We start from the raw sequence: 72089 nt of genomic DNA, 5'->3' as shown, positions 1-72089 counted from the left end.
ATGTGCAAAACCACAGCTTCAGAAGGTGTGGTGCTAGGGGTGAGCTCCCAAAGTAACAGCGGCTTTCAGTGTAGGAGTTAGTGCTACTGCATGGAAGATATCCAAGGTTTCAAAGGTTTAGCACCTAAGGAGTATTGAGATGACTTGAGGCATGGGGGGATAAAAGGGATTTGTGGGGCAGTAATAAATTTCAAAAAAATTTTATAGGACTTCCAGTTTCAGCTTGGAGTCATATAAAGCTGAAAAGACATTACTGCCATTCTTACAACAAGAAAAAACTGGATAAGTTGGAAATTAATAACCCATTAGAAACCATCAGAAGACTGAAGTCATGGGACAAGCAACTATTGTATTATAAAATCTTGAGAGAGACAGGCACCTTCAGGGGAAAACAGAACACAAACATTTGCTTACTTGGGGCAGATGCCAACTGAATGCCGTATAAACTAGTAGGAAATTTAACTAGAACTTTCAATGAATTGCTAAGGGCCAAGTGTGGGCTAGTGTAAGGTTGTGAAGTTCCTGGGGGAGGTGCTACAAACGTGGTGGGGTTTCTACCCTTTTGCAGGCTTTTCCTCCAGAAGCCCCATAAGAAAGAATCCAGTGAAATACAATAAATAAAAAGAGCATAACAGAAATAAAGAATGCCTTCAATGAGTTCATCAGTAGACTTGACACAGTCAAGGAAAGAAATCAGTGAACTTGAAGATAGGACAATAGAAATTATCCAAATTGAAACACAAAGAGAAAAGTGTATGAAGAAAACAGAACAGAGAGTCCAAGAGCTATAAGTCAACATCAAATGATGCAATATATGTGTAATTTTAATTCCAGAGGAAAAGAAAGACAGAATGGAGCTGAAGAAAATTTGGAAGAACATAATGGCCATAATATTTTCAAAAGTAGTAGCAGACGCCAAACCACAGACCCAAGAAGCTCAGAGAACACCAAGCAGGACAAACAAACAAACCCACACCTAGATATATAATATTTGAACTGCTGAAAACCAGACAATGAGAAAACCTTGAAGGCAATGAGAAGGAAAAAACACCTTACTATGGGAAAACAAAGATAAGAATTACAGCAGGCTTCTTGTGAGGACCACACAGCTAAAAACCAATAAGGTGACACCTTTAAATTGTTTGAAGAAAAATGTTAATTTAGAATTTTCCAGTGGAAATATCCAATGGAAGGAGAAATAAAGATTTTTTTCAGGAAAACATAAACTGACACAATTCATTGCCAGCAGGATTAACCTATGATAAATATCAGAGGAATTTTTTTTAAGTTTTATTTTGGGTTCACAGCTACATGTGAAGGTTTGTTACATAGGTAAACTCATGTAACAGGGGTTTGTTGTTCAGATTATTTCATCACCCAGGTATTAAGCCCAGTACCCAACAGTTATCTTTTCTGCTCCTCTCCCCCCTCTCACCCTACACCCTCAAGTAGACCCCAGTGTGTATTGTTTTCTTCTTTGTGTTCATACGTTCTCAACATTTAGCTCCCACTTATAAATGAGGACATGCGGTATTTGGTTTTCTGTTCCTGTGTTAGTTTGCTAAGGATAATGGTCTGCAGCTCCCTCCACGTTCCTGCAAAAGACATGATCTCATTCTTGTTTATGGCTGCATGGTTTTCCATGGTGTATATGTACCACCTTTTCTTTATCCAGTCTACCATTGATGGGAATTTAGGTTGATTCCATGTCTTTGCTATTGTGAATAGTGCTGCAATGAACATTCACGTGCATGTATCTTTATGGTAGAATTATTTATATTCCTTTGGGTATGTACCCAGTAATGGGATTGCTGGGTCGAATGGGAGTTCCTCTTTTTGCTCTTTGAGGAATCACCATGCTGTTTTCCACAACGGTTGAACTAATTTACACTCCCACCAACAGTGTATAAGCAAGCATTCCCTTTTCTCTGCAACTTCACCAGCATCTGTTATTTTTGACTTTTCAATAATAGTCATTCTGACTGATGTGAGATGGTATCTCGTCGTGGTTTTGATTTGCGTTTCTCTAATGATCAGAGATACTGAGCTTTTTCCATATGCTTGTTGGCTTCATGTATGTCTTCTTTTGAAAAGTGTCTGTTCATGTCCTTTGCCTACTTTTTAATGGGGTTGTTTGTTTTTCTACTGTAAATTTCTTTACATTTCTTTAAATTTCTTTACATTTCTTTACATTTCTTTAAATTTTCTCCCATTCTGTAGGTTGTCTGTTTACTCTGTTGATAGTTTATTTTGCTGTGCAGAAGCTCTTTAGTTAAATTTGATCCCATTTGTCAATTTTTGCTTTTGTTGCAATTGTTTCTGGTGTCTTTATCACGAAATCTTTGCCCATGCCTATGTCCTGAATGGTATTGCCTAGGTTTTCTTCTGGGGTTTTTATAGTTTAGGGTTTACATTTAAGTCTTTAATCCATCTTGAGTTAATTTTTTTATATGATGTAAGGAAGGGGTCCAGTTTCAATCTTCCGCATATGGCTAGCCAGTTATTTCTTGTATTCTGCTAGTTTGGGGATTGATTTGTTATTGCTTCTCTAATTCTTTCAGTTGTAATGATAGATTGTTAATTTAAGATCTTTCTAACTTTTTGATGTGGGCATTTAGTGCTATGAATTTCCCTCTTAACATTGCCTTAGCTGTGTCCCAGAGATTCTGGTATGTTGTATCTTTGTTCTAATTAGTTTCAAAGAACTTCCTGATTTCTGCCTTAATTTCATTATTTACCCAAAAGTCACTCAGGAGCATGTTGTTTAATTTCCATTTAGTTGCATGGTTTTGAGTGATTTTCTTAGTTTTGATTCTATTTTTATTTCACTGTGGTCTGAGAGTGTGTTTGGTATTATTTTGGTTCTTTTGCATTTGTTGAGAATTGTTTTATGTCCAATTATGTGGTCAGTTATAGAGTATGTGCCACGTGGTGATGAGAAGAATGTGTATGCTGTTGTTCTGGGGTGGAGAGTTCTGTAGAGGTCTATCAGATCCATTTGGTCCAATGTTGAGGGTCTCCGCTCCTTCATTAGTCCAAGGTTAGCAAGGGCAGTTCCACTGCAGAGGCAGTGGCAGAGAAGCTTTCAGTTGCGCCTGGAGGCTCTGTCCAGGGAGTTGCACAGCTGCTACTGGCTCGATAGCTCTGGCAGGAAGTGGCTGGAAGCCCAGGCCTAGAGGATCTGCCTGGTGAGGAGATACGGGAACGGGCACCCTCATAACAATCTGGCCACTTTTTCACAGGGCTGCTGCAGTTTTCCGGGGGCCCGCTCCAGTGCCTTGTCGCCTCAGATTTTCCAGTATCTGGAAGTATCATCAGTGAAGGCTGCAAAACAGCAAAGATGGTGGCCTGCCCCTCTGTCTGGGAGGTCTGTCTCAGGGAGGTACCAACCTGCTGCCAGCCCGAATGCACCTGTAGGAGGTGGCTGGAGACCCTGATTGGCAGATCCCACTCAGTGAGGAGGAACAGGATTTGGGACCCACTTAAAAAAACAAGCTGGCCATGTTTTTGTAGAGCAGCTGTGCTGTGCTAGGGGTCCACTTCAGCACCTGGTTGCCTCAGACACCCCAAAACCCGAAGGCTGGAACAGCTAAGTCACCCAAACAGCAAAGATGGTGGCCAATCCCTCCCTCTGGGAGCTCCATCCCAGGGAGTTTTCAAATTTCTGTCCACTGGAGAACACCGGGCAGGTGGGGGTGGGGGGGACTGGGAGGGGGGCAGGGTGACTGGAGGCCCCGGTTGGGAGATCCTGCCCAATGAGGAAAAATGGGATTGTGGACCAGCTTAAAAAAGCAGTCTGGCCACATTTTCATAGAGCAGCTGTACTGTTCTGGGGGATCTCTTCCACCCCAGTCAGCTTGGAGCCTCCAAAGTTGGAAGGCTGGAATGGCTAAGGTACCTGAAAAGCAAAGATGGTAGCCTGCCCCTCCCCCTAGGAGCTCTGTCCCCTACTGCTACTGGTGGCTGGCTGGAATTCTAAGCCAGTGGGTCTTATTCTATGAGGTGCCCTGAGGTGGGGCCTGTGAACTGTCACTGCTCAACCCCCTGGATTCAGCCTCTTTCCTAGGGGTATTTATGGGGGTCTAACCTCCTGCTTTTGCCAGGAAGCCCAGAAAGCCCAAGTATCTATGGCTTCCAGGTCTCTGCATGTGCCTGAGTGGCTGCTCTGCTGAGAATCCAAATAGCTCTGTGTGTCAGAGTGAAGGCCCTGGTGGAGTGGGTTCACAAGGGGATCTCCTGACCAGAAGGTTGCACATTCACTCATGGCTTACCTGGGCAGGGGAGGTTGCCCTGGCTCTGTGTCGCTCCTGGGTGGGCTTGCTTTTCTCCGTTCTCCGTGGGTCAAGTTGTTTCCTTGATTAGTCCCAATGCATGTACCTGGATGTTTCAGTTGAAGGTGCTGTATTTACTCATCCCTTCCGTTCCTCTCAGTGGGAGCCCTGCACACTAGCTCCTTCTAGTTGGCCACCTTGTCAAAGGAAATTTTTAAGTGGGAAGCAATATGCTATAGGTCAGAAACTTGGATCTACATAAATAAATAAAGTGTCAGAGCACACATGGACATAAATATGGGAACAATAGACACTGTGAACCACTAGAGGGTGGAGGGGAGACGGTTAAAAAGGTAACTTTTGGGTACTATGCTCACTACCTGGGTGATGGGATTCATACTCCAAACCTCAGCATCATGCAATATTCCCATGTAACGAATCTGCACATGTACCCCTGTATCTAAAATAAAAGTTGAAAAATTTTAACAAGAAATGAAATAAATGAAGGTAAAATGCGATATTATTTTCCATATTTGTAATTGATCTAAAATATGATTGGCCATTAAGCAGTAAAGTAACAGTGTATTGAACATTTATAGCATCTGTAAATGTGAAATGTACTGTCATAAGGTCCTTATACTACATGTGAAGCATTACAGTATTATTTGAATATGGACCCAGATTATATTAAAACATATATATTAGGAAACATTTCAAGGTTTACTGTGATACAATGAAAGTAAGTACAGATCACGGTGGAAGACTTCCAGCCAAGTGGTAAGATACTGCCTTACTGCAGTCACAGCACAGATACAGCAGAAAGGAGCAAGTATTTTGATCTATTTCATCATTGGCTGTTATACATTAGCATTCTTTTTAGGGCAAGTAGAACGGTGTAAGCTGACTTGTGTATAGCTGATTGGTTTCATTTCTTTGAATCACACTAACAAGGATGTCCAAAAGCTTACATTTTGTATTTTGTTGATGATTAGAGTCCGTGTTGTGGGGAAATAAAGATGACTTACATTTTGGTTAAGTGATTATGGGTGGTTGGTCTTGGGGAATATTTATACTGTAGCCTCCATTTTAATTTTATAAAACATATATTTTAAACCCTAGGACAACCACTTTAAAAGTCTTTAAAGCCAAGCTTAGTGGCTCATGCCTGTAATCCCAGCACTTTGAGAGGCCAAGCCAGATGGATCACCTGAGGTCAGGAGTTCAAGACCAGCCTGGCCAACATGGTGAAACCCCGTCTCCATTAAAAATACAAAAAAATTAGCCAGGCGTGGTGGCGGGCACGTGTAATCCCAGCTACTTGGGAGGCTGAGGCAGGAGAATCGCTTGAACCTGGGAGGCAAAGGTTGCAGTGAGCCAAGATCACACCATTGCACTCCAGCCTAGGCAACAAGAGTGAAATTCCATCTCAAAAAAAAAGTGTTTAAAATAAGTATAAGTAGTAAGTCAATGCAATCATAGATAATAGTCAATAAAAAATAGAGAAGGCAGAAAAAGAGGAAAAAAGAAACAAAGAACAAATGCAACAAAGAAAAAATAACTAGTGTGATGGTAGATTTTAATCTAACTATACCAATATTACATTAAATGTGAAGAGGTTAAACATACCATTTAAGAGGCAGATATTTTCAGATTAGATAAAGAAGCAAGATCCAACTGTATACTGTCTTTAAGAAAAACACTTTAAACATGAAGGTTTAGATCATTTAAAAGTAAAGATATGGAGAAAGATATATTATGCAAACACTGAACAAGAGAAAGTTGGAGGGGCTATATTAATTTCAAAGTAAACTTCAGAACAAGGAAGATTATCGGGGATAAAGAGGAACATTGCATAATGATAAAGGGATCAAGTCTTCAAGAAGACATAACAATCTTAAATGTGCATGCAACTAACAACAGAGATGCAAAATACATGGGAGAAAAGCTGATGGAAATGAAAGGAGAAATAGATAAATACACAGTTAAAGTTAGAGAGTTCAACATTCCTCTCTCAGTAATTGACAGGGCACATAAGCAGAAAATAAGTAAGCCTATAACTAACCCAAACAGCACTATCAACCAACTTGGCTGAATTGACACATATAGAATACTCCACCAAATAACAACAAATTACACATCTTCTCAAGTTCCTATGGAATATGCACTAAGATTGACCATATTGTGGGCCATAAAACAAGCCTTAACAAATTAAAAAATAAAAACCATACAAAGAATATTCTCAGATCACAGCAGAGCTAAAATAAAAATCAATAACAGAAATATATCTGGAAAAATCTCCCAAATATTTGGAAATTAAACAATATACTTCAAAATAAATTTGAAATTTCAAGAGAAATTTAAAATATGTTGAATTAAACGAACATGAAAATACAACTTATCAAAATTTGCGGAATGAAGAGAAAGCAGAGAGTAAAGGGGAATTTATAATATTAAATGCATATATTAGAAAATGGGAATTACCTTAACTAGTAACAGACATTTATACATTAGAAAACAAGAAAAAAGAGCAAAGTAAACCTTATGCAAAAGGAAAGAAATAATAAAAAATTAGAGCTGAAATCAACAAAATTAAAACAGGAAATATAAAAAGAAATCAATACAACAAAAAGGTGACTGAAAATATAAAATTGATAGACTTTTAACCAAGCTAACCAAGAAAAACAGAAGACACTAACTACCAATATCAGAAATAAAAGGGTACATCACTACTAACATAATAGACATCAAAAGGATAATAGAGACTACCACAGACAATGGTAGGTCTATAAATTTAATAACTTAGATGAAATAGACCAATTCTTTAAAAGACAAAATCTACCAAAACTCACTGAAGAAGACACAGATAACTTGAATAGCTCAATATCTATTAAATAAATTAAATTTGTAGCTAGAAACCTTCAAAGAAAAAAAAACTGTAAGCCCAGATAGCTTTATTGGTGAATTCTATCAAATATTAAGAAAGAAATAATACTAAATCTACACAATGTCTTCAGAGAAAAGGAGGAAACACTTCCCAACTCACTTTATTAGATAATTTTTACATGAATACCAAAACCAAATAAAGGCATTACAAAAAAGGAAAACTACACACCATTATCTTTCATGAATATAGATACAAAAGTCCTTAGCAAAATATTAGTACATTGAATCCAGCAATATATCAAAAAAGATAATACATCAAAAATAGTTAGATTCATTCCAGGAATGCAAGACTTGTTCAACATTCAAAATCAATCAATGTGGGCCCAGCACGGTGGCTCACGCCTGTAATCCCAGCACTTTGGGAGGCCGAGGCGGGCGGATCACCCGAGGTCGGGAGTTTGAGACCAGCCTGACCAACATGGAAAAACCCCATCTCTACTAAAAATACAAAAATTAGCCGGGCGTGGTGGCACATACCTGTAATCCCAGCTACTCGGGAGGCTGAGGCAGGAGAATCGCTTGAACCTGGGAGGCAGAGGTTGCGGTGAGCTGAGATCGTGCCATTGCGCTCCAGTCTGGGCAATAAGAGTGAAACTCCATCTCAAAAAAAAAAAAAAAATCAATCAATGTAATTCACAGACTGGATAAGAAAAACCATATTATCATATTAGTAGATGAAGAAAAAGCATTTGACAACCTTTCATGATTAAATCTCTTAGCAAACTAGGAATAGAAGGAATTTTCCTTAACCTAATAAAGGATATCTAAAAATAAAACCCAGAGTTAACATATTTAATGGTGAGAGACTGAATGTTTCCCCCTATGATTGGAAACAAAGCAAGGACATGGTCTCTTACCACTTCCTATTTAATAGTGTACTGGAAGTTCTAGCTAGTGCAATAAGACAAGAATAAAAAGCACATAAGATTGCAAAGAAATAAGTAAAACTTTCCTTATTCACAGATGGCATGGCTTTCTATGTAGACAGTCCCAAAGAATCTATAAAGAAAATGTCCTGAAGTAATACGTGATTTTAGCAAGTTGCAAGTTACAAGATCAATATACAACATTCAGTTGTGTTCCTATACCAGCAATAAACAATTGGAATTTGAGATTTTAAAACAATATCAACTATAATAGCACCAAAAATAATCAAGTACTAATGAAAATATATCCCATGTTTATGAATTGAAAGAATTAATATTGTTAAGATAAAAATATTCCCAGGCTGTTTTGATTACTGTAGCCTTATAGTTTAGTTTGAAGTCAGGTAATGTAATGCCTCCAGCTTTGTCCCTTTTGCTTAACATTGCTTTGGCTATTTGGGCTCTTTTTTGGTTCTGTATAAAGTTTAGAATAGTTTTTTTCTAATTCTGTGAAAAATGACATTGGTAGTTTGATAGGAACACATTTGAATCTGTAGATTGTTTTTGATAGTGTGGCCATTTTAATGATATTGATTCTTCCAATCCATGAGCATGGAATGTTTTTCCATTTGTTTGTGTCATCTAATATTTCTTTCATCAGTGTCTTGTACTTCTTGTAGAGATCTTTCACCTCCATAGTTAGATGTATTCCTAGATATTTGGGGGGTTTTGTGGCTATTGTAAAAGCAAAAGAAACTATCAACAGAGTAAACAGACAACCTACAGAATGGGAGAAAATTTTTGCAAACTATGTATCTGACAAAGGTCTAATATCCAGCATCTATAAGGAACTGAAACAAATTTACAAGAGAAAAACAACCCCATTAAAAAGTGGGCAAAGGACATGAACAGACACTTCTCAAAAGAAGACATACATGTGGCCAACAATCATATATAAAAAAAGCTCAGTATCACTGATCATTAGAGAAATGCAAATCAAAACCACTATGAGATACTATCTCACACCAGCCAGAATGGCTATCACTAAAAAGTCAAAAAATAACAGATGTTGACAAGGTTGTGGTGAAAAAGGAACGCTTATACGCTGTTGGTGGGAATGCAAATTAGTTCAACCATTGTGGAAGACAGTGTGGCAATTCCTCAGAGACCTAAAGACAGAACTCCCATTTTACCCAGTAATCCTATTACTGAGTATGTGCCCAAATGAATATAAATCATTCTATTATAAAGACACATGCATGCATATGTTCATTGCAGCACTATTCACAATAACAAAGACATGGAATCAACCCAAATGCCCATCAGTGATAGGCTGCATAAAAAAAATGTGGTACGCATACACCATGGAATACTATGCAGCTATGAAAAAGAATGAGATCATATCTGTTGCAGGGACATGGATAGAGCTGGAGACCATTATCCTTAGCAAACTAACATAGGAACAGAAAGCCAAATACTGCATATTCTCACTTATGTGGGAGCTAAATGATGAGAACACATGGGCTCATAGAGGGGAACAACATACACTGGGGCCTTTTGGAGGGTGGAGAGTGGGAGGAGGGAGACGATCAGGAAAAATAACTAATGGGTACTAGGCTTAATAACTGAGTGATGAAATAATCTGTACAACAAACCCCCATGACACAAGTTTACCTATGTAACAAACCTGCAAATGTACCCCTGAATTTTAAATAAAAGTTTTAAACAATAATAAATTAAATAAATATTATTGTACTTGATTTTATTATCCTGATTTCATATCTATATCTTCTCATAGAATAACTCAGCCTATTAGATGGAATGTAATGATGAAATAACTAATTTTATGCCTTTGATTTTATTGTTACCATTTATTTTTCTTTGTTTTTCTCTTTCTTTTTCTTTTACTGGCTTAATCAAGTTTCTGTTCATGTTCTTCTTCCACCCACCTTGTTCATTCAGCAATTTTTAATTCTGTAAATTGTTCAAGTGGATATGTTCCATTCTTAATAAGCACAACTAAGGCTGTCATGTTTCTATAAACTTGTAACTCCACCTGCACAGACAGATGCCTCCTCATTCCCATTTTTTCTCGGCAAGTTAAACAATTTTAGTTCTGAATATTTCAAATATTATTTTAAAATGTTAATTCCCAGCTATTTATATTTTACTTATGGCATGTTTCTTCTGTTTCAAGAGTCCTTATGTAACAGTTTTTATTTCAGATTCACAATCACATTTTCTTCCTTACAATTTAATTACACATATATACATTGAATATATATATGTGTGTGTAATTAATATATATGGATGTGTGTGTGTGTTCACAAGAGTGATTGACTACCTGCTTGGAGATCTCTCTGCTGATTCAGTTTTCAATTATTTAAAATTCTTCCTTGAGTTTTTTCTCTAATATAGTATGGTATGCTCCTTTCTAATATAGACTCTAAACATCTCTGCCTCTTGCTATTCACACCCTTGTTTAATCTCCTCTTGCATGTAGACTGGCCCTAGGGGCTTGCTTCTAATGAATAAAATAAGGCAGAAGTGACAAGATATCACTTCCAAGATCATATTATAAAATCTTGGGTGTGCCCTTGCTTACTCTATCTTGGATCACTTGCCTTGGGGGAAGCCAGCTGCCATGTCAGGAGGCACCCTTGTGAAGAGGCCCTCATAGGTGAGCTTGGAAGCAGATCTTCTGAGACTCACCAGTAGCCATGTGAGTGAGCCTAGAAGTGAATCCTTCAGCCTCAGTCAAGCCTTCAGATAAGATTGCGGCCTTCATGAAAGACACTGAGCCAGACACACTCAGCTAGCCAATGCCTGGATTCCTGACCCACAGAAACTATGTAAAATAATAAATATGAGTTATTTTAAGCTGCTGCTAAGTCTTGGGATAATTTGTTATACAGCAATAGATAACTAATATATATGATAAGTTGGAAAAATATTATTTAAATATTTTTATGTCTAAAATTGTCTTCTAGTGAATTTTCAGTCAAAGAGGAATTTTAAACTGAAATGAGTTTAGAAATCAATGATAATAAGAACACCACTTTTAAAAACCTCTGGGACCCAATTAAGGCCATAACAAGAAGATTCTGAGCCTTAAATGATTTTTATATTACTAAACAAGAAAAAAAAGAAAAGGAACCAAGATTTCAACTTATTTCACATGTCCCACCCACTGCACAAATGTAATAACCTTGCAAGTGCATAATTTACAGAGAAATAACAAATCTTAGCAATTTGGTGGATATCCCTCGAGAATATTTTTTTGATAGGATACCTTTATTATGTTTTTAGTTTTTTTCTAATTAAACAAGGAAAATATGTGTGTTCCAGAAATATCTTTTAAATGATGAGCAAGATGGAGAAAGATGAATTACCAGTAATTTTATCATCTACATATAACATTTCTATATGTTTATAGATGGAAAGGTAGATACATTTTACCAATATGAATTTATACTATATGCAAATGTTTGAATCTTTTTTGATTACTTAAAAATAATTTTCATATTAAATATTTTATGTCAATAATAATGATTCTTTGTCTGCTATTTAAATGGTATTCCATTACATAAATTTTTTTTTTTTTTTGAGACAGAGTCTCACTCTGTTGCCCAAGCTGGAGTGCAGTGGTATGATCTCGGCTCACTGCAACCTCTGCCTCCCAGGTTCAAGCAATTCTCCTACCTCAGTCTCCTGAATAGCTGGGATTACAGGCACGTGCCATCATACCCAGCTAATTTTTGTATTTTTAGTAGAGATGGGGTTTCACCATGCTGGCCAGGCTGATCTCGAACTCCTGACCTCAGGTGATCCGCCTGCCTCGGCCTCCCAAAGTGCTCGGATTACAGGCATGAGCCACTGCATCTGGCCCTTAGATGTTATATATTTTATTTTAACCAAGATCTTACTGTTGGTTATTTAAGTTTTTCATTATTTCCTGCCTTGATTAACAGAATTGTGCTGACTATGCTTGTGATTTTTTAAATTACTCTCTTTGGTTATTTCCTTAGCATGTATTTCTAGATTATAACTTTTGAGAAAAGGGCATAGCCCATTATTAAGCTTTTTTATATTCTTTGCCAAATTGCCCCTACACTGTTGTACGCTACTATAAGCAGTGCCCATTAGCCCACACTCTGACTAACCCTAGATGTTATTATGTTTTACCTTTCTTAATTTGATCTATGAGAGATAGCATCCCATTTTTATTTAATTTCCATTACTTTTAAAAATGAAATATACCTTTAAAACTCTTAAACTGTTCATTATTTTTTAAAAATTTGTTTTCCTTTCCCTTGATGATCTATTTTTCTATTGATTGACTTAGCTTACCTTTTTTTTTTTTTTTTGAGACGGAGTCTCACTCTGTCACCAGGCTGGAGTGCAGTGGTGCTATCTCGGCTCACTGCAACCTCCACCTCCCAGGTTCAAGAGATTCTCTTGCCTCAGCCTCCTGAGTAGCTGGGACTACTACAGGTCTGTGCCACCACACCCAGCTAATTTTTTGTATTTTTAGTAGAGACGGGGTTTCACCATGTTGGCCAGGATGGTCTTGATCTCTTGACCTCATGATCTGCCTGCCTTGGCCTCCGAAAGTGCTGGGATTACAGGCTTGAGCCACCAAGCCCGGCCGGTTTATCTATTTTTAAAGAGCTTTGTATATATTAAGGATAACAACCTTAGTAAGATTGATAATAGTTTCTCTTATATATAAATTTGTGACTATTTCTTGCTTCTTTGTCATTTGGATTTTTTTTTTTTTTTGAGACAGAGTCTCACTCTGTTGCCCAGGCTGGCGTGCAGTGGCGTGATCTCAGCTCACTGCAACCTCCGCCTCCCGGGTTCAAGCGATTCTCCTGCCTCAGCCTCCTGAGTAGCTGGGATTACAGGCACACACCACCATGCCTGGCTAATTTTTTGTATCTTTAGTGGAGACAGGGTTTCACCATATTGGCCAGGCTGGTCTTGAACTCCTGAACTCAAGTGATCCACCTGCCTCAGCCTCCCAAAGTGGTGAAATTACAGGCATGAGCCACCATGCCCAGTCATCATTTGCATTTTAATTAAGGTAGATTTTTGAGAAAATTATAGACTTATCAAAATTATATGTGCATATCATAAAAATAATCAAGTAGTTTTACAAGAATTGTTACAAAAAATAGTTGTCTCCTGCTCTGCCCCACCTCTCATCCCATTCTCTTATCCCAGAGGCAACCACCTTTTACCCTTTTCAAGGATTCTATTGGTATTTACCTTCATAACTGTCAGAAACATAATTAGATTGCTCTTTGATTTTTCAATATTAAGTATTCCCTACTGACTGAATTCCTGCTGGAAGAAGATGTAGTTCTCTATCTCATCCCATATGCACATCACTCGCATACATAATTCTACTGCCTCCATCCTCCTAATATAGATGCATCATAATTGTGGTCAGACTTAGGGTCAGTGATAATTATCATTATGGCTTTGTAAACTGTAGTCACAATTGAGTTTAATAATATAGATACTGTGATTACTATTCCTTTTCTGTTTCTCTCTTTGTCTTCCCTGGAGTTAACAACTGTCTGGCTTAGTTTGTTTATTTAATTTTCTATACCTTTATTATTAGTCCATCTCCAAATTTCCCCTCTGATAGATTGAAATATATGGCTGCATTATGTTGCAATTCCTCCCATCAAGAGATGGAATCAATTTCCCCATCCCTTGTATCTGGTCTTCCTTGTGACTTATTTTGACTAATAGAATACAGTGGAAATATTGTGTCAGTTCCAGAGCCTGAGCTTCAAGTGGCCTTGCAGCTTCTGTTCTCATCTTTTTGCTGCCTTGGGACTACTATGAAAGGAAACCTGGGCAAGACTATTGAATGAGGCAAGATTAAGTGGAGAGAAGTACCAGCCTTCCAGCTATCCCCACCAAGACCCTAGACCTGTGAGTGAGCCCATCTTAGAACATTTAGTCCCAGTCAAGCGGCCAGATGACTGTAGTCCCACTAATGACATTAGACAAGACTAGCAGAACCACTCTGCCCTCCAAATGAGCCAAGTTAAAGCTGCTGTCCTATAAAATCATGAACAAATAAAATGGTTGTCGTTTTTAGCCACTAAGTTTTGGAGTAATTTATTTTGTAGCAACAAATAACTGAGATACTTTCCAAGTGTGTAAACCTCTTCTCTATAATCTCAAATGTATTAGGTAATAACGTTAGCAATTATACTTGCAAATGCTCATATAATATTCATGTTCCAGGCAAGTCTAAGTGCTCTACCTGGATTAACTCATTTCATCCTCATTGAGGAACATAGAACAAGTAACCAGTCTAATGTCATATAGCTAATAAATTCTGGGGGTGTGATTAAAATTTGAGTTGTCATATTAATATAATTCACTATTTTTAATGAGCCTAAAAAGAAAACTTGTATGATTATTTCCATAGATACTGAAAAGATCTTTATAAAATTCAACATCCATTCATGATAGATTACATACTATATGATCTCATTTATATAACATTGTGGAAATGACAAAACTATAGGGATGAGGACAGATCAGTCATTATCAGGAACTGGTGGGGAGGAAGAATTTGGCTACAAAGAGGTAGTATGAGGGATCTTTTAGAGGTTATGAAACTGTTCTGTATCCTTACTGTGATGCAGACCCAAAAAAGGTCAATTTTACTGTGTGAACATTTAAAAACCTTCAAGAAAAGTGGAAATGATGGATACTTTCTTAACATTTAAAAATTTACATATCTCAATCCAAAAGCCAGGATCTGTGTGTGTGTGTGTGTGTGTATGTGTGTGTATAACTTTTTCTTTCTTCCATTATTTTATTTTGTAGTATCTTTGTGGGTTGGGAACAATTATTATTATCATCATCATTATTATTAATCTTTAAATGAAGAGATTTCTTCCTAGGCAAACAGATTGCAGAAAATGTAAAGCTGTGTTCCAGATTAATATTGCAGCTTCCTCATTCAAAGTGAAAGCCCTGATGACATAATATTGTATATGTGTGTGTATAATTTAAATGTGTGAGTGTGTAAAAGGGAGAAAAGTGGAATTATATATCTGTAGTAGTGATGCCTAGTGTGGCCACCAGAGAAGTCTGCTTCCAGTGGTCATCTGAAGTCCCAGAACTATCGTACAGAATAGCTGCACAGTAATCAAACATACATGTATTACAATGGCTTCTCAGAGCTGAATCATTGATAGATGTACATGACAATATGACATAATTTGTAATAGTACTGATATGGTTTGAATATTTGTGTACTCCAAATCTCATGTTGAAATGTGACCTCCAATGTTGGAGGTGGGACCTGGTGGGAGGAGTTTGGGTCACGGAGATGGATTCCTCGTGAACGGTTTGGTGCTCTCCTCATTGGTAGAATGAGTTCTCACTCTGAGTTCACGCGAGACTTGGTTGTTAAAGAGTATGGCATTTCCATCCTCCCCCTTTCCTGCTCCTGCTCTCATCATGTGATGCGCTTGCTCCCCTTTTGTCTTCTGCTATAATTGGAAGCTTCCTGAGGCCCTCACCAGGAGCAAATGCTGGCGCCATGCTTCCTGTACAGCCTGCAGAACTGTAAGCCAATTAAATCTCTTTCCTTTATAAATTACCCAGCCTGAGGTATTCCTTCATAGCAATGCAAATGGACTAACACAAGTATACACGCACTTGTTAGTTGATAAAACCTAGCCAGGGCTTTAAGAAATGTTCTCCTCCCATGAAACTTCTGCTTGGGACACTTAGGGAAATTAATTTGTGGCTGGGAAGATAAGAAGAGCAGCTCTTCATGGAGATCCTCACTCAGTATCACTGGAATTCTGATCCTCTTCAATGTTTTTTTCCATAATTTTCTGTTGAACAAACCACATATTACAGAACGTTTTCAAATTTTGTTAATGTCTTGCAACACTTTGATGCAGAATTTCCAATTGATCTTGCAGCATGGCTTGCTACATGGAAGAGATGAGATGATCGGGGTAAGGGTAAATGCATTCTGGGATTGCCTGAAAGGGAAAGAATGTGCCCCCTAACCAGGGGCCTTATTGGTACAGTACAGGGAGTCCATATGATGGGACAGAGATTAACAGTGTTCCCAGGGCAGTTAGTTAAATGGGTATACTGGGAAGAAGAAGTGGAGGTGGAGAGTCTAAAGTTCTACTCACAGTGTCTTACATAGTATTTACCCTCTTAGGTACTTTCTGGAGTCAAGTCCAGGAAAGAGAATTAATAAAATGTCAGGGATGTGGGCTATTTCAGGACAAGTTAAGGAGTGAGTTCAGATTGATGAAGAGAAAGTAGATGCTATAGAGGAAAGAGTGGTTGCTCACCTGCAGCCCCTTTTCCAGTGAAGGGAATAGCAGATTAGTTTGCAAATGACTCAGCCTCAGAGAATAATCTACCTTACCTGTCTTTGCTGTTCATAGTATTCCTAAGGATAACAGGGAGGTACACATTGCCGAGTACTAAGCCCATGTCCCCCTCATACCTACCTCTTGACAGAGACCAGTTAATTCTGAAGTAATTTACAACAGTCTTCCCTCCCTCAGACTCAATACAACTCTGAGAATCTTCCCATCTCATAGGCACAACCAGCTGTTTCTCGCTGGTTCAACCTATTGTTTCTCATCCATGTAGTTTGACTTTCCAAGTTTCTTGAGGGGAATATGCCAGACTACCTACTTGGCTTCTTGCAATCCCATGATTAAATCCCAGATGAGAAAACCAATGGAAAATTCAGGAAAAGCAAGAATTTTTAACCGAAGAGTTACAAGATATCAATGCCCCCAGTCAAAGATCACCAAGAACATAGCTATACTTGAGTAAGTTGGGTTATTACTCATTGTAGCAGGAGAGAGTGCACATCATGGGGAACCATGGAGCATCTCAATAAGAGGATATTAAAAGGACATATTATAGGACTTGAGCTTTGGTTGGGCAATTTGCTGAAGGGTTCAAAGAAGTGGAGACCAGCTCTAATTGGGAGTTGTCAGAAAGTAGAACAATTCTGTGATTGAGTATCTCAACAAATCTTATCTATAGAGAAGGCAAACTAGATAGAGTGAAGATAAGGCTAAAATTGATAAAGAAGCAGAAGTCATTCATTTTAGCCAAGAAAAGGGGGATATTTAGTATTTTGGGGGTTGTGCAGTGACTTTGTCTTTGTGCTTAAAGAGATAGCTTCTTTAACAAAAAAAATCCCAGTCTGGTCCTCAGCAGGGATATTTCACTGTCACTCTACTCTGTGGAGATGTGGATTTTGGTAGCAGAAGCCGTCATCTAATCAGGGGTCTAACTATGACTGAATGATTACATAACCCTATGGTAGAAGAGACAATGCAAGCCCTGTATGGGGTCTGGTGGTATTTTAAATGGCACCACCAAACCCCAGTGTCAGGCAGCCAAACCAAAACTGAACACATGTTATGCAGTGAAGTAGTTCAATTCCTATGACAAATTAGAAAAGAGTCCTCATTGGGCTCACACCTGTAATCCCAGCACTTTGAGAGGCCTGGCAGGAGGATCACTTGAGCCCAGGAGTTCAAGACCAACCTGGGCAACATAGCGAGACCTCGTCTCTACAAAACATAAAAATAAAAATATTAACTGGGCATGATGGTACATACCTGTAGTCCCAGAAACTTGAGAGATTGAGGTGGGAGGATCTCTTGTGCCCAGGAGATTGAGGCTGCAGTGAGCTGTGATTGTGCCACTGCACTCCAGCCTGGGTGACAGAGTAAGACCCTGTCTAAAAAAAAAAAAAAGTCCTGGCCTTGATGTTGCCATTGCCAACAAGAGCAGCTATTTGGGTTGAGGCCTTAATGAGATCATAACATGGTCAGAAAAATTCAAACGAGTCCAAAGGCAAAGGAATACAGACAGGTGAGAGAACAAACCTAAACAGATAACAGATTTATGCGGTTACTATACAAGGAGTGAAAAGGGAAAATCAGAAAAACTTTTTTGGCAGTACCCATCTTACTCCAGTCAAACACCAATAGAAAAACCCGACCCCACCCATTTCAGCAAGATGAGTGGGGACCTGATCCCCACCCCACCACCTTGCAGAAAGCACAGGGCAGCACTCTCATCCCCTGCTGGGGTAGTGTCAATGGGACAGAGCAGGGAGTTAATATTTCATCCTCTGCCCAGTGGAAGCATGTGGCACTCTCACTCTCCTGCCAGGTTAGTGTCACTAAGGTGGGGTGCAGATCTGATCTTACATACATCCCCCTGCCTGGAAAAAGCAGGCAGTCCTCCAATTCTTCCACAATGGTAGTATCAGGGAGGTCCGGTGTGAGCTGGGCCTCCACTCTACCTGGTATCAAAAAGACTGAACAATGCAGCAAAAGTCAGGGCCAGTCAGAAATCCACTTGCCTCCCACCCCTTGGGTCAGTGGGGCCCAGTGGGGCCCATCTAGAAGGAATGAGACTGAACAAGGCCACCACTTGGGTGTCAGTGGATCCCAGTTAGGACCTGAGAATCAAGCCACACATGGCATCAATGAGGCAGAATGAAGTGGCGGGAAACAGCTAGAGGACACACTGTTTTCCTCCACCCTTGCCATCAGCAGGGCCCAATAGGGAGCTGAGCTTCTGCTCCCACCCTGCAGCAACAGGCAGTGTGTCAGATCCTGCTTTTCCTCTCCCTCGCATCAGCAAGGCTCAGTGGAGATGACCTTACACATTGACATGTACTCAATGAGGCGGTGCAGATGTCCCCAAAGTCAAGGTGAAGTTGTATTTCTGTGCATTGGCACATCTCTTTGCCAGGGTGGTGAAAGCAGGAACCAGCAGGAAGCTAAGAGTACATACCCAACTAATCCTTGTGCTACATCTCAACAAGGTGTTACTCATACGAGTGGGTTTGATTGCTTGGCAGTGACTGTCCAATGACCAAAACCAAGGAGGACTTAACAAGAGGATTTTATTACTTGCAACAAGGAGGACACTGGGGATAATTCCTCAAAGCAGCACCTCCTGGAACGAAGGTGAAAACAAGGGCCTTGGTGGGGCTGGTTAGCCGAGTCATTGTATGTAGAGGTGGAGTAAAGGCAGCACAGGTGCAGTCGTGAACATGCTTCCGCATAGAAGGTGGCAAATAAGCTCCTCCCTGAGCAGGGTTTTAAGTATGCCAATGAGGAGAGTTGCCAAAGTCATCTCTAACTCAGGCATCTCTGGATCCAACTGTTTTTGTTTGTTTGTTTGTTTGTTTTGCTGGGGCTGATCTTCTTCATGGAACTTTTTGAAATAAGAACCCAAGGTGCAACAGTTAAAAATGGATACTTTTTCACAGTACTGACTCCATGTTAGAGAAAAGTTTATTTGTTTGAATATAATTATTACTTTGCTTGAGTTTGTAGATTATTCAGGAAAAACAGCCTCAGGAAACATGACCTTCAATAGAGATAAAAGAAAAGACGCTGACCAACAACTCTGGGACATGCTGACCAGCCTGATAAGAATATACGCTGATAGCGCCTGCAGAAGGCCACAAAACATTGACCAAGAAAGCAATGATTAACTGCCCACTCGAGACTGCACGCGTGCAAATGTTTTGATCATCATTTCCCCTAATTTCCCTTAAACCTCCCTGATCCAGAGACACAACTCGGTAAGGTGGTCTTTGAATCTTTGAATGCTAGTTCACTGCCTCCCCTAGGTTGCTGGCTTCTCAAGTAAAGCTACCTTTCCTTTTACCAAAGCTTGGCTTTTGAGCTTTTGGCTTTCAAATAACTAGTGGCCCAGGCCTGAGTTTGGTTACATACTCCAAAACCCAGGGACCCTGGGTTGCAAAGAGAGTGCCTACTGAAAAAGAAGATTAAAACTCAAAACGGAACAGCTGTGACTGAGCTGTGGCCTAGTGAAGTCATTGGACACTGTGATGATTCAGGCTATTTGGATGTCAGAAGACACGGATCAGGGCCAGGTAGAGTAGAAAATGCTGTTCTAGGGGGTGCTGATGGAGTCAGTAGACGTTGCCCTTGCTGTTGTTGGTGATTCACAGATACTGTGCTGGGGTCCAGTAGGGAGTCACAGAATAATAATGTGATGGAGGCTAATGATGATAGCGACAAGAGGCAGCCAAATGCCTAGGAAGATAGGGGTGGGTCCCTGGTGAAACCCCACCTTCAAGCTGAGGACAGTCCCAGGTAAAACCTTGGACCAGAGTGAAAACATCTGTTCCTGTTTGCCTGCCCCTCCCCTATTCTGAGCCCATGAAAGCCCCAGACTCAGACACATTGCAGCGGAGGGTGGGGGGTTGGGGGGCTTTCCTGCCTTCAGGTAGGGGGTCCACCCACGTATCCCCTCTCCACAGAAAGCTATTTCATCACTCATCCCTCAGTAAAACCCCCCACCTTGCTCACTCCTTGATAGCACATCCTCATTCTTCTTGGATGCTGAACTAGGGTTCAGGACCCACCTAGTGCAGGTACCCATAAAGGTTGTTGCACTGGCCCTTTGCCCTCGCCAGCAGAGGGCAGCCACCCCACATGACGGGGCCAGGAGCCAGCTGAGCTGCTAACACACCGCTGTTCAATGGGCTGTGGACAGCAGAACTAAAAGAGCTTATCCCACACTCACTTGCTCATGTGCTCCCTCCCACAAGGGGTTGAGTGGCACGGGCTGAGTAGAGAGGGTGCCCTTGCTGCGAGTCTGGCAAAGGGGCTGAGAGAAAATTCCTGTGTCAATGAGTTCATCATTAGCCCCCATCACACTATTATTCTGTAACAATAAGGCTAGTGACAATAAGGCTAAAAGTATTGGGTGCATCTGCTGAGCGCAATTGACAATCTAGAAAATGATAATAAAAGGCAGAGAGTTGTTAACAGGCAATGAAACCAAAGTGTTTCAGGGGTTATGTTGGGGGAAAATTGAAGGGGCGCAGAGGGTGTTGGGAGATCATATAGTGTCCTCAAATCCCTACTGTCCCCTGAACAGCATCTATTGTTTCCCCATTTTCTCCCAGCAGTCTGCTGTCCCGCTATTTCCTTCAGCACACCATTTGCTGAACTTCCCGTTTTCCTCCATCACGGTGTTTGTGGAAAACCTCATGAGGTCCTTTCACTGGGCCTCACTGTTATTAGAAAAGAGGGTCCCGATCCAGATTTCAATAGCAGGTTCTTGGATCTTGCACAGGAAAGAATTAGAGACAATTCACAGAGCACAGTGAAAGAAGCAAGTTTAGTGGAAACTATTCTGTTACAGAGTAGGGTGTCCTCAGAAAGCAAGAGGAGGAAAGCATTGTCCTTTGTTAGTGTCCCTACTTATAAGAAACTATAAGGAGCTAGAATTAAACTTGGAAAGTGCAGATGTGTTCACTATGGGTAGGAGCAATTGGTGTTATTAATGACCATTAATCCTTCAACCTAAACTTGCTCATTAATGTTATCTTTAAGCAAAGTGGGCTGCATGCTTAGGACATGTGGACATTCTGCTGGCTTGGTGGGAGATGCTCTGTATGGCCGTAAATATTCTGTATTTATAATTGATGGTCAACTTAGAATGTGGCTATTTTCAGAGCCTAAGTATTAACCCTATAGGTGCCTTGTGAGTGCCTAGTTACTCACTCCAAAATGGACTCACTCTAGTCACATTTGATTAAACCAGAGGCCCGGTAAGCAGGGATTCCTGTAACATCAAGATACCCCATTTGCTTTCAGCCCAATGTCTGTTGAACAACTCCCATGGTCACCGTGACCTACCACCCAGATCTCTCTTCAAGGAAAGATGGTTTCCCAGTTATCAGCTGACAGTATTCAGGACTGTAAATCCCTTAAGGAATTGCCTGAGATGCACGGAGCTACCATGCCCAAGATCATGCCCTTTCCTGGGGCAGTCCCCATCCAATGTCTGATCAAGTCTAGGGAATAAAAACTCAGCACAGCAAAGAGCCATTCTAGCTCCAAAGCTCCCTGCAGGATTGGCTAAGGCTGTCATTTGGTCTTCAGCACAGCTCAGCTTCTTCTGTTCACTCCAGCTTCCTTCCACTCTTTCCCACAGGTGTTTCTCCCAAGGGCCCTCCCTAATAAACATCCTGTACTCTAAACTCTTTCTCAGGGTCTGCTTCCTAGGGAACTCAACACATAACAATTAGTATCAGAAGTGCTCTGAGACAGCAAGCTGTGGATGAAATGGAGTTCTGGAACTACATCACCCACTGCCCATCTGAGAAAGAAGTCATCATTATTAGTAGCAGGTGGAGTGCAAACAGCTCCTGGAATAAATAAACAATTCAATTGTTAAAACTCTCACAGGTGGTGAACTGGGCTGGCTACTGGTGGAGGGGGATGCACATGGGGGAAATAGTAACAATCAGGCTAAAAGTTTTTGGTGCCTTTGCTGAGCTCAATTGACAGTCTACAAAACGACAATAAAAGGCACAGAGTGGTTAACAGGCAATGAAACAAAGTGTAAAAGCCTCAAGGGGCTTCCTTGGCAGCAGCATATGAAGAAGCTTTCATGTCCTGAAGTGGAAGGGCAAAGGACACTAAGGACAAGGCTCAGGACTTGGTCAGAGCAGTAGAGTACAAGGAAAGTGAAACTCTCAACTAAGGCAAATCTTCTATGCCAAGGTCAGGGCTCTGACTGGGAAAGGAAGCAACCTTGACACAGGGTACGTCTGGGTTGATGACCTCCAAAATCCTGAATCTCCAGATTCCTTTTATTCCAGTTATTATGGCTATGTTGCAAATTTCTCCAAAACTTAGTTATGTAAAACAACCATTTATTATGCCTACATATTCTGTGGGTCAGAAATTCAAGGACTTGCCTCGGCAGTTCTTGCTTAGGGTTTCTCTTGTGGTTGCATTAGATATTGGCTGAGGCTAAAGTCATCTGTAACGCCATCTGGTCCTGGAGTGTCCACTTCCAAGTTAGCTCATTCACATGGCTAGCAAGTTGGTACTGGCTGTTTATTGGCCAGGAGCCTCAGTTCTTCCCCGCATGGCTCTCTCCACAGGGTTGTTCTCACAGTGTGGCAGCTGGCTTCCCCCAGAGTGAATGATCTGAGAGGTCAAGGAAACAGCTGCAGTGGTTTCTATGACGTAGACTCAAGTGTACTGAATTGGTCATACAGGATCAAGTCCCTAACCAGCGTGAGAAGGGACTATACTAGGGCATGAATACCAGAAGGCAAGGGTTATTACGGTCCATCTTGGATGCTGGTTACCATATCTCTGAACACTGTAAGCCTGCAGAAGTGGCCCATCCCTCCCTGTTAAGGACTATCACACCCCTATGCTGAAGTACACTGCAGCCCCTCCACTGTGCCCCCATCAGGATCTACCCTCACTTCCCCTCTTTGCCACTATACCTATAAATAAGGTTAAGCCACGGGATAACCCACAGATATGTGCTGGGCATGAAAAGGGAGGAAAGAGGCTATACTGCAAAGGCGATGCAAGGCCTGGGCTGCATGTACCAACAAGAGCCGGAGGAGTACATATGGGGCAGAATTTTGAGGGTGCTTGATCAAGAGGGATTCTGAGGGCATTGGATCAAGAGGTGGTGGATGGGAAGAACACAAGAATGGGTAAAAGAGAAACACAGGATTTAACATCTTGGCAAGGACTTCAGGAAATGATGTAATTCACCACTGAGATGGTTCCTTGCAATATGGGGCAAGCAATAATCTGTGCTAAGGGATGTTGAAATGCCAGATTTGCCATGGCAGTTAGTGGGAGAAGGGATGAAAAGTCGCAGGGAAGTGGACCTGCTGGATACACTACCAGAAACTGGATAATTACACTCCACGAGAAGTCATATTTACAAAGGCCATTAAGAATTTTCAGGTGAGAGGGACACCGACATCACTAAGTTCAGTGGTGTCTCTCCTTTCTAGGTCAGGGCTGGCAATAGGAAAAGCTGTTACAGACTTTTGCTAACTGATTGCTTTGAGGATGATAGGACTGCAATGCAACAGAGGCGAGTTTCCAGACCTGAGCCACTTTCAGACCCAGAGCGCATTAATTGAAGAGGAGGTTGGTCCCAAGGAGAAAGGACACTATAGTACCACAGCAAGTATACATGATCCCTAGGGGAACACATGATTATATCAATGGATATACAGTAGGCATTGGGCACAAATTGGCAGTCATTCTCAATCAAAATTCAAACCAAAGCAGGAATATTAAAACCTTAAATACAATAGAGATCATTTACTGAAAGTCATCAAGAAACAGAACACTGAATTGAAAAATACTGAAGACGTCTCCACTGAAGAAACCAACAAGATAGGCTCCATAATCACCGTTACTTAGTATTGTTTTGACAGCTTTCACTACTGCAATAGAAATGAAAAGGTGTCTGCAGTGCTGTAGGGCAGGGAATATGGCTGTGCCCACTTGGCTCTTCACTGTGGGCATCATTATCTGGGGAAGGTGTCCATTCCATACAGAAGACAAAGGCACCTCCTGCCTCACAGAGCAGAGTTGTGAACTTATACCAGAGCAGCAGGCAGCAAGGGTGGGGTCCTCCTCTGGACAGGTTTTCTGGAGGGAAGTGTCTTTGGAGCTGGTACCTAGAGCTTGCAGCAATATTTAGAGAAGCAGAGGTGCCCCTCAGTGCATAGCAATGGTGTCAAGGGACCATTTGCTAAGAAGAGGATGGGAAAGAGCCAGGAATGAGAGCTTAGGAGATAACACTGGGGTAATTGTCAGGATGCTACATGCTGTTCTGGGATGAGAATACTAGGGAAAATGAGGAGAAGATACTATGACAGCACAGCCCACTCCAACTGTACTGGTGGCAAGTGGAGGCAGGGTTCTAAAAGCCCCTCTTAATAACTATCAGAACACACCCCAACCTCCAAAGGAAAATAGAAGCAGTTATTATTAATATCTAATATGGACAACTGGTGTTTTCTTAGTCTCTATATTTCCTTGGATTCTGCTCTTGCAGATACTGGAAATGAATCAGCACGCAAAAATGACAACACAAGAAAACGAAAACAAACAAAACAGGTGAGGCATGGTAGCTCACGCCTGTAATTCCCATACTTTAGGAGGCCAAGGCAGGAGGATCACTTGAGCCCAGGAGTTCGAGGTCAGCCTGGGCAACATAGTGAGCCCCCATCTCTACAAAAAATAAAAATAAAAATAAATTAGCTGGGTGTGCTGGTATGCACCTCTGGTCACAGCTCCTCAGGAGGCTGAGGCAAGAAGATTGCTTGAGCCCTGGAGGTCAAGACTGCACTAAATCATGATCATGTCACTGGACTCCAGCCTGGGTGACAGAGCAAGACCCTGTCTCAAACAAACAAAACAAAAACTCTGGCATGAAGGATCAGGTGTACTATTCATGGAGCACTTACTAGCTCCACTTCCAAGTGCTTTATGTGTATTAATTCAGTTTTGTTCTTACATCGAATCTATGAGGTATCTGGATTTGGGTCATTTAGAAGGCCTTTCCTCACAACTGTTAGAAAGGAATTCACGTATATTATATTCTAGTACCTATATAATTTCACTATTTTTACATTTAGATCTGTCATCCATTTACAGCTTATTCTATCTAAAAACTTTCAAATCTGAGACTGAGCTGAAAAGTATAAGAAATGCTTTATTCAAACTGCTCCACAGCAGGGAGCCCCTGATCTAAATCAGTGACTTGCTGAGCAAAAGGTAACACTGTGCCAGACACTTCCTAAGTTGTAGAGAAAGGAGAGACTTAGAGTTAGCACATCTGGCGTTCTTTTTTGTTTTGTCTGTGGTCCACTGTGCTGACAGGGTGGTCCTGTTTTTATCTCTTGTACTGGGAAATTGTTTATGTTCAACAGCAGAACATCAAAGCCTAGCTGTCGGGAGAAGGCCAATTCCCAGCTGAAAGAAATCAGAGGCTGTTTTATCTTCTAAGCCCCACTTCTTCCCCGACCACACACTTTTCAGTTTTAGTTTAAGACAAAGGTTATGATCTACCTGGGGTCTATTACTGGGCTCTTACAATTCTCATGTATGGTGCGAGATATAGATCCAATTTAATCTTTTTTTCTAAACGGCTATCCAGTTATTTAAAAGTACATCTTTGCCCCGGTGTCTTTTTATAAATTAAATTAAAAAAAATAGAGAAGGGGTTTTGCTGTGTCAGCCAGGGTGGTCTCAAACTCCTGGCCTCAAGTGATCCGCCCTCCTCAGCGTCCCAAAGTGCTGGGATTACAGGTGTGAGCCACCGTGCCCAGCCTGCCCCAGTGTCTTGAACTCTTTTCTCATACACAGTACTATAATTTCTACATATACTTGGGTCTATGCCTGGAATTTTTATTTCTAGTCTATGGTCTGTCTGCCCATTCCTGTGTCAGTATCCCATTGCTTTAATTATAGGGGGGGGTTGTAGTAGAATCTAAAGTTGGGCAGTGCTAGCCTCTCTCATTTCTCCTCCTCTTCTTGCATATGTGTTTTTACCATATGGATTTTAGAAAGTCTGGCTCCAGAGCTGAAACACCTACTTATGCTCTACTCCCTCTCTCTATGGTATTTATTGACAACATTGTTTTGGGTGGAAAAAAAAAGTAGAGAAATTGTTAAAAGAAAAAAAAAAAACCATTGTTTCGTGATAGATGAAGTCATTGGCCCCAACCTTTCAGCCCTTCCTGCATCTACATCCTTGCCTTGCCCTCACGTGAGCAGAGTATACTTCCCTGTCTCTTCAACTTGGACTTGCACATGTGACTTACTTTGGCCAAGAGCATGTGAGAGTGAGTGTGTCAGCTCTAGGTCTAGGCTTTAAGATGTACACAACCCCATCACTGATTGCAAAGATCCTTAGTTATTAACTACACAGATTTCCTCATCACTGACCACACAGAATCCCTCCATAACCCATACCACAGAGCCTCATTAGTCACCCCATAGTTTTCCCATGTCCCCTTATGTTTCTGCCATAGCTGTGAGAAGAATATTCCCATGGGGAACCTCTGCCCCTAAAACTCAAGCCCCACACTGAGAGAGTTGAAGAATAGAGATGCCACAGCTACCACAACCTTAAATAGAGCCACCCAACCAAGCCTAGCTTGGATGAACAGAACCCCAGATGAACTGTAAATCTGTGAGAATGAACACTTATAGGTACATGCCTATGAGCTCTCGTGTTGATTACCTGGTGACTAACTGACACATGAGTAATGGTTGGGAAAATTCAATACCATTAAAAGAGGTGTTAAGCAAAAAACGAAGATGCAGGGATGTGGGAATAACAATGTTACTTTTCTAAAACAGAGAAGAAATGAACTCCTATACAAGTATAAGTATGTAGAGATAATTTATGTGTGTATATATAATTATAAGCACAGGGACAAAAATAAAACAGATCACACTAGATGGATATCTCTAGGGGGTTGCTGATGTGGGTGAAGATGCAATGAAATGGGACAGAGGGGGTGGAAAAGTAAACAAGGAAGATAAAAGATACATTACATAAGCCAGTATCTATGATTAGATCATGTTCATGCATTTACTAAAAACTAAACATACACTATTGTGTATGTATAGATGAATAAATTAGTGTCATGATTTTTATTTTAGAATATGTTGCTAGAGAATGTGAAATGCAGTTACTTTAGATTTTAAAAATAACAATACATTTATACTTCCTGTTACTCCTTTTACTTTGCAACATAATCTTTATGGATTTAAGAACATGTTTCCCTCAGAACTGTATTGTGAACCTATCATTCATTTTTTCCACACTTTAAAATGCATAACTTTCCATGGTGTATAGCATTATTATTTATATAATTTCCCACAAACTTTTCTACCAAAAATCTGTTTTGAAAAATTTTACAAGAAAGCTTTCCTAATGCATTAAATTGTCAACATGAAGATTGTGATAATCAATAAGGCTGGTGCAAATAAGAAATTTCCTGGCCGGGCATGGTGGCTCACACCTGTAATCCCAGTGCTTGGGAGGCCGAGGCAGAAGGATTGCTTGAGCCCAGGCATTCAAGACCAGCCTGGTCAACGTAGGGAGACCCCTTCTCTACCAAAAAATAAAATAAAAAATATTTTTAAAAGGAATTTCCCCCCTTCCTGCCATGCATTCTTAAAGGTTCCCTTGAGAATTATTTCCCACATGTACAGTAAGGAACAACTTCTCACTTAAGGCTTTTCCACATAAATCAATCAGATCTGATTCCTGAGAAAGCTTTATCGTTTTTCAAAAACAAACACGTTTTCTCGAAAGTATAAATAGTTCCACACATAATGAGAACAGACTTCTGAATGGAGACTTAGCACAGTCACTACACTTGTAGGGTTTATCTTAAATGCAAGTTTTGTAGCATTTCTCCAGCGTGGAACTGTTGGTGAAGGCCTTCCCACATTCAGAACATATATAGGGTTTCTCTCCTGTGTGAATTTGCTGACGCAGTTGGAGGCATGATTTCCTAGCAAAAGATTTCCTACAGACACTGCATTAATAAGGCTTTTCTGCAGAATGAATTTTCTGATCTATAATCAACTCTGGCCTCTGTCTGAAGGTCCTCTCTCAGTCAGTACAGAGTTTCTCTCCAGTATGAGTTTTCTGGTGTGTGAGAAGGCTTAATTTTTTGGTGAAAGCACTTCCACATTCGGTACATAAATATAGCTTGGCTTCAATGTGAACTTGCTGACTGCCATAAGAGTTGTGGCTTGGAAGTTAAGAATTTCCCACGAGATTGCATCCTAAGGTTCTCTCCAGCATGAATCATCTGGTGGGTAATGAAGTTTGACTTCCAGTTGAAGGCCTCACCACATTCATTACATACATAAAGTTTCTCTCCTTGTGAGTTTTTTGATGCATATTTAGTATTGATTTCTGATTGAATGTTGTACCACATTCACAATATTCTTTTTTTAAGATATGGGGTCTCACTATGTGGCCCAGGCTGGAGTGCAGTGACTGTTCACAGGCATGATCTTATCATGGCACACTGCAGTCTTGAACTCCTGACTCAAGCGATCCTCTTGCCTCAGCTTCCCAAGTAGCTAGGACTATAGGCGCATACCACTGCACTTGACTATCGTATTCACATTGCCTCTCTTCAGTATAAATCATTTGGTGTTTCCTGAAACGTGAAATCCCAGTGAAGGCTTTTCTACAGCCACTGCACTTGTCAGGTTTCTGTCCAGTGTGAATTCTTTGTTGGACCTTGAGTGTTGCCTTCTGGATGGAGCCTTTATGTATTCACCACACTCACAGAGTGCTTTGTAGCACTGTAGAGCACTCTATGAGTTTTGTGAATACACACGCTACATGGATTTCATTTCCATGGATTGCATTTTAAAATTTCTCTCCTGCATAAATATTTTCATGTTTATTACAGAATGAACTACACATGAAAATAGTCAATAGTTAATCTTGTCAAGGTTCTTTGAGGTACTGCTTCTATTATCACTCTGTGAGTCTACATTTTGTTTCCAATTCTTTACAAATGAATCAAATTAATGGGGTCTGTTTGTTAGAGGACAATGTTTGGAACCACTTGAAATACTTTTACAACATAGTAATAATCATAATCTCTCTTGTATTTAATGTTTTCTTTTTGATGAAAGAAATATGACTTCAAGGTTTGTTTGGATGTTCCTGATATTTCTCCATCTGGTCATCATAATTTTTTCTAACAGGAAGCATCTCACTGTGAAGTCAAGTTTTTTCAGAATTTACTGCTGTGTGACTTCAAGCCCAAATTCCCCTTCTGAAATGTAAAAGACAGAGTAATTATAACTGAAAGAATAGTTAGAGGATGGAGGAGAAAGCACATATTGTTCACCCAATTGGAACACAGGGAAATATGAGTCATATGACAATGATGATGATCATGATGATCATTATTATTATAAATATTTATGTGGCAATTACTATTTGCTGTGTATTTATCTGGGACTTATAATCTACCAGGTACTGTTATTTAATGCTCTCTAGGCATGGTGGCTCATGCCTGTAATCCCAGCATTTTGGTAAGCTGAGGCAGGAGGATCACTCTAGTCCAGGAGTTCGAGGTTGCACTCAGCAGCGTTAATCCACTGCACACCAGCCTGGGTAACAGAGAAAAACCCTGTCTCTAATTTTATAAAGACTTTGTAAAGAAAGACTTAATGCTTGCTTTGCTGGGTTTTGGACTGGCATGGAGCCTGTTACCCATTTCTCCGTTTTGGAATGGGAATTTACCCAATGCCTGTACCAGCATTGTATATTGGAAGTAAATAACTTGTTTCTTATTTTTATTTTATTATTATTATTATTTTTGAGATGGAGCCTTGCTCTGTCCCCCAGGCTGGAGTGCAGTGGCCCAATCTTGGCTCACTGCAACCTCTGCCTCCTGGGTTCAAGCGATTCTCCTGCCTCAGCCTCCCAAGTAGCTGGGATTACAGGCGTGCACCACCAGGCCCGGATAATTTTTGTATTTTTAGTAGAGACGGGGTTTCACCATGTTGGCCAGGCTGGTCTCGAACTCCTGACCTCAGGTGATCCTCCTGCCTCGGCCTCCCAAAGTGCTGGGATTACAGGCGTGAGCCACCATGCCTGGCCTTTTATTTTACAGGCTCACAACTGTAATTAACTTGCCTTAAGTCTCAGATGAGATTTTGAACTTTGAACTTTTGAGTTGATGGTAGAACGAGTTAAGATTCTTGGTAACTGTTGGGGAGGGATGATTATATTTTGCAACACGAGAAGAACATGGGATTTGTGGGGCCAGGGGCAGAATGCTATAGTTTGGATATTTGACCCATTCAAATCTCATGTTAAACTTTGATCCCCAGTGTTAAAGGTGGGGCCTAGTGGGAGGTGTTTGGGTCATGAGGATGGATCTCTCATGAGTGGCTTGGTACTGTCCTGGCAGCAATGAATGAGTTCTCACTCTGTTAGTTGCCACCAGAGCTGGTTGTTAAAAAGAGTCTGGCGCTTCCTCCCCTCTCTCTCACTTTCTCTCCCACTGTGTGATCTCTGCACAGACTTGCTTTCATTCACTTTCTGCCATGAGTGGAACGGTGATGGAGGCCCTCACCAGAAGCAGATGCTGGCACCATGCTTCCTGTACAGCCTGCAGAATACATGGGCAAAAATAAACCTCTTTTCTTTATAAATTAAAAAATAAAAATTTTAAATGCCTGGCATTAAACTAGAAAAATGAAGCTATCCATCAGCTGATGAATGGACAAACAAAACGTGGTATATTCATAAAATGGAATATTATTCAGCCACAAAAAAGAATGAAGTACTGTTACAAGCTACAACATGGATGAACCTTGAAAACATTATGTTAAGTGAAAGAATCCAGACACAAAAGGCCACATAGTGCATGATTCCATGTTTATGAAATGTCCAGAGGGCAAATCCAGAGACAGAAAATAAATTACTGGTTGTCAAGGGGTGGAAGCAGGGAAAAATTGAGACTTTTTTTTTTGTCAACAAATAATTTATTAAATTTTCAGATTTCCTGTAATTTTCCATTACTATCCATCATACATTTCTCTGCATGGTCACGCTAAAGATATAAATTCATCACATCCATTCAATAAATCAAGAAACTCAAAACTCACAAATATAGGGCTGGGCGCGGTGGCTCACGCCTGTAATCCCAGCACTTTGGGAGGCCGAGACGGGCGGATCACGAGGTCAGGAGATCGAGACCATCCTGGCTAACACGGTGAAACCCCATCTCTACTAAAAATACAAAAAATTTAGCTGGGCGTGGTGGCGGGCACCTGTAGTGCCAGCTACTCGGGAGGCTGACACAGGAGAATGGCGTGAACCCTGGAGGCAGAGCTTGCAGTGAGCCGAGATTGCACCACTGCACTCCAGCCTGGGCGATAGAGCGAGACTCTGTCAAAAAAAAAAAAAAAAATTCACAAGTAGAATCTTCAACTCTGTAGAATGCTACCAAGAGGTAAAATAAGATGAAGGTAGAAAGATTCACTTTGAAATGCTGCATGCAACGATATAGCAACACATTGGAAAATCTAGAGAAAATGGATAATTTTCTAGAAAAACATAAATGACCAAAACTAACCCAAGAAGAAATTTAAAATGTCAATAGACCAGTTACAAAGAAGACAGTGTAAAGTGATTTTTTAAATCCATAATTTAAAAAGTACTAGGGTTGCAAGAAGGATAATTCCAACGTTGTTTAAAGTATCCCAATTAAAAAAAAACTCACCAATCATTTCATATAGCCAGTGCAGCATTAATATGAAAACCTGATAAACACAAGGCAAAACAAAACCATAGGCCAGGCACAGTAGCTCACACCTGTAATCCCAGCACTTTGGGAGGCCAAGGCGGGTAGATCACCTGAGGTCAGGAGTTCGAGACCAGCCTGGACAACATGGCAAAACCCCGTCTCTACTAAAAATACAAAAATTAGCCCAGGCCAGGCATGGTGGCTCACGCCTGTAATCCCAGCACTTTGGGAGGCCGAGGCGGGCAGATCATGAGATCAGGAGATGGAGACCATCCTGGCTAACACAGCGAAACCCCGTCTCTACTAAAAATACAAAAAAACTAGCTGGGCATAGTGGTGGGCGCCTGTAGTCCCAGCTACTTGGGAGGCTGAGGCAGGAGAATGGCATGAACCCAAGGAGGCAGAGCTTGCAGTGAGCTGAGATCGCACCATTGCACTCCAGCCTGGGCGACAGAGTGAGACTCCATCTCAAAAAAAAAAAAAAATTAACCCAGCATGGTGGTGCATGCTTGTAATCCCAGCTCGAACCCAGGAGGTGGAGCTGCAGTGAGCCGAGATCATGCCACTGCACTGCAGCCTGGGCAACAGAGCGAGACTCTGTCTCAAAACAAAAGAAAAAAACCAAAACTATAGACCAATCTTACTTATACATATGAATGAATATTCTAAGTAAAAACCCAGCACTGTTATTAATAATTGCAACAACAAAGAGTAATACACTATGGCAAAGAGCATTGTATTTCAGGAATTCAAGGGTATTTCAATATCAGTTAAGTATATATATATTTTTTTTAATTTTTATTTTTTTAATATTTCTTTTTGTATTATACTTTAAGTTCTGGGATACATGTGCAGAACGTGCAGGTTTGTTACATAGGTATACACATGCCATGGTGGTTTGCTGCACCCATCAACACATCATCTACATTAGGTATTTCTCCTAATCCTATCCCTCCCCTAGCACCCCACCCCCTTGTAGGCCCCAGTGTGTGATGTTCCCCTCCCTGCGTCCATGTGTTCCCATTGTTCAGTTCTCACTTATGAGTGAGAACATGCGATGTTTGGTTTTCTGTTCCTGTGTTAGTTTGCTGAGAATGATGGTTTCCAGCTTTATCCATGTCCCTGCAAAGGACATGAACTCATCCTTTTTTATGGCTGCATAGTATTCCATGGTGTATATGTGCCACATTTTCTTTATCCAGTCTATCATTGATGGGCATCTGGGTTGGTTCCAAGTCTTTGCTGTTGTGAACAGTGCTGCAATAAACATACGTGTACATGTGAGACTAACTTCTAATAGGTTTGGGGTTTCCCTTTGAGATGATGGATATTTTCTGGACTTAGATAGTGGTGACAGTTGCACAACATAGTGAAGTGTATACTTGAAAATGGTGAATTTATGTGATAAATAAAAACATGCTATGAAGGGAAAAAAAGAATGGAGGGCTGATGTCTTGGAAGAAATTTGGGTCCCTGAAGGAACACAAGAAGCAAGTATTATTAAAAGACGTACATATGAAATTCTGGGTTGAAAATTCTTTTCTTTAAGAATGTTGAATATTGGCCCCCACTCTCTTCTGGCTTGTAGAGTTTCTGCCGAGAGACCAGCTGTTAGTCTAATGGGCTTCCCTTTGTGGGTAACCCGACCTTTCTCTCTGGCTGCCCTTAACATTTTTTCCTTCATTTCAACTTTGGTGAATCTGACAATTATGTGTCTTGAACCAACCCAAGTGTCCAACAATGATAAACTGGATTAAGAAAATGTGGCACATATACACCATGGAATACTATGCAGCCATAAAAAATGATGAGTTCATGTCCTTTGTAGGGACATGGATGAAGCTGGAAACCATCATTCTCAGCAAACTATCGCAAGGACAAAAAACCAAACACCGCATGTTCTCACTCATAGGTGGGAATTGAACAATGAGAACACATGGACACAGGAAGGGGAACATCACACATCGGGGACTGTTGTGGGGTGGGGAGAGGGGGGAGGGATAGCATTAGGAGATATACCTAATGCTAAATGACGAGTTAATGGGTGCAGCACACCAACATGGCATATGTATACGTATGTAACAAACCTGCACGTTGTGCACATGTATCCTAAAACTTAAAGTATAGTAATAATAATAATAAATAAAATAAGTACATAAAAGAGCAACACAATTCTACATTATTTAAGTATTTATCTTGGAGTCTGTTTGGTAAAGCAGCTTAGAATTACCATAATTCATGTATCATCTTTGCCCAGAATGGGAAACAGTGATGTTCTGATAGAATATGTGGCATAGTAAGTTTTCACAAAATATTTATAGAATGAGTAAATTATGCCATTTTCGTATTCCACCATGAATTTTAGATACTGAGCATAATCTGATTAAATGCAGTTTGTTTTCCCTTTTTTGGTGAGCCTGATATACTAGATGTTAGCTCTGTCCTGTGTAAAAGCCTCTCTTCTTTCACCTTCATATTTTTACTCCTACATGTTATGATTTTTAGTTATTCTAGAGAACGTAAGCATTGGATTCCTAAAAATTGATTTGGTATTTTTTCCACTTTCAATTTTCCATTTAACCTGTGTTGCACCTTTCATCATTGAGATTATTGCCACAATGTCCATTGCAAAGAATTTACTCTTGGGTTGAAAAACTCATCTGTAAGTCCCTTGTCCTACAGAGTCAGTAACATACATAAATGAAGAGATCAAGAGTCATCAGTCTTTAAAATGACTGTGTAGGTGATTTTGCATTCCACAAATTATTCATGAAATTGCCTTCAAAATCCAGTTTATTTGCAATTCCAATCTTAACTTCATGTTCTTCTCCAGAAAGCTTAATTTTCATGCCTATTTCCAGCAATACAAAATTTATATGGGCTCAAGAATAAATTAAATGTCCACTGTGCGAAAATTACTCTCAATCTTCCATATCTGAATTCAGGGAACATATTTTTTTGCACTCCAAAAGCAGATACACTCTGCCACTTGTTTTTAAACAATTGTTTTTACTAGATTTCCATTATATTGGAGGGGATTATTGTAGAAAGCCTAATATTTTGGCTTTAAAGCCATTGTTTTCTCTTTTCAGGTATAATTTATGTTCCTTTGAGTTTCTCTCACCAGACATTTTAAAAATAAAACAAAATATTCTCCTCTGACTACCTCCATATATTTAATACCTTCAATATTCTAAATAGGTTCTATGTCCTTAGCGCTGCAGTAATGAAAAGTAAAATATAATCCCTTATTACCAAGGATTTACTTAAAATAAAAGGACAAAAGCATCAAATACCATATGGTTTAAAACTCTCTAGTTTGAAGAATTTGCAGACTAGGGAATCAAACAAGTGAAAAAAATACACTAGAGTAGTTAAGAACTATTTCATGGAACAGAAGCAACTGAACGAAAAATGAAAATATGCATATTGTCCACATATGCAGTACACAAAATAATCAGAAGCCCAGATACAAAATGGAGCTTTATACAGTAGACATTGAGGAAAATGTGAAACAATGAAATAGGGCATGAGATATCCTATTAGTTTTCCATTGCTGCATAACAAATTCCCACGAACTTAGTAGCTTAAGACAACACACTTTTATTATTTCACAGTTTCTGTGTGTCAAAAGTTCACACATAGCTTAACTAAGTCCTCTGTTCAGGATCTCACAAGGTGTCAGCCAGGCTATATTTTCATCTGGAAACTTGACTGGGGAAGAATCCACTTCCAAGATCATTCACGTCATTGGCAGATTTTATTTTCTTGCAGCTACATGACTGAGGGCCCTGGCTTCTTACTGGTTGTCAGCTGGAAGCTACCTTCAAATCGAAGAGGCCACCCATGGTTTCTAGAGGCTGCCTGCAGTTTCTTGCCATGTGGGTTTCCTCAATATAGACGCTTACCTCATTAAGCCAGTAAGGAGAATCTCTTGTGCCAGTCTACTAAAGCAGAGTGTTAGATAATGTAATGAAATCATGGGAGTTATATCATATCATCTTTGACTGTAATATAACCTGATCAAGGGAGTGATATCCCATCACCTTCGCCATATTCTATTTGTTAGAAACAAGTCACAGAGATTCTATCTGCACCCAAGGAGAGGAAATTATACAAGATTGTGTGACTCACTATGTATCACCTTAGTGTGTGTCCACCAGAGTCTTCCCTCTGACCACCAATGCTTTATATCCCTCTCACATGCAAAATACATTCACCCCATTCCAAGGTCCCAAAAGGCTCACCTCATTACAGTATCAGCTCCAAGCCTAAAATTTTATCACCATATTAGGTCCAGGTGCAGATGAGGCTCCTGGGTGTCATCCATTACATACAGCTTCTGAGGCACAATTCCTCTCTTTCTGTATGTGGACCTGTGAAAACAGAAGAGACAGGTTATCTTCCCCCAAAACACTGAACATACAATGGTTGGGCAGACATATAATAAAAGTCGTAGACATTCCAATTCAAGATAGAGAAAAATTGAAGTTATAAACCTTCTTTTAGAGAAGAAGTGAGTTAAGGGAGTTTAGAACTTTCAAGATGAGTTACCTTCTGTGACGGTTAATTTTATATCAACTCAACTGGGCTAAGATGCCCAGATAGCTGGTAAAACATTATTGCTAAGTGTGACTGTGAGGGTGTTCCCAGAAAACATTAACATTTGAATCAGCAGACTATGTAAAGATTTGTCCTCACCAATGTGGGCAGGCATCATCTAATCCATTGAGGGACTGAATAGAACAAAAAAATGGAGGAAGGGCAAATTCACCCTCTCTGCTTGAGCTGTGGACATCCATCTTCTCCTGCTCTCAGACATTGAGGCTATTGGTTCTTGGGCCTTCAGACTCCAGGGCTTACACCAACACCATCCCCTCACCCCCTACCCCATTTTTCAAGCCTTTGGCCTAGGACTGATAGTTGTACCATCAACTCCCCTGGTTCTCAGGCCTTCAGACTCAAACTGAATTATATTATCAGCTTCAGCTTTTCTAGTTCTCCAGCTTGCAGAAAGAAGATGTTGGGGACTTCTTGGCTTCCATAATGGTGTGAGCAAATTCCCATAATAAATCCCCTCTTATATCCATATACCCTATTGGCTCTGTGTCTCTGGAGAACACTGACTAATACACTTTCAGGGCATTTCAAAGGCATCAAGCTCTCCCAGAAAACATGAGATTGACTTCCTAAATGGAAGTCAGTGGTGGCTCACACCTGTAATCCCAGCAGTTTGGGAGGCCAAGGCAGGTGGATCACTTGAGGCCAGGAGTTCGAGACCAGTCTGGCCAACATGGCAAAACCCCATCTCTACTAAAAATACAAAACTACAAAAATTAGCCAGGCATGGTGGCACGCACATATAATCCCAGCTACTTCGGAGGCTGAGGCTGGAGAATCGCTGGAACCTGGGAGGCAGAGGTTGCAGTGAGCCGAGATCATGCCACTACACTCCAGCCTGGGTGATAGAGTGAGACTCTGTCTCAAAAAAAAAAAAAAAAAAGTTTACTGAGATGATTAAAACAAAAAATTCCAAGGCTTAAGTACATGTAGGAAACATGGAGAGCACAAAAGAGGGAAAGATAAATTCTCCATGGGGAAGTAGGTTTGCCTGCCAGTGTTGGGGAAGCTTAACATGGAAAGTGAAACATGTGAGGCAAAGTGCAAAAGCATGGGAGTAAAAAAAAATAAAATAAAAAAAATAAAGTATCTGACATCATGGAAGTGCAAATAGCTCTATGCAAAAGGACAGGAGTCTATGTCTCATGTTAGGGAAGCAAAATAAGTTTAAAAATCTAAGGACAGACTGGGTGCAGTAGCTCAGGCCTGTAATCCCAGCACTTTGGGAGGCCAAGGCGGTTGGATAACCTGAGGTCAGGAGATACAGATCAGCCTGGCCAACATGGCGAAACCCCATCTCTACCAAAAATACAAAAATTAGCCAGGCGTGTTAGCAAACACCTGTAATCCCAATTACTCGGGAGGCTGAGGCACGAGAATCAGGAGGTTAGAAACCCGGGAGGTGGAGTTTGCAGTGAGCCCAGATCATGCCACTGCACTCCAGCCTGGGAGACAGAGTGAGGCAAAAGTAATAATAAATAAATAAATTAATTAATTAATTAATAAAAACTAAGGACAAATGCTGGACTACAATCATGGGAAAAGCATGGATTTTTTACTTGAACTAATGGATCACCACTAAGGGATTCTATATACAGGAAATAAATATAAACTAACTTTTGTATCTTGAAAGAATAAATTCCACGTTACCGTTGTATTTTGTACTTCAGGATAACATGTTAAAAATAGAGACTTTTTTTTTTTTTTGAGGAACCGACCACGAGCAGGGCCATCACACAGAGTTTTAAGTCCAGACTGAAAACACATATTGTATGATCCAATATTCCTTTAATTTTGAACTATTTAAGGCATAAGAAGTGTCAAAAGGCTCCAGAGGAATATAAAAATGTAGGATAGTTTGTACCTAGATGAAACAAGATAATTAGAGAGGTGTGCACATGAAGAACCCGATGGGCTGAGTTCTGCACTGGCCCTGTGCCTTTGACTTATTTGGAAGACAGCTCTAAATCAGTGGTTCTCAACATTGAGCGTGTATCAGAATCACCCAGAGGGCTTGTCAGCACACAGACTGCTGAGCCTCACACCCAAAAGTTAGATATTCCGTAGGTCTGGCATAGGGTCCAAGAATTTGCATCTCTAACAATATCTCAGGTGCTGTTGGTGGTGGTCCAGGGAACACACTGGAAGAACCACTGCTCCAGAAGATGGCCATGGCAAACTCTATTGCGCATTTATCATTAGGTTGACCACCTGTCCAGTTTACACCTGCTGTTCCAGCATGATTATTAATGATACCTCTTTCACTTTCCAAAGTTTCTGAATTTGGATGATAAAGTATAAGGTCACCTCACCTATAATCCATAATGAGATCAAAAAGGGGTTTTGGAGCCGAGCACAGTGGCTCATGCCTGTAATCCCAGCACTTTGGGAGGCCAAGGCCAGTGGATCACTTGAGGTCAGAAGTTCGAGACCAGCCTGGCCAACATGGTGAAACCCTGTCTCTACAAAAAAATACAAAAATTAGCTGGGTGTGGTGGTGCATGCCTGTAATCCCAGCTACTTGGGAGGCTGAGGCTGGAGAATCCCTTGAGCCCAGGAGGCAGAGTTTGCAGTGAGCTGAGATGGTGCCACTGCACTGCAGCCTGGGTGATAGAGCGAGACTCTGTCTCTAATAAATAAATAAATAATACAAAAATTAGCCAGGCATGGTGGCACGTGCCTGTAATCCCGGCTAGTCAGGAGGCTGAGGCTGGAGAATCGCTTGAGCCTGGGAGGCGGAGTTTGCAGTGAGCCGAGATCGAGCCACTGCACTCCAGCCTGGACAACAGAGCAGGACTCTGTCTCAAAAATAAGGGGGGCGGGAGATGGTTTACATTCAATTATCAGGAAATCTTTACCCTGGAAAATGTTTTCTTCACCCTTGTAGTCATTTTTCTCCCTGAGGCCAAGGTAAATCCTACAAATAACTGCATTTTCTTTCCAGCTATGTCTGATAGGAAGCTCAGAAGGAAACTGGCAGTTTAATTTTACTCTGCAGAACCCTAGGGCCCAAATGCCTACAGCCCAAATCAATTCTGGTCCTGACTTCATCCATTCTTTCTATATTTTCTCTGATCTAATTTTTATGGAGCTATACTTGTACATTTTACTACAGGGATTCTTAAAAGCTCACAAAAGCTGCTGAACTGCAACGGGTGCAACAAATACATGAATTAACGATAACTCATGAGAAACGTGGTTATTTCCTGACTTTCTTGGGTAGGGACATAGGTCTGTGAAGTCAAGGTTGTGTTGCTCAGATTAAGCAGGCTGGAAATCTCCACACTTCCGCTGGACAAGAGGCTGCACCCCATGGAAAGCCAGAGAACTCCATGCCTCTGTGATCACAAGCTGCATATGTGTGACTGATTTGATCATGTGGCATTTGGAAAAAGGCAGATTTCTCATTGGGACTAAGTGTGCAATTGTCCCCTCCCAATTCATTTATTATTATTATTATTATTATTATTATTATTATTATTATTATTATTATGTGAGACACAGTTTCGCTCTGTCGCCCAGGCTGGAGTGCAGTGGCGCAGCTTACTGCAACCTCCACCTCCCGGGTTCCAGCAATTCTCATGCCTCAGCCTCTGGAGTAGCTGGGATTACAGGTGTGCGCCACCATGCCCGGCTAATTTTTGTATTTTTATTTATTTTTGAGACAGAGTCTCGTTCTGTCACACAGGCTGGCGTGCAGTGGCACGATCTCAGCTCACTGCAACCTCCGCCTCCCTGGTGCCAGTGATTCTAGTGTCTCAGCCTCCGAAGTAGCTGGGATTATAGGCGCGTGCCACCATGCCTGGCTAATTTTTGTATTTTTATTTATTTATTGAGACAAGAGTCTTGCTCTGTCGCCCAGGCTGGAGTGCAGTGGCGCGATCTGGGCTCACTGCAACCTCTGCCTCCCGGGGTCCAGAGATTCTCCAGCCTCAGCCTCTCAAGTAGCTGGGATTATAGGTGTGTGCCGCCAAGCCCAGCTAATTTTTGCATTTTTAGTAGAGACATGGTTTCACCATGTTGACCAGGCTGGTCTGCAACTCCTGACCTCAACTGATCCACCCACCTCTGCCTCTCAAAGTGCTGAGGTTACAGGCATGAGCACAGCGCCCAGCCCATTTATTATTAACACCTGTCCTTACACCCTGACCCAAGAGTACAATTTCTAAAACTATATCTGTAGAAAATAATCATGTATGTGCACAAAGATTTAAATGTAGGAATTTTACCACGGCGATGTTCATAACAGTTAAAACCAAAACCAACTTTCATAAATATTTATTAACAGCATATTGGTTATATAAATTATGATATATTCAAAGATACGCTATTTGCAGCTGTTAAAATTGTTTAGAAAAATATATGCTGCCATGGAAAAATATTTAAGTTAAAATACAACGTAAAAAAACAAGGTAACCAAACAACATGATTCCAGTTTTCATTTAAACTAAAAGTGCACATATGAATATACTGATCACTTGCAAACATAAGCACCAAAGCACATGCCCAGAAAAAAGTATATGGAAGCAAATAAATCAAATTGTTGATAGAATTTATATTTAGGAGATGGCAGAGTTAGAGGTCATTTTTACTTTCTTCTTTGTATTTATTCATAATGCATAACTTAATATTAGGAATATAATTATTTATATAATAAACAAAACTAAAACAACAGAGTTTCAGAATATATACGGGCTTATTGACTGCATGATCCTGAGCCCCTGAGAGGATGAACCCTTCCAGAGCCGACAGCATCCACAGGCAAGTCTGAAAGGAGGGAGCTGTCAGCCAGAGCCTGGCTCACTCATCGTCCTCCTCAGTTTACAGAATCTCAACGGGAACTCTGAGTGGGAAAGTTGATCTCAGCTGTGGTGGGTGAAGGTAGAAGACACAGTCAGGAGACCTGGCTCCAGTCTAGTGCTGTCACTGCCAACCTGAGAGGCCTGGGCGAGTCACTTGCCTTCTGGGGCCATTTTATTTATCTTTGAAGGGAGGAGAGAGAGCCGGAAGGACCCCGGAGACTGTGGTGGCCCTACTACCCTGCCAGTCTCTAAGTTCCAAAGAAAAAAGGGTTTTTCTATACCTAAATTAAGATAGAGGAGAAATCGGCACATCCCCAGAGGAGGGGGGAAAGGGAGTGCTGGTGAGAATCAGCTGACATCTGTAAAGAATCAATGGAGAGGGAAGGATCCGTGCTGGGGTGGGGGATAGCATCTCCCTGGCTATGGCTGGTGGCTGCTCCCACTCGGATCTCCCCCTAGACACCCTGCAGGGAGCTGCCTCCCCCTCTCCCCTAGGCCATGGGGATGAACCCTCCACATCCCCCCATCTCTTCCATCTCAACTCCACAGAAGATTCTGATGTACAGTAAAAGGTGATGACTAAATCACTGATCCTCCCCTGCAAAGCTGCTAAAAATAATTAATCACCACAGGAACCCTTGCAATGACCAAATTTGATTACAGCCTTTTTAAAAATCTCTCTCTGTTTTGCAGATAAAGGTTACAGTCTTATAGTCCAAAGATGAGGAGAAATTCTTAAACACTTCCATGCAGAAACAAGTTTTATACAAGGGAGAGGAATAAGACCAGCAGCAGATATCTCATTGACAAAAATTGAATTCAGATGTCATTTAACATCTACAGACCATGTATTAGTTATCTATTGCTGTATTATAAATTACCACAAACTTGATGGGCTTAAAAACACACACATCTCATGGTTTCTGTAGGTTAGGAATCTTGGTATGGCTTAGCTGGGTCCTCTGTTTCAGAGTCTCTCATAGGGCTACAATCAAGGTGTCATCCAGGGGTTGTGGCTTCATCTGAAGGCTGAACTGGGGAAAGACTTACTTCCAAACTCACTTATGTGGTTGTTCCAGGATTCTATCCCTTTGGGGATGTTGGGATGTACTGAAAGTCTCAGTTTCTGATAGTTGGAGGCTATCCTTGCTACATGGGCCTTCCCAACATGTTGCCAAAACCAACAAGGGAAAGAGCCTGTCACCAAGACAGAAGCTATGATCTCTTGTCATCTAACCACAAAGGTGGCATCCTCTCAATGTTAAGGTATTGTATTGGTTAGAAGCAAGTTACTCAAATGGAGGGAATTACACAGGGTGATGAATTCCAGGAGGCAGGGATCACTGAGGGTTATCTTAGAAGCTACTTCCCATAGACCAATCTTGTCCAATCTGCGGCCCATGGGCCACATGTAGCCCAGGACATCTTTGAATGCAGCCCAACACAAATTGGTAAACTTTCTTAAAATATTTTGAGATTTGTTTTGCTATTTTTTTTTTAGCTCATCAGCTATTGTTAGTATTATTATATTGTATGTGTGGTCCAAGACAATTCTTCTTCTTCCAGTGTGACCCGTGGAAGCCAAAAGACTGGACACGCCTACCATAGGCCACGGAGAGATAAGAATTCCAATCCTGTACCCCATCCCAAGAAACCATTCCTTGGTCAGGGCAAAAGAATGACAGTTTCAGACATGAAATAATTTGAAGAGTGTTTCACTGATTTATTCTGCTTAAAGAAAACACTTAGGGATGTATTCTAAATAAATGAATATGAAATCATAAGAGAGATCGCAAAATAAGAGAGCAAAACAATGGTTCACAATTACTGTTGAGGTAAAATACACACCCCTGAGCACACACTCATACAGTTAAAAGTTAAATTATAATACATGAAGTCACTGGGGATTTTGAATAAAAATGTTAAGTGAGATTTCTTGAAGCAGGATTAACTCAACCTGTAAGAAAAATATAGTCTTTAAATACACAGCTTAAATTTTTCTAGAAAAATAAGAAAGTAATACTATTCATCTTTTTCTATAAAATAAGGTCCGGTTATGTTCGGATAAAATAGTAAAGGAAATAAATCATGCCTGTTGGAAATGGGAAAAGTATATAATGGGACAATTAATAAAAGTAAAACTTTCCAAACTAATGAGGAAAACAGTAGGGACAAAAATGAACAGAAACTGGCCGGGCACAGTGACTCACACCTGTAATCCCAGCACTTTGGAAGGCTGAGGCGGGCAGATCACTAGAGGTCAGGAGTTTGAGACCAGCCTGGCCAATTTGGCGAAACCACATCTCTACTAAAAATACAAAAACTAGCCAGGTGTGGTGGCACATGCCTGTAATCCCAGCTACTTAGGAGGCTGAGGCAGGAGAATTGCTTGAACCTGGGAGGCAGAGGTTGCAGTGAGCCAAGATCAGGTCACTGCACTCCAGCCTGTGTGACAGAGCGGGACTCCATTTCAAAAGAAAAAAAAAAAAGAAAATACGTGACATGGTGTGAAATGGTCTAAGATATATACTTTAGGATTCATCTCTCCCCAAAAAACACAAAACCACAGAAGAAATTTGTTTTAAAAGGTAGATTTATTCTACCTTTTGATAATATAACAGCTGAAGTAGACAGAAAGACAAAAAATAAATAATCCAACTAGATTGAAAAGTCCCCACCAAGTCCTAATATCTAACAGAGAATATAGTTTCTTCTCTTATATCCATGAAAGTTTTACAAAATTATGTCACATACCTAGGCCACAGAGAAAATATTGAATAACATTTACAAATTCATATTCTGCAGGCTACATTCTCTGACCATAATAAAAAAACATAATTACATAAAAATAAAAAAAAGACCACTAAACTATCTTAACCAGTAAGAACCTAAGAAGCTTTCTTCAATACCTAGGATCAAAATGAGAAGTCAATTTTGTAGTTTCACCTTCCATACCAGAGTGTTGGAAACGTAGCTACATGTAGAGGAAAGTGTATAATCTCAAATACTTTACTATCAAAAAAAAAAACAAAAAACTGGAAGCCCCAAAATGGTCGAGTTGGGAACATGACTTAGGAAATTAGAAAAAGAACAGCAAAATTAAACAAAAAAATGTAAAATAAAAATACAGAACAAAAAGTCAAGAAGTGATAAATAATACAAATAGAAGTTTATATAAATAAAATAAATATAAAATTAGGACCTATAAATAAATAAAAAGCTGATCTGGGAAATCTGATCAAATTGAAAAAAAAGAAAGAAACACAATATTAGTAATGAGAAAGGAGATATTGTACCAGACAAGTAGTAATGTAAAGTAGTTGTACTGGAATATGAGGTATAAAGTCTAGAGCAACACACTTAAACATTTAGAACTATATGAGTTCCTGGGAGGAGAGTAATTATAAAAGCAGATTAAAAAAAAATCATAAGGGCTGGGTGTGGTGGCTCACGCCTGTCATCCCAGCACTTTGGGAGGCCGAGGCAGGCGGATCACCTGAGGTCAGGAGTTCGAGACCAGCCTGGCCAACATGGTAAAACCCCATCTCTACTAAAAATACAAAAAAATGCCAGGTGCGCATCTGTAATCCCAGCTACTCAGGAGGCTGAGGCAGGAGAATCACTTGAACCCTGGAGGCAGAGGTTGCAGTGAGCCAAGATCGGGCCACCACACTCCAGCCTGGGCAACAGGGCGAGACTCCGTCTTAAAAACAACAACAACAAAAAAAAATCATAAGGAATCAGTGAGCATAGGAAAAAAAATAGGAAAGGTCGTTCAGGTCTGTCATTGGAGACATACCAGCACCCACAAGCAACACTACTGGACGCACCTCCAATGGCACAGAAGGCCTGGCTAGGGGCTGGCAAAGGCAGATGTGGCAGAAGTCACCTTCTGGCAAACCTACAGGTGTGAAATAGGTGTGACAGGACAGGCTGGAAAGGACAGGGCACACTCAGAGCAGGGTGGTGGGGGGAGGGGGCCCAGAAGTGAAAGGCAGGACAGACTAGGGTTGGACTGAGATGGGCCAAGGCTGACAGGGCAAGGACCTCGTGGGATGGTCAGGAATGGGACAAGATGGGTGCGTGTGGGGGCATGATGGTCATGACAGGCGAGGCCTGTCACCCACCGACTATTGGAGGTTTGGAATTGGGTTTGCAGCCAGAGAGACAGGTTTAGGGAACATCATGAGATATCAAAATCCTTGTTCTTCCAAAGTCGGTGAAGAAAACTCTAGACAGTGGATGTAACGGCAGGGCAGATCCCTTGGCCTCACCCAGGTTCAGGGAAGAAAGGGAAAGGGATGGAGGAATGGATGGGAATGGGGAATTTTAAACAATCCCCCTGACCACCACCAAGGAGTGGTAGACAGAGAGACAAGAGACCAAGTGGTGGACAGAGAAGCACAGAGAGAAACTCCAAGATGCCCTAAGAAAAAGGTGCATGGAGGCCGGGCGCGGTGGCTCACGCCTGTAATCCCAGCACTTTGCGAGGCCGAGGCGGGCGGATCACGAGGTCAGGAGATCGAGACCATCCTGGCTAACACGGTGAAACTCCGTCACTACTAAAAATACAAAAAATTAGCCAGGCGTGGTGGTGAGCGCCTATAGTCCCAGCTATTCGGGAGGCTGAGGCAGGAGAATGGCGTGAACCCAGGAGGCGGAGCTTGCAGTGAGCCGAGATCGCACCACTGCACTCCAGCCTGGGCGACAGAGCAAGACTCCGTCTCAAAAAAAAAAAAAAAAAAAAAAGAAAGAAAAAGATGGATGGAGCAACAGATGTGGGAGGAGAGATTCATGAGGTGTCACCTTTACACAGAGTGTGGAATACGGGACCTAGGTCCAGCAAGGCTTAAATGTCCACCCTGGAGCACAGGTCACTGGTGAACGGGTCGTGCTGGATCGTCCCGTGCAGCATCAGAGCCAGCAGCCCCACCCGGTTCATCATAGACGTGCGCACCTTCTGCTCCTGCTCAAACAGCTGTTCCAGCTTGTGCAACTGTGGGACCTGAATATGCGAGAGGGAGTCCAGGATCCTACCCCATCCCTCAGCCCCCTCGGCATGGCACCTAACAGCCTGCATGCACTCCAGGTCCACGGCACGCCTCAGCTTCTCCCAGCTGTAGTGGTGGTTGCACAGGCATTTGGGGAGGCAACAAAAATTACCCGTGAACTCAAAGACATTGTGCACGAGCGGACAACCACCCACCTCATCCTTTGACATCTATGGTGAAGAACAAAGGAGGATGAGTTATGAAGGAGCGAAGCCCTGGGGAATGATCAGGCACAGGGGAACAATAGGGAGATGGAGGACAGAGAGGAGAGGGATGGGGAGTGATCAGGCAGGAGGAAGAGAGGAATTCAGAGAAGAGAGGACAAATAGCGGGTGATCAGGCATAGAGGATAGAGGAATGAGGTAGACTAAGCAGGGATGGAAGAATGCAGGTGATCAGGCAGAAAGAACAGAAGCACAGAAAGAGATCCAACAGAAGGAGGGATGGCTGGAGGGCAGGTGGGCCAGGGAGAGCTGGAGAGCTGGAAGGCTGGAAAGCAGTCCGGCAGAGGAGGGGAGGGTTGAGGGTGGTCCAAGGAGGAGAAGTAGATGAGTGGGGCTTGTTGAGGCAGAGGGGAGGTGAGGGCTGAGGTGAAGGAGAGGAGGGTGGAGGGAGAGAATGGGGAGCAGTCAAACAGGGAGGAAGAAAGGATGTAGATGACAGGCAGAAAATAGAATCGGGGACAGTCAGGCAGAGAGAATGATCAGAATGGAGGAAAGTCAGAAAGTGAGGAAGAGAAGTTGAGGGCGCCACACAAGGAGGAGGGAAGAGGGAGTTGGCCAGGCAGGGGGTGGGGCAGGAAGGGAGGATGGTTGAGCAAGAAGAGGAGCAGAATTAGGGGGTGCTTATGCAGTGAGGAGGGGCAGGACCACCCAGAAGGTGGTCGGGCAAGGAGGTCATGAACACAGACAGCCAGGTAGAGAGAAAAGGAAGAAGAGAGGGTGAGAGGCAGCAATGAGCATGGAATGTGGGGTGGTCGGGAAGGGAAGGAGGACACACAGGAGTTGCTGAGGAGATGAGGAGGGCAGTCAGGCAGGGAGGATTGGAGGAATGGAGGGTGATGAGGTAAGGAAGGGTCTCACCTTGGGGTCCCAAGAGTGCTCAGGACACAGCACCTGGAGGCGCTTACAGTACCTCTTACTTTTCAGATTGTAGACATCACAGAAGAGCCATGTGGCCCTGGATGGGGGGTGGAAAAGTGAGGTGCTAAGAGTCAGGAGGAGTGAGGTCCCACCCCAGAACCCTACCTGTACCTTGTCCCAGACCCCACCCATACCATGCCTCTAATTACACCCGCCTCTGCCTCTGAGCCCACCCACATCCTGCCCCTGACCTTGCTCAACCTTGCTTCTGACCCTGTCCACGTAATGCCTTCGACCCTTACTAGCCCCCACACTCACCTTTCAATACAAGTAGGGTACAGGGACCCAACGGGCAATTGGCACTCATACTGGAGAAGAAAGAGCACAAATGGGAGGAACTGTGGACATATGCTGCATGTCCTCCTACAATAAAGCTCCAAACACCAGGTCTGTTGTCCCCTGCAGACCCTATGCTCCCGTCTGCACAGCCAGTGTCCCCTTCATCACTGGTTAATGCCCTGACCTTGGCTTTCATACTGGGCATGGGGGAAGAGCACACACAGGGGAAGCCATGGATGTGTGTTGCATTCCTCCTATGACAAATATCCAGGCGCCAAATCTGCCCCCACCACATGGACCCCACCCATGTGCCACCCCACCCAACCAAAAACACCCTCGTCCCATCTGACTCCCAGCCAATGTTCCAACCTTGGCAAAGCAGTGCTCCATGTGGTGAAAGGTGACACGCTTAGAGATGGGCCGCCTGCAGGAGGCGCAAAAGATCTGCAGGTCTTTGCTGCCCTTTTCACCTTTGTTGCTCTGCACAGGACAATGGAGGGACCAGGGAAGCAGTACAGGATGGGGAGGACAGGACCAGAGGCCCGGTACCTTTAAGCTCTACCTCGCCAATGCCCTCTCGCCTAGTAATCCGTGCACACAGCCTGCTGTTTGCCATGCAGAATGATGGCCTCAAGTTCATGGAAATGGTGCTCCATGTCCTTCAGGCAAGTATAGGTGTTCTGTTGCTTATGGTGGATGTGCTCGAGCATTTTCTTGCCATGCTCATTGGCAATGCAGGGGCTCCTTTGCCACTGCTGGATGTGCTGGGGAAGGATGTTATTGATGTGGCTGAAAGAAGAGAGAGCAAGAAATGAAATGGGTAGATGGGGACATCAGAGGAATGAGAAAGATGAGCTACCAAATGGTGACTCTATAGGGTACTGAGTGGTGGATGAGTGCACGTTGGTGAATGGGTGGTTGAACAGTGGACGGGTGGGTGGATGGGTGGAGGGGCAGGTGGGTGAGTGGCTATAAGGGTGGATGAGCAGGTGGGTGAGTGGCTATGAGGGTGAATGAGCAGGTGGATGAGTGGCTATAAGGGTGGATGAGCATCCTGGTGGATGTAATGTGGATGGGCAGTTCAGTGAGTGGGTGACTATGACGGTGGATGGGTGGGTGGCTGAGTGGAATTACAGATGGCATAGATCACACCTTACTTTGCCTTTGTCCCTTAACCTCGAGGTGCACTCACGCACCTGCCAGCCTCATGCCACAGTCATCTGAACAGTACTTGGAGCCTGGCCAGGTGGGATACACACAGCCGGGTCCCAGGCACTGCCGTGGTGAGGCTGGGTCCTTGACATGCTCCGGATGCTTCCACTTGCCTGTGTGCTTCCTTTTCTGCGTCTGCTGCTTCTCCTTCTTCAGGACAAGAGTGGTCAGGGCAGGATCAGGAGGGTTGATATCAACCCCCAATCCTGCACCCCTGCCCTGCATTCCACCCCCGACCTGCCTTCATGCTCCCCATTCAATTCGTCACCTTCTGCTCTACCTTTTTCTTCAAACTCTTCATGTGCTTCACATTCATTGCCTGCTTCTGCCTGTGGGATCCATGAGCTAGAGCTTCTTGATGTCACTCACCCAAGGCTGCAGATCAGGAAATACTGACACACTCCACACAACTGTTTTCTCAAAGTGGTCTTTGGATACTCCCTGCCTCCTGTCACCTCACTGCTGAACCTCACTGCCCTCATTGTCCCCAACCTTCTACCCCAGGGCCCTCCCTCACACTTGCCAGGCTCTGATTGCCAAAAATCCCCTCTGCAAGTGTCCTGGTACAGGTCACAGTGCCAAGGCAGGTCCTCTTCAGACAACAGCTGAGGTGTGGCTGTTGCCCAGGTGCCTCCCTTACTGCCAGTGGCACCACTGCCATCTGGTACTTCTGGGCTAGCCCGGACTTCTGCGTTTGAGGCAGCTGTCAAGTGGCCAGTGTCCAGTGGGACCACAGCAAGGTCTCTGGGGGTGTTACAGGCAAGGTCTGAGGGGCAGACCCTCAGCATCAGCCCGACTCCCTGTCTACCCTGTGTCCTGGACTCACCAGGGGCCAGAGATTACTAGTAGGATTCCCATGCTCTTAGAAAGAGGGCTGTTGGTCAGCCCTAAGTGGGTAGGGAAAAACCACCCTTCCCCAACACTCCTGGCCTCACCCTCAGGCCAATCTAGCCTGGGGCAACTGCACCTGCTGGACACACTAGGCCCTGCCTGCCTGGGAATGACTGATACCATCTGGTCCTGCCTGCCCACCTTATCCCTTATCCAGACACACTTGGTTGGTCCACCTGGACACATCTGCCCCCAACTTGCCTACCTCCATGCATAACGGCCTGCCTATCCGCCCAGAAAATCTGGGTGCCACCCCTTCAGATTTGCTCTGCTCAGCCTGATCCACCCCTCCCTCCAAGACACACAGGCTACCCTGCTTACCCAACACGATGGACCCAGACAAGTCCACCTCTGCCTGCCCAAACACACTTGGCCCCGCCCCTCAGACAAATTCAGTCTGCCTCACTGCCTGGCCTCCTCCGCTAGTCTCCCCAGGTTCCGCCTACCCACTCCTGCGCGCCTGGGGCAAGAGTGAATGGGTGATCGAATGGTGGATGGATGGGCGGATGGATTGAGGGATGATCAAACGGTGGATGGATGGGCGGACGGGTTTAGGGACGCTCAGACTCACCTTACCCTTCGTGCCCTGTGGGCCTCCAGTGCACATGGCGTCCGGTCATACCCAGCCCCGCCCCTTGCCAGGCTCCACCCCCTTCCCAGACTCTTACAGCACCACAAGCCCCTCCGCATTCTGGGACAGAAAGGACGCGGCCTCACCTCACAGCCCGCTGAAACATGTTAAGACGCCAAGCCCTGACCCTCCTCCCTACCTGCACAGGCCACATCGGGGCCTACCGGCCCTGACCCACCCACCTAGCGAAATTTTACAGTCTTTATTCTGAAAAGTACTCCTACCTGTGCCCAATATCGCCACATAAAATGCATAAATATACAAATATACTTTTGCGGCCCAGGAGATCGAGACCAGCCTGAGGCAACATCGCGAGATCTCATCTCTAGAAAAAAATTTTAAAAAATATTAGCCAGGTGTAGTGGCGCGCGCCTATGGTCCTAGCTACTCAGAAAGCCAAGGCAGGAGGATCTCTTGAGCCCAGGAGGTAGAGGCTGCAGTGAGCCACGATCGCGCCACTGCACTCCAGGCGAGATCGCACCACCGCACTCCAGCCTGGGCGACACGGCGAGATTCCATCTCAAAATATATACGTACATATGTACATATTTCTGTGTGCATCATATATATCAACACATGCAAACAAGTCACTACTCTCGGCAATTAAGGAAACAAGAACACACACAGGACCAATACGCATCTTGAACAAAACAGTATCAGTTGGAGAACTCATACTATCTTCAAGCTAGAGATACAATATTAATAAAAATGGACCTTGAACTTAGTCTTAAAGGGACTCTAAACACATTCCGATGAATAAGCACCACACAGCACACAGATAAGGTGCATTAGAAATCAATAAAAGGCTTAGCTTTTGTTAATTGGAAACACATATAAATAACTCTTGGTAAAAAGAAATTAGAAAACACTTAACTATTATGAAAACAATAATACTCAACTTATTGTCTTAGATGGAACTTTAAGCCATCTTAAAGTTCTTTTCTCATCTTAATATGAGAAAAGAAGAAAAATGGAAACAAATTACCCATCAGAGGATCTGACTGGGAGCATTCAACTCAACTTACAGCAAGTCCCTATTGTGATTCCAAAAACCTCCATTATCAACCCCCAAATTTCCTTCAAAGATCCTACATCCACTCTCCAATCATGAAACTCAGTCTCTCATCAAAGCTCTTGCAAAATACCTCAGCATCAAGTAGGTGCTGAACCACGGAGCCTCGTGTGAGGTGCAGCCAAAAAGCTGCGAAAGAGAAGCTTCGGGAAGCACCCTTGTCCCGCCCCTTTCTAAATGTGTCCAATTCGGGCTTGCTCAACACTTGGACGGAGCTGTTGTACCACCCAAGTTCAAGAGCATAGTTACAGAGAAACAGTACAGCCATGTGTGCACAGTTCCCACATTTTGTTTTGGCTTATTTTTATTTTTTTTCTTCCAACTTTTATTTTAGGTTCAGGGGTCCATGTGCAGGTTTGTTATATGGATAAATTGAGAGTTGCTGGGGTTTGGAGTACAAAAGATTTCATCACCCAGATAGTGAATATAGTACCTGACAGGGAGTTTTTCAATCCTTACCCTCCTCCCACCCTCCACCGTCAAGTAGACCCCAATGTCTATTGTTACCCTCTTTGGGTCCTGTTGGACTCATGCATTACATTTTGTAGGTGATTGATCATTGCAGTATCATATATAACAAGAAAATTGCTCCTCTTATAATTTCCAATTATTTTGAATAATTTAATATTATCACTATTTTACTATCTATTTATATTAAAATTATTATTATTATTATTATTATTATTATTATTATTATTATTTTGAGACGGTGTCTCGCTCTGTCGCCCAGGTTGGAGTGCAGTGGCGCGATCTCGGCTCGCTGCAAGCTCCGCCTCCTGGGTTCACGCCATTCTCCTGCCTCAGCCTCCCTAGTAGCTGGGACTACAGGCGCCCGCCACCGCGCCCGGCTAATTTTTTGTATTTTTAGTAGAGACGGGGTTTCATCGTGTTAGCCAGGATGGTCTCAATCTCCTGACCTCATGATCTGCCCCCCTCGGCCTCCCAAAGTGCTGGGATTACAGGTGTGAGCCACCGAGCCCGGCCTATTACTATTATTTTTAGAGACGGAGTCTCACTCTGTCACCCAGGATGGAGTGCAGTGGTGCAATCAAAGCTCACTGCAGCCTCGAATTCCTGGGCTCAAGCGATTCTTTCACCTCAGCCTCCCAAGTAGCTGGGATTACAGACTATCTGCTATTATTTTAATTATAAGGTAGGCAATGAGAAAAAACAAACAAAAATCACATCATTTTTTTAAAGTCAGGAAACTAGGAAAAGATTTATTAAAAGTGCAGGAAAATAGCGAAATGTATGAAAGTAGGAATAAATTCACATTTGAAGTTCATCCTTTATTACATGATCAGTAACTTTTTAAAAAGTTGTTAATGGGGCGGAAGCCTGACATGCTGCGCGGCCCCTCAGTCTCCCACGGCCGCCTTCCCCAGGCATGGCTCAGGGTCTCGCCTCACTATGGCAGCGGCATGGCACAGCACACTCGACTTCATGCTCAGCGCCAAAGCTGATGGCGAGACCATTCTAAAAGGGCTCCAGTCCATTTTCCAGGAGCAGGGGATGGCAGAACCGGTGGACACCGGGCAGGACCACACCGCTGTTTAGCAACCTGCACACACACAAAAAAACGGCAGCTTTGCCAATTTGAGAATTTACTCACATAGATTGGAGTTATTGGACCTTCAGAGTTACGATGGTGATGCACAAGGCAAAGAAGAGATCGACAGTCTTTTGAACAAAGGAGAAGAAAGAATGAAAGAATTGAGTCAGGACAGTAGTTGGCAGATGAGGCAATTACCACCTATAGTTCCAGGAGGAGCCATCGACAGATACTGGCCCACCGCAGATGGACTCCTGGTTGAATACAACATAGATGAAGTGGTATATGATGAAGATTCACCTTATCAGAACATTAAAATTCTACACTCGAAGCAATTTGGAAATATTCTCATCCTTAGTGGGAATGTTAATTTGGCATAGAGTGATTTGACATATACCTGGGCCATCATGGGCAGTGGCAAAGTTTGCATCGGCAAAGATGTACTCATTCTGGGAGGCCGAGATGGGGGCATATTGTGTGAAATAGCCGAACTAAAACTAAAGATGGTCACTATGATAGAGATTGACGAAATGGTGATTGATGGATGTAGGAAATATATGTGAAAAACTTGTGGTGATGTCTTAGATAATCTTAAAGGAGACTGCTATATGAGGTTCAGTACTGCATTCCAGTACTGAAAAGGTATGCCAAAGAAGGGAGATAATTTGATTATGTGATTAATGATTTGATAGCTGTTCCAATCTCCATGTCTCCAGAAGATTCCACATGGGAGTTTCTCAGACTGATTCCTGACCTCTCAATGAAAGTATTGAAACAAGATGTGAAATATTTTACACAAGGGGAACTCTGTCAATCTGACGGAAGCCCTGTCTCTCTATGAAGAACAGCTGGGGTGCCTGTATTGTCCTTTGGAATTCTCAAAGGAAATAGTCCGTGTCTCTTCATACTTGGAATTGTGGGTATTTTACACCATTTGGAAGAAAGCTAAACCTCGAAGACAAATATCCTCTAATCCTGTGTGCTGCAAATAGCCTTCCTGACCTCCATATGCTATACATGACATCAAAATGAGTCACGCAATTAATTGTGACTTCCTTAGAGTTTTCCTTTTTCAATTATTATTTTTAATTTTAAAACAGCAAATGGAAAATGTATATTTTGATGAGTATAGGGTTTTTTTTTTGAAAGTCAGTTGAAGGATGGTTAGACAGCACAGCTAAGACTGCTAAATGCACTAACCCCCTGGAATGTGATTTGTGTTCCTTTTTATTTCTCTGTGGACTTTTTTTGTTTTCATTTTGGTACACCTTCAATTTGGATGTTTGAAGGAATGAACATCATTGTTTTGTTTCAGAAGGAAGTTCTTGATGATGTTTCCTTCCCCCAAAATTGACTTACATATTAAAGTTTGGTGCTTATCATCACGATAAATAGCTAATGCTCGTGAGGCTTAATACCTAGGTGATGGGTTGATAGGTGCAGCAAACCACCATGGCACACGTTTACCTATGTAACAAACCTGCACATCCTTCGTGTGTATCCTGGAACTTAAAATAAGATAAAATAAAAAAATTTTAAAGCATTTTTTTAAAACAAATAATAAGAGCCAAGCGTGGTGGCTCACCCCTGTAATCCCAGCACTTTGGGAGGCCGAGGTGGGTGGATCACCTGAGGTCAGGAGTTTCAGACCAGCTTAGCCAACATGGTGAAACTCCATCTCTACTAAAAATACAAAAAAAAAAAAAAAAAATTAGCCGGGTGTGGTGGTGGGCGCCTGTAATCCCAGCTACTCGGGGTGGGAAACTGAGCCAGGAGAATCGCTTGAACCTGGGAGGCAGAGGTTGCAGTGAGTTGAGAACACACCATTGCACTCCAGCCTGGGTGGCAGAGGGAGACTCCGCCTCAAAAAATAAAAAATAAAAATAAATAAATAAATAAAATTTGGTGCTTATAAGAGAGAGTTAAAAAAAATGAATAGCAATTGCTTTAATTCAAATTACAAAAGAGACCCCAAAAAAAGTTGTTAATGGAGTAAATGCTCCAGTTAATGGTTGTCATTTTGTGTAAAAATTGACAAATCCAGTCATATACTGTTTATGCCAAACCTAGCAAATCATAAGAATACAGAAAAGTTTGAAATAAAGGGATGGAAGAAAATTTGCCAGGCCCATGCTAATCAAAATAAAGCAAGGTCAGTGATATTACTAGCAAACTGAAAAGACTAAGACAAAAAGTATTCATTGGAATTGAGAGGGCCCTTCCATAATGATTCAATTCACAATGAATGTAAAAATTCTAATCTTATATACACTTAAGAAAATGATGTAAAATAAACACAAAGAAAATATATTAGAACAAATGGTAAAATAGCAAAAATATATTATCATTGTGGAAGATTATAACCATACTGCTCCACTAATTCCCACTGACCCTTCAAGCCGCTGCCTTGGCATCTCTGTCTGGGAAGCTCTCTTTTCTTCTTTGCCATCTGGGTGTCTGGCCTCTCTTCTGAATGAACTTGTGGATTAATTATAATATAGCAAGGGCTGTTCATTTTATTTTAATCTTGAAATTAGGAAGAAAATATGGGTGTTGCCTGAACCTCTTACAACTGTCTTGTGTCTGTCTTCCCCACTAGAAATGAGGGAAGGGACAATGTCGGTCTTCATCACTGTCAGATGCCTAGTGCCCAGTTTACTGCCTGGCACAAGGGAGGTGTCCAGTAGCAATTGGTGATTAAAGAAATATATCAGGGACTCTAACCTTCTGGTGTTTTTGCAAAATGGCAAATTACTGTAATCTATGTGGCTCCATATTATTTCCTAGAGATAAAAGCAAATAAATGCTATAATTTACACTAAAGTTACATTTAACTAACCATGGACAAAGTGAACATTCAAAAAATGTTAAGATCTTTGTTAAGAAGCTATTTTCCCTCATTCAAGCCTGGTGTCTAATGACAGCGTCCCCAGCTAAATCTAAATCTTCACAGCTTGTGTCAAACTCAGTTTAGGGATTGGAGCATGAAGTGAGAAATCCAAGCTGAACTCAGAAGTACACTGTGAGCTCTATGTAAGAATTAAAGAAAGAGGAAAGAAACATGAAAAGCGGCTCAGCAGTTAAAGACAGGTTTACTTTGGAAAATAAACCTGAGAGGGGCTTCTGGCTGAGTTAGGACAGAGGTACTCTCTCTTACAGACTGAGAGTTTTTTTAATTTATTTTTTATTTTTTCATTTTGTTTTATTTTTATTCAGGAACTAAGACTACAAGGCCGTACATAGGACAATTTTCTTTCAATGTTTATGATAAAAAGTCTACATGCTTACAAAGAAGGGTTCATCATGGCCTTTACAAAAAACAAATAGAAAAGAATTGCTTTTTTTTTATTTTACTTTAAGTTCTGGGGTACATGTGCAGAACGTGCAGGTTTTTTACATAGGTATACATGTGCCATGGTGGTTTACTGCACCTATCAACCCATCATCTAGGCTTTAAGCCCTGCAGGCATTAGGTATTTGTCCTAATGCTCTCCCTCCCCTTACCCCCCACCCCCTGATAGGCCCCAGTGTGTGATGTTCCCCTCCCTGTGTCCATGTGTTCTTGTTGTTCACCTCCCACTTATAGTGAGACCATGCAGTGTTTGGTTTTCTGTTCTTGTTTTAGTTTGCTGAGAATTATGGTTCCAGCTTCATCCATGTCCCTGCAAAGGACATGAACTCATTCTTTTTTATGGCTGCATAGTATTCCATGGTGCATACATGCCACATTTTCTTTATCCAGTCTATCGTTGATGGGCATTTGGGTTGGTTCCAAGTCTTTGCTATTGTAAATAGTGCTGCAATAAACATACGTGTGCATGTGTCTTTATAGTAGAATGATTTATAATCCTTTGGATATATACCCCGTAATGGGATTGCTAGGTCAAGGGGTATTTCTGGTTCTAGACCTTGAGGAATCACCAAACTGTCTTCCACAATAGTTGAACTAATTTACACTCCCACCAACAGTGTAAAAGCATTCCTATTTCTCCATCCTCGCCAGCATCTATTGTTTCCTGACTTTTTAATGATTGCCATTCTAACTGGCATGAGGTGGTATCTCACTGTGGTTTTGATTTGCATTTCTCTAATGACCAGTGGTGATGAGCTTTTTTTCATGTTTGTTGGCCACATAAATGTCTTCTTTTGAGAAGTGTCTGTTCATATCCTTTGCCCACTTTTTGATGGGGTTGTTTGTTTTTTTCTTGTAAATTTGTTTAAGTTCCTTGTAGATTCTGGATATTAGACCTTTGTCAGACGGATAGATTGCAAAAAGTTTCTCCCATTCTGTAGGTTGCTTGTTCACCCCGATGATAGTTTTTTTTGCTGTGCAGAAGCTCTTTAGTTTAATTAGATCCCATTTGTCAATTTTAGCATTTTTTTGCAATTGCTTTTGGTGTTTTGGTCATGAAGTCTTTGCCCATGCCTATGTCCTGAATGGTATTGCCTAGGTTTTCTTCTAGGGTTTTTATGGTTTTAAGTCTTACATTTAAGTCTTTAATCCTCCTTGAGTTAATTTTTATATAAGGTGTAAGGAAGGAGTCCAGTTTCTGTTTTCTGCATATGGCTAGCCAGTTTTTCCAGCACCATTTATTAAATGGGGAATCCTTTCCCCATTGCTTGTTTTTGCCAGGTTTGTCAAAGATCAGATGGTTGTAGATGTGTGGTGTCATTTCTGAGGCCTCTGTCTTGTTCCATTTGTCTATATATCTGTTTTGATGCCAGTACCATCCTGTTTTGGTTACTGTAAGCTTGTAGTATAGTTTGAAGTCAAGGAGTGTAATGCCTCCAGCTTTGCTCTTTTTGCTTAGGATAGTCTTGGCTATACTGGCTCTTTTTTGGTTCCATATGAAATTTAAACTAGTTTTTTCTAGTTCTGTGAAGAACATCAATGGTAATTTGATGGGAATAGCATTGGATCTATAAATTACTTTGGGCAGTATGGCCATTTTCATGATATTGATTCTTCCTATCCACGAGCATGGAATTTTTTTCCATTTGTTTGTGTCCTCTCTTACTTTCTTGAGCAGTGGTTTGTAGTTCTCCTTGAAGAGGTCCTTCACGTCCCTTGTAAGTTGTGTTCCTAGGTATTATATTCTCTTTGTGGCAATTGTGAATGGGGTTCACTCATGGTTTGGCTCTCTGCTTGTCTATTGTTGGTGTATAGGAATGCTTGTGATTTTTGCACATTGATTTTGTATCCTGAGACTTTGCTGAAGTTGCTTATCAGCTTAAGGAGTTTTTAAGCTGAGATGATGGGGTTTTCTAAATATACAATCGTGTCATCTGCAAACAGAGACAATCTGACTTATTTTCATCCTATTTGAATACCCTTTATTTCCTTCTCTTGCCTAATTGCCCTGGCCAGAGCTTCCAATACTATGTCGAATAGGAGCAGTGAGAGAGGGCGTCCTTGTCTTGTGCCAGTTTCCAAAGGGAATGCTTCCAGCTTTTGCCCATTCAGTATGATATTGGCTATGGATTTGTCATAAATAGCTCATTATTTTGAGATATGTTCCATCAATACCTAGTTTATTGAGAGTTTTTGGCATGGAGGAGTGTTGAATTCTATCAAAGGCCTTTTCTGCATCTATTGAGATAATCATGTGGTTTTTGTCATTGGTTCAGTTTATGTGATGGATTACGTTTATTGATTTGCGTATGTTGAACCAGATTTGCATCCCAGGGATGAAGCTGACTTGATCATGGTGGATAAGCTTTTTGATGTGCTGCTGGATTTGGTTTGCCAGTATTTTATTGAGGATTTTTGCATTGATGTTCATCAGGGATACTGGCCTGAAATTTTCTCTTTTTGCTGTTGTCAGACGAAGAGTTTTTAAGGATTCAGGGTGGGAGAGTTTATCAGAGGCTTGGATTGTCTGTGTCTCTTTGCTGTGCTTATCTGGGAGGGAGAGTTTTGTGTCTGTTCCCATACATCTTCCTGCAGCCGCAGGCATACACCACCCCGGCCTCCCCGCCCCTGGTCTGCTTTTAGCTTCCTTATCTTAGTGCACCTGAAGGGAAAGGAATGTGCTTATTAAGGCCCACTGTTTTACTGGGGCCCATTGTATGAGGGTGAAGTTTGGCAGTTACTCAAGAGACTTCCCCCGCTCCTCCCTCTGTGCCCAAGCTGTCTTATCTGTGTTTTACTGTCTGCTCTTTCTGGCTGCTTGTTGTTAGAAGAGAAATTATTTCCTTGAAATGCACAAAGCTGGAAAGGCAGCTGGAACTTAAAATGGCAGTGTTTGTCCAATATGATGGTGCTCCTACTGTGTCACTCTAAAGAAAGTGTTACCACTCTGTGGCTGTGAAAGTTGATAAATAGTACTTGCAGTATCCAAGCTAAGGTGTACTTTAACTTTCCTTTGAATTATTTTCCTTTGCATTGTTCCAATATGAGGGATCTGTGCTACTATCACTGATCACTGCTTCTGATTACGAAGTTTCAGAAAATGAAACAGCAGCCATTGTTGTGGCCCTCTCAGATGCATCATCAATAACTTTTTGATCCTCTTCACTTCTGACTTCAAACCTACTTCTCTAATGTCTCCTGTCTCTTTACTGCTGTTTTTCTTTCACTCAGGTTTCTCATATTTTACATCATGATGAACTCCTGTCTCTGAGATGTGGATGGCTAATCCAGTTTGCCTCCAAGGTCGTCTTCCCAAAGGGCCATGGATTAAGAAATATATCACCATCAGCCAGGCGCAGTGGCTCACACCTTTAATCCCAGCACTGTGGGAGGCTGAGATGGGTGGATCGCTTGAACCCAGGAGTTCGAGACCAGCCTGGGCAACATAGTGAGTTCCCATCTCTACAAAAAATACAAAAAATTAGTGAGCATGGTGGTGCACACCTGTGGTCCCAGCTACTTGGGAGGCTGAGGCAGGAGAATGGCTTGAGCCTGAGAGACTGAGGTGGCAGTGAGCCATGACCGTGCTACTGCACTCCAGCCCAGGCAACAGAGAAAGACCCTGTTGAAAGAAAGAAAGAAAAAAAATGTCACCATCCTCCTTAGGAATCTTTCCTGGATCTCCAAGATGTTCAGGATCAGGGCTCCACTCTATAGCGTGTCTTTCCAAGTTCTCTATGACAGGGCCCCACTTGCCTGTAAAACAAGTCCGGTTCCCAGCCTCTCTAAACGTCGAGCAATCAGGGAGTATTCGCTCTCTTGTTGATCCAGCATGGGCTTCCGAGTTCAGGGTCTTTACTGAGGCTTGCCTTTCCTTTACTTTTGCTAATTCCTGCTTACCCTGCAAGACTAAGCTTTGGCATCGCCATCTGGAAAACTCTATTTCCTTTCCAACTGGGTGAACTGCCCCTCTTCTGAATGCACTTGTAAGCATAATTGTAACAGTGATGGGTATTCCTTTTATTTTCTTGGAATTATAATGGGTGGGGGAGTGTTGCCTGAACCTCTCACATCTGTGTTTGTCTATTTTTGCCTGTCAACATTCAGCTTATCTTTCAAGACTCACCTCAGATGCCTGCCCCACTGGGAAGCCTTTTTCAGACCCTTTGCTCCTCCTTCCTCAGTTTTCCCACAGCATTTCTGTCATTCTGCTCAGTGTTGCTGTGTATTTTACAGGTTTCTCTCCTCCCAGCACAGTGCTCCTACAACAGTTGCTGGTGATTACTGACTTACAGCTTTGGTCTCTTCTGACTGCCCAGATACACTAGATGTTAAGTGCTTTGTTGGCAGACTGGCATGTCCTTAGAGGCAAACACTAGATTGTCCATCCAGATTCGAGGGAACAAGAACATGAACCATTCCAGGAGCAGATACTCTGAATTTAACCTTTTTCTGCAGACTGTTTCTGTACTTGTAATTGATTTTTATAATGTCCAATGTATCAGTATTTTCTGTTATGGATCATGCTTTGGGTATCATGTCTAAAACTCTTTGCCTAACCTAAGGTCACAAAGATTTCCTCCTATGTTTTCTTCTAGAAGTTTTATAATTTTATATTTTACCAATAGGTCTATGGTCTATTTGAATTGATTTTCATGTAAAGTGTTAGGTTAAGTTGAAGTTTGCCTTGTTTTTTGTTTTGTTTTGTATATGGATAGTCCATTGTTCAAGCATCATTTATTTTTATTTTATTTTATTTTAAGTTCCGGGATACATGTGCAGGCTGTGCAGTCTTGTTACATAGGTAAATGTGTGCCATGGTAGTTTGATGCACCTATCAACCCATCACCTAGGTATTAAGCCCAGCATGCATTAGCTATTTTTCCTGATGCTCTCCCTCTCCCCGCATCCCCCAGCACAGGCCCCAGTGTATGCTCTTTCCCTCCCCGTGTCCATGTATCCTCATTGTTCAGCTCCCACTTACAAGTGAGAACATCCAGCATCCTTTATTAAAAAGACAATACTTTCTCCATTGAAATGGCTTTGTACTTCATAAAAAAAAAATTAGTTGACTAAGGCCAGGCATGGCGACTCCCACTTGTAATCTCAGTGCTTTGCAAGGCCAAGGCAGGAGGATCACTTGACACCAGCCTGGGCAGCATCATGAGACCCTGTCTCTACAAAAAATAAAAAATTAGCTGGGTGTGGTGGCATTTGCCTGTAGTCCCAGCTACTCAGGAAGCTGAGGTGGGAGGATCACTTGAGCCCAGGAGTTGCAGGCTGCAATGAGCTATAATTGAACCACTGCACTCCATCTTGGGCAACAGAGTGAAACTCTGTGAAAAACAAAAGTGTTGACTAGAGGAGGATTCTGGGAAGGTGGTGGAGTAGGAAGCACCAGGAATCCACCTCCCCACAGAAATAACAGTTACACTGACATAATCTGTCTGACATAACTATTTTGGAACTCTGGAGTCTGTCAAAGGCTTGCAATTTCCAGGGGAAGCCTAAATGGTGAGTTGCAGTTAATTTCAGTCAATTTAAGCTCTTAGCACAGTAGCAGTTCCCCATCCCTGACTTTTCAGCCCTATGGCAAACAGCCGTGCGCATGTTCCTGGAGCAGCTTGCACACAACTTGCAGGAGCAGAGTAGGCAAAAAGAACTCTATCTTCCAGTATCAGGGATCTGTGCTTGGATCACTGATCACTGCTTCTGATCACAGAATTGCAGAAAATGAATTAGCAGCCATTGTTGTTACACCTCCCACTACTGTTGAAAGCCTCACCTCCTGGAGGTTGCAGTGAGCCAAGATCATGCCACTGCACTCCAGCCTGGGTGATAGAGCAAGACTCTGTCTCAAACAAACAAACAAACAAACAAACAAACAACCTCACCTCCCATCCACCCACCCCCACTGATGTGATTTCCAGGAGATTTAAAGGGTCAGTGCCTTTCTCTCTCATTTTTCTCTTTTTCCCTTTTTTGGGAGCCAGCCATAGTACACTCAAAAGCAACCATACATATGGGGGAAATTAGAAAGTCACCACACATGCCCAGGGGAAGGGACTCAGGCTTAGTAAAGACCTGAGAAGACTGAATTTACACCTCAGGGTGATTCTCAGCACAGAGACAGCCTACAACAATTAAATAAACAAGTAAATAAATAATAGAAAGCCTTGAGGAAAGGGGAGCATCTGATATACAGAGTTATTACATTATTACATTTGAATGTCCAGTTTTCAACAAGAAATCAGAAGGCATACAAAGAAACAGGAAAGTATGGCCCATTCAAGGGAAAAAATAAACTAACAGAAACCATCCCTGAAAAAGACCTGTCAGCCATGGTCTGGGAGCAGTCATGACCATACAGGAACCCAGCAGGAGGCACACCTATCCATATTTCCAGAGGCAGAACTGCAGATGTCAGTCCCAGCGGTGGACCCTGAAGCAGCCCTGTGACTTGGTTCTAGCCTCTCTCAGCCACATTCCAGAGCCAATCCTGCCTGTTTAGTGACCTACCCAGTAACCCAGCAGGAGATGGCCCAGGGAACTGGTGGGAGTCATGTGCATTCACACACCTGGTAACAGGGCTGCTGTCTGTGTACTCAACTGCAGACCTTGAAGTGGATCCTTGTCCCAACACCAGTCCCACTGACCAAGGTCCTGGAAGCAATTCTATTGGCCCAGACACCATGCAGGATCCACACCTGCCTAGGACTCTGGTACTAGAACCACCAACTGCAGACCCCACTGCATACCCAGCTAGCAACCATGTGGCCCAGCTAAATCTCTACTTGACTGCAATCCCAGGAGCAATCCCATCAGCCCAGAGACCCTTAACTGCCTGTAGCCACAAAATTCTTTGTTTTCTTTTTTCTTTTTTAAAACTTATTAAAACTTTATTTATTTTGTAATCATTTTCTTCCTTTGAGACAAGGTCTCACTCTGTAGTCCAGGCTGGAGAGCGGTGGCATGATCACAGCTTACTACAGCCTCAACTTCCCAGGCTCAAGTGATCCTCCACCTCAGCCTCTCAAGTACCTGAGACTAGAAGCGTACCACCACATCCAGCTAATTTTCACATTTTTTATAGAGATGGGAATCTCACTATGTTGCCCAGGCTGTCCTCAAACTCCTGGGCTCAAACAATCCTCTGACCTCGGCCTCCCAAAATGCTGGGGTTACAAGCATGAGCCACTGCACCAGCCAAGGTCTTTGCTTTCTTAATCTATCTCTGAGAATGAATTTTTGAATCATGGGGGCTGCATCTTCTGCACCCACTCCAGGAACACTCCTTGCATCCCTAGTAAAGATTTCTCCTAAGCCTGGAAAGTTACCACGTGGTCCTTCCATAAAAGCCTTATTGAATTAAGTCGCAATTGGAATCTATACACCAATGAAGATCCTAATTGTCAATGACCAGAAGACAGATCCTTTGAATTAGAAAGAAAAATTTTATTTCAAATTTATTTGAAAACAATTTTAGAGAACGCTTATTCTAAACTATTTGCTTATTGTATTTATGGGAAGATCAGGCAGAACAAAAAATTCAGAAAAGTATTATTACTAGCCCTAAAAATTTCCTTAACAAAATTAAAGAACAAAAGCAGACCTAGAACAAAAGTTGAAATCTGCTCCCACTATAAATCCCCCTTCCCACTATAAATCACCCTTCTCCACTCACACCCCAACTCCATGTCCCTGACCCACCAGAGGATCTATTCACTCTCTGGGCCCCTGAATTGAACCCCCCCTCCTCAAGATCCAGCCCCATCTCCTCAGCCTCTCCCTCCTCCTCTATCTTCTCAACAAATTCTCTCTGCTCCTCCAAACCCCGGAAAAACTCCTTAGACATCCAGCTGCCTTCTTTTATCTCTCTTTCCCTGGATGATTTACAAAAACCCTCCTGATCTTAAAAGCCCAAATCAGGCCTGGTCTTAAAACCTGAAGCTTAGAGGTCATTTATGTAAGAACTGACTACCACAAAATAAATCTGGCACAGGCTCCAAGGACACCCAACAAGACTTGTTTTTCTGTGCCTTGAAACCTCTCTTATTTCCCAAGGCTTTGTAATCAGACTCCATCAGCTCCAGACCTCTCTATGCAATGCCCTCTGTAAATGTATCCTGGACTCCCTTCTCAAAGAATTCACGTCTCCTGGAGAGCAACAGATATTTTAAATTATAAAGCAATTTTGCCCCCACTTTCAGAAGGACTTACCAAGTTCAGAGAATAGTTGGAGAGATCATTGGCCATCTGTAACCCCATACGTAGAGACCTTGACTGGCTGCTAAGGGGTGTATTTCCCTCTCATGATCATACTGCAGTTATTAGACAGGCCAGACGGCCTCCTGGGGAAAACTCCCTCCACAGAGTGAACAGATGGCCGGAACCCCTTCCTGGCCCTCCTGCAAATGAGGAGATAGGCCCAACTAGTTGCTGATATTCAGGGGCCTGATAGGGACAATATTAGAGGCTCTCCTCCCAAGGTAAATTTGTCTAATGTTGAATTATGTATTCAGAACGAGGGAGAGCACCCCAAGGCTTTTGTCAAGAGACGTATACAAGGTTTTCAAAGGCATGCAGCATTACATCCTGAAGCTCCAGAGCATAGAAATATTCCAGTTTCTGCTCTGGCCGGAAATCTTCTTGATACAAAAAGGCAAATCCAAACTAGTATAGTGGTTGGGCTGGTCAGTCTGTAAGCATTATAATGGAAGCAGGCACTCAATTATTTGAAAATAGCTTGCAAGAAAATAAAGGGAAAAAAAGAACTAAAATCAAGTCATCTTGCGGCTTGAATTGTTACAGAAACAAAGGCGTGCCTCTAAGAATGACTCAAAGTTCTTTCATATCTTTGGTCAGCCACAAGATTTTTCTAGTTTGTCTTCTGAAATTTGCAGATATTGCAAAAGGCAGAGGCATTGGAAAAATTGCTGTCCTGTACAAAAAAAAAAAAAAAAAAAAAGGAAGAAACTCTCCCTAGAATCCAACACCTTTAGAAGGCTCATTATTCCCCTCCTTTGGGACAATACTACATTGATTGATGGGGTCAGCTGATCCTCAGTTGCACCTCAAAGCCCACCATTGAACTTAAAGTAGAGGATTAAGAACCGGATTTAATTGACACTGATAGGACTTCCTCTACTATTCACTCAGAAGAATTATCTCTACCTGTTACCTCTGCCTCTATTCAAGCTATTGAAAACTCTGGGCAACCTATTTCATCGCCCATATCTCAGGACACCCCAACATCCTTTGCCCTCTTAACACCTGCCATGCCTTTCTAGTTTCTGACTCCTCACTTAGCAAACCTTTTAGGTAGGGATTTATTATGTAGGTTTAATGCTGCCATACAATGTAATAAGGAAGGCGTTTTTATGTCTCTGCCTTCAGCCCAAACTTCAAACTTTCTATTAACCTTAGTATTAAAGTTAACACGCTCTCTCATGGAAACCCCCCTTGATTTAAATTCCTCTAAAGAGGATGCAATCTTAAAAGATGTCCCAGCTTGTCTCTGGGCTTAATGTGCAAGTGAGATTGGACTACTACTGAGTACAGAACCGGTACACATTGCATGAAAAAGGAACAAACATTTCCCATCAGTAGTAGCTCAGTACCCCTTCTCACAAGATGCAGAGAGAGGAATTGAACCTATCATAGACTCCCTTTTGCAGCAAGGTGTACTCATTTTCACCACTTCACCCTGTAACACCCCAATCTTACCAGTACAGAAAGAAAGAAAATTTGCTTCCAATGGAAATCAAATCTATTTGTACAAGATTTGTAAGTTGTACAAGATTTGTAATTCCCTGCCACCCTGTTATCCCCAATGCAGCTACTATCCCTACCTCAATTCCTGGTGATGTAGTTGACCTCTGCTCAGCTTTCTTTTCCTTTCCGTTGTACCCTGACTCAGTTTCTCTTTGCATTTACATTTAGAGGGAGGCAATTAACATGGACTCGCATGCTTCAGGGATATTGTAAGTCACTCTCAAAATTCTCTCTAATCCTTAAAGCCTACTTGAATTCTGTAGCCTTCACCCAAGACTCCATTCTTGTGCAATATATTGATGACCTTGCCCTTTTGCTTTGTAACCAAACTAAATAGGATACCCTTAAAGACGCTCCCTCACTCTCCTAAAGGCACTAGCTGACTGAAGCCATAAAGCCTCTAGATCTAAACTTCAGTTAGTGCAAACAACTGTTACTTACTTAGAACATGAAATACCTCAGGGCACTCAGAAGTTCACCCCAAAATGCCTCGAGTCAGTTTTATCCATTCCTCTCCCTAAAATGAAAAAGCAGCTGTGTAAATTTCTAGGGGCAGCTGGCTATTGACCACCATGGAGTCCTAATTTTGTGGCTATTGCCAACCCACTATATGCCCTCCTTCCAGATACCACTCCAGAGACCATTCTCTGGCCTTCAGAGGCATTAACTTCTTTTGAAGCCTCAAAATTAGCATTGCCCTACCCCCTGCTCTTGGCTTACCTAATTTTGATAAACGTTTTCACCTCTATTGTCATGAAAATAGTGAGATTGCTGCAGGTATTCTAGGGCAACCCTTTGCCTCTCAGATACAACCTGTAGCATATTTCTCATGCCAATGGAATACTGTGGCAGCAGACACGCCCCCATGCCTGCATGCAGTAGCATCAGCTGCCGCCCTAATTACTGTATTACCTAATGTATGGGTGCCAGCACCCATACATTAGGTTCCCCCATCCACCTCAATGTTTCCCATGCTGTGTCCGCTCTCTTTCAAGTTCTTAAGATGCAGCACCTCTCTACACATGGACAGAGCACCTAGGAGCAAGCCCTGTGAACCAATCCCTCCATCATCTTACGCCTTTGTGACACTAAATCCTGCTACACTCCTACCCCTCCCTGATGATGAAGAGCCTCATTCCATTCCACTTGATTGCCTAGCAGCTATAGAAATGAGTTCAAAGCCATGAAGGGATCTCTCAGACTCTCCTTTAGACAACCTAGCCGTGTTGCTATTTTGTAATGGCTCTCGCAAATTTAATTTTAAGGGAAACATAATAACTGGCTATGCCATAGTTTCCCCACATGAAACGCTTGAGGCATACTCTTTGCTGACTATAAAGTCAGCCCAGGCTGCTGAACCTATAGCTCTTATTAGAGCTTACACATTGGCAAAAGGAAAAACTGACATGATTTACACTGACTCCGATATGCTTTTGGAGTCTGTCATGCTGTTGGCACAATCTGGAAATCCCGTGGATTCTGAACCTCTGCTGGTACTCCTATTGCTAATGGACATATAATCGCTGCCTTATCACAGGCTGTTCACCTTCATACTAAAATTGCTATTGTTCATTGTCCATCTCACACTAAGGAGACTGACACTATATCTTTAGGAATGATAGGGTAGAAAAGGCTGCTAAGCACACAGCCAAAAACTGACCCCCTTTTTATTTTTCCACCCAATTTATAAACTTACCTTTATCCCTACCTGATATTATTCATTTTCAGGCAAATGCCCCAAAATATGAAAAAGATAAATGGGTACAAAAGGGTGCCAAGTAATTATCAGATGGATTGTATATTGGGCCAAATGGACTTCCTGTGGCCCCTTTTCATTTAACCTTTTGGCTTGTACTTATGTCTCATTGGATGGGACATATGTGCATATGAGGGATAGTTGAGGAACTAAAGAATAATTGATTTTACCCTGGGATCTACAAAATTTCTGTCCAAATTATTTCCCAATGCATTACTTGTAAATCTCATCACGTTTCTGGAGGAAACCAACACTCCTCAGGCAGTCTTCCAAGGCCCACGCTTCTCCTTGCAGCACTCCAGATACATTTCATAGATTTACTTCCAGCCTTGGCTTGTCCTGCTCTTTGGCTATAGTCTGCAGGTTTCATGGATGGATTGGAGGTTCTAATGGCACAACAGTGGTGAGGAAATTGATAACTGAGATGATACCTCACTTTGGCATCCCTTTATGGATCGAGTCAGACAAAGAAACTCATTTTACATCAGAGATAAACCTCTTGCTTGCAAAATCTCTGGAGTACTCATTAAAATTTAATGCCCCATACCATCTGCAATCCTCAGGGCAAGTGGAACATAAAAATCTAGACATTAAATGGACTTGTGAAAAATCTGTCAAGAAACAAAAGTATTACTCCTGGCCCTTATAAAAATTCTGAATACAGCTGGGCGGGGTGGCTCACACCTGTAATCCCAGCACTTTGGGAGGCTGAGGCGGGTGGATCACAAGGTCAGGAGTTCAAGATCAGCCTGGCCAAAATGGTGAAACCCTGTCTCTACTAAAAATACAAAAAAAATTAGCCGGGCATGGTGGTGGGCGCCTGTAATCCCAGCTACTCTGGAGGCTGAGGCAGATAATTGCTTAAACCCGGGAGGCTGAGGTTGCAGTGAGCTGAGATCGCACCATTGCACACCAGCCTCGGCGACAGAGCAAGACTCCGTCTCAAAACAAAAACAAACAAACAATAAAACAACAGTGATCTCAGTGGCTAACAACCAGGAAAGGTCAATATCAGAGACATTCTGAGGTCTTGATACTGACTGGGGTAAGTAATAAATCAACAGTTCAGTAATAAATTTAACAGGGAGATACAGGGAATGAGACAGACAAAAAAGGCCTTGATAAGATCCTACTTATCCCAAGCGGTCTGGAAGACAGCACATGAGCAAATCTGCATGCATGTTCAGGAGAAAATGGAGGGGGCCTGCTATAATCTGAATGTGTCTCCCAGCATTCGTAGGTTGGAACTTAATCCTTAATGTGGCAGTATTAAGAGGTGTGGCCTTTGGAAGGTGATTAGTTCATGAGGGCTCTGCCATCATAAAATTTCCAAATGGAAATTTTAGAACTGAAAAATACTGTCAACTAAAGAAAAAAATCAGGCTTTTAAAGAATTAAAAGTATTATTATTTTTTTTTGAGACAGGGTTTCTGTTGCCCAGGCTGCAGTGCAGTGGCACAATGTCGGCTCACTGCAGACTCCATCTCCTGGACTCAAGCGATCCTCCCACCTCAGCCTTCCAAGTAGCTGGGACTGTATGTACTTATTTTCTGTCTACTTATTCTATTGATTATTAAGATAGGAGTGTTGAAATATTTGACTGTAATTGTAAATTTATGTATTTCTCCTTGCAGTTCTATCAGGTTTTATTTGACATATTTTGAAGCTCTGTTTGTTATTAGATCCCTTAACATTGAAGATTGTTATATCCTTTTGATTAATTAACCCCTTAATTACCACAACATGACCCTATCAAGAGGAAAAAAAATAATGTCACTCAAATAGTGTTTAAATATTTTATTCAACTGATGTGCATCAGTGAAAATCTTAAGAACAAGAAGCCTCCTGTACTGAAGCAGAATTAGTTTATGTTAGGCAAGAAGAACAGAAGGGTATATGAATGCAGTCTGGTCCCAGTTGCAATTTTTTTTATCTGTACCTGCTGAAAATTTCTGGTTGGAACCACTGATAAATTGATCCAGTTTTTCATGCTTTTTGCTCAGGATTATTGGTGCAATCCCATGCCTGCAACTTTCAGAACAGTTCTTTGAGAGCTGTTTTTTTTAATCCTCGCAGTTTTTTAAGGTTCAAGGGGGAAGGAGATAGTTTTTAAGAAGTGGGTGTGGAGTGGAGAATAAGAAAACAAGGGAAAGGAGGCAAAGGTTGAAACAAGAAAAACTGAGGTTTGTTTTCATTCTTTTATAACTCTTCCTCTTGGCCAAAATAAACTCCTTTCTTCACTGGCCAAATCTATAGAGAGATAAAACAAAAGTACAGGAATGTATAAGATTCAAGAATTAAGTAAAGAAGGCTCCGACGATGAGCAGTGGAGGAGCAGTTTGTTCTTTGATCTTTTGTTCCTTAATTGTAGTTTGGATCATCTGTTTGGACAGGACAGTACTGGTGGTCTTAATTAAACATGATAGAATGCATTTGATTAGAGATATTCCTATCAGGAAAAATAGTAAAAGCTTCCGAGCCTTTGGAGAAAAGTATATCCTCAGAATGATGTCCCTGTTCAGAATATCCAGGGAAACATGTCCCATCCCTATCTACCTGATGACAGCCCATAGGTCCCAGGAATCAGAACTCTGTTGCTTACCTGATAAATGTTTTGGTTGGCTTCACAGATGTGTTGATTCACCAAAAAGACATCAGAAAGGTTTTTGGAATCTGTGTATGTCATTCATCCTCAACAGCGGCGCATATACCTCCCATAGATGCCAGGATGATCTATAATGCCAGTCAACGACGAACACCAGCCTTCCGGAGTTCCTGAATTTCTTGAGTGTGTCAGTATTTTTGGTAACATGGTTAGTGGCTTGGGTGGCTTCACAAATGAAAGCCTGGAAAACTAGGCATTGTGTAGAACTTGAATAGTCCACAGGGCTAATCTCTTAAGGGATGGATGCAACATAAAACATTTCGCTGAGTGTGGAGATCTCACTTCGATTGATTCCAAGTCTTTCAGCTTCTTCACACAGTCCCTCTCATCACCTACTAAGAATGGGCATTTTTTCAGAGGGTGGATTTTTCTTCTGGCTTGGGAACTAGGATTTAACTTCTGAACTAAAAATGTGATAAATTGTTCAAACTCAGTCCAATTGTATAGTCAGAAAGAGGAAAGAGATGGGAAAGACAGCATGACCCTGTCCAATTTGCTGGCAAAAATCAGCAATCCTTAGACCTCAAAACAAAATACGAATCACCTGGGGTCTCTCCAGCATCTAAAAAACACTCATACTTTTATCATTGTGGTTTGCCTGGGTGAAGATAGTGTTGAGGCCAGACCAACAACATCTACCTGCTTCAGCCTTTCCAGAAAAACAAGTTCTACCTCTTCAGAATATAATTTGTTAATCTTGGAGATTTGTCAGAGACCCAGTTTGGGGACTATGCCCCAAACAACAGCAATAGTGGTGTGGAGAGTTCTCTCAGGGTCAAGAACAAGTAAGGAACGAGTAGTATTTGTGAAGGTACAATGGAACTGACAGAAAAAAAAGTGAGCAAAAGCAAAAATCATAGGTGACATTAGCTTCATAATCATAAATCTTAAAAAAAAATCCAAGAACTTTGGGCATTAAGGAAAGGAGAGAAGAGAAATGAAATGTGGCAGAGAAATAAGGAGAGGGTGCAGTGGCTCATGCCTGTAATCCTAGCCCTTTGGGATGCCAAGGCAGGAGGACTGCTT

At 42.0% G+C, this 72089-nt stretch overlaps 3 pseudogenes across 1 annotated transcript, besides 3 other annotated features; 1 reads left to right on the top strand and 2 right to left on the bottom strand.

The window, feature by feature from the left end:
- Nucleotides 20475-20524: an enhancer, noted in NCBI's record as "active region_29597". NCBI's record gives its function as "activates an Ori minimal core promoter by ATAC-STARR-seq in GM12878 lymphoblastoid cells {active_cell/tissue: GM12878}" and the evidence as "EXISTENCE:reporter gene assay evidence [ECO:0000049][PMID:35858748]".
- Nucleotides 20585-20664: an enhancer, noted in NCBI's record as "active region_29596". NCBI's record gives its function as "activates an Ori minimal core promoter by ATAC-STARR-seq in GM12878 lymphoblastoid cells {active_cell/tissue: GM12878}" and the evidence as "EXISTENCE:reporter gene assay evidence [ECO:0000049][PMID:35858748]".
- Nucleotides 23078-23277: an enhancer, noted in NCBI's record as "active region_29595". NCBI's record gives its function as "activates an Ori minimal core promoter by ATAC-STARR-seq in GM12878 lymphoblastoid cells {active_cell/tissue: GM12878}" and the evidence as "EXISTENCE:reporter gene assay evidence [ECO:0000049][PMID:35858748]".
- LOC100419908 (zinc finger protein 585A pseudogene) lies at nt 28308-29398 on the bottom strand (annotated as a pseudogene).
- On the bottom strand, nt 35846-65283 carry CXXC1P1 (CXXC finger protein 1 pseudogene 1; annotated as a pseudogene). Its single transcript, NR_033924.1, has 4 exons — nt 65089-65283; nt 48138-48947; nt 47820-47916; nt 35846-36640 (listed from the first exon to the last, which is right to left on the bottom strand). The product of NR_033924.1 is annotated as a CXXC finger protein 1 pseudogene 1 (transcript).
- SMSP1 (SMS pseudogene 1) lies at nt 53294-54667 on the top strand (annotated as a pseudogene).

This window comes from Homo sapiens, chromosome X (genome assembly GCF_000001405.40).
Source record: "Homo sapiens chromosome X, GRCh38.p14 Primary Assembly".
In the NCBI taxonomy this organism is placed as follows: Eukaryota; Metazoa; Chordata; class Mammalia; order Primates; family Hominidae; genus Homo; species Homo sapiens.
Note: the sequence above shows the minus strand (reverse complement) of the source record. Positions and strands in the feature narration are given on the sequence as shown.